Source organism: Lolium rigidum, chromosome 6 (genome assembly GCF_022539505.1).
Source record: "Lolium rigidum isolate FL_2022 chromosome 6, APGP_CSIRO_Lrig_0.1, whole genome shotgun sequence".
Lineage (NCBI taxonomy): Eukaryota > Viridiplantae > Streptophyta > Magnoliopsida > Poales > Poaceae > Lolium > Lolium rigidum.
The window spans coordinates 38,508,914-38,579,878 of NC_061513.1; the positions used below are offsets into that span (position 1 = coordinate 38,508,914).

At 45.7% G+C, this 70,965-nt stretch overlaps 8 protein-coding genes and 1 long non-coding RNA gene across 12 annotated transcripts in view; 6 read left to right on the forward strand and 3 right to left on the reverse strand.

Moving 5' to 3' along the window:
• The first annotated feature begins 1,057 nt into the window (after positions 1–1,057).
• On the forward strand, positions 1,058–2,734 carry LOC124667272 (F-box protein At3g49450-like). The gene is made up of 2 exons (XM_047204575.1): positions 1,058–1,144; positions 1,228–2,734. Exon 2 carries the CDS (start codon positions 1,272–1,274, stop codon positions 2,073–2,075), a length of 804 nt encoding a protein of 267 aa, XP_047060531.1. The 5' UTR covers positions 1,058–1,144; positions 1,228–1,271; the 3' UTR covers positions 2,076–2,734.
• Positions 2,735–13,808: 11,074 nt separating this feature from the next.
• LOC124667274 lies at positions 13,809–37,094 on the forward strand. 2 transcript variants are annotated; one of them, XM_047204579.1, is made up of 2 exons: positions 13,809–13,869; positions 35,614–37,094. In XM_047204579.1, the coding sequence occupies exon 2, from the start codon at positions 35,659–35,661 to the stop codon at positions 36,820–36,822; it is 1,164 nt and encodes a 387-aa protein (XP_047060535.1). In that variant the 5' UTR covers positions 13,809–13,869; positions 35,614–35,658; the 3' UTR covers positions 36,823–37,094. The 2 variants fall into 2 exon arrangements, with proteins under 2 accessions (XP_047060535.1, XP_047060534.1); XM_047204578.1 differs by lacking the exon at positions 13,809–13,869 and adding an exon at positions 35,421–35,531.
• On the forward strand, positions 14,005–15,440 carry LOC124667273. Its single transcript, XM_047204576.1, has one exon. The coding sequence runs from the start codon at positions 14,005–14,007 to the stop codon at positions 15,214–15,216; it is 1,212 nt and encodes a 403-aa protein (XP_047060532.1). The 3' UTR covers positions 15,217–15,440.
• On the reverse strand, positions 16,768–20,066 carry LOC124667275. Of its 3 annotated transcripts, none has more exons than XR_006991210.1 (3): positions 19,440–20,066; positions 17,881–17,960; positions 16,768–17,153 (listed from the first exon to the last, which is right to left on the reverse strand). It is a non-coding gene; the product is annotated as an uncharacterized LOC124667275 (long non-coding RNA). The 3 variants fall into 3 exon arrangements; XR_006991211.1 differs by lacking the exon at positions 19,440–20,066 and adding an exon at positions 18,917–18,987; XR_006991209.1 differs by lacking the exon at positions 19,440–20,066 and having other exon boundaries at positions 17,881–18,127.
• Positions 37,095–39,831: 2,737 nt separating the features above from the next.
• LOC124666191 (F-box protein At5g07610-like) lies at positions 39,832–41,484 on the forward strand. The gene is made up of 2 exons (XM_047203537.1): positions 39,832–39,920; positions 39,999–41,484. Exon 2 carries the CDS (start codon positions 40,029–40,031, stop codon positions 41,190–41,192), a length of 1,164 nt encoding a protein of 387 aa, XP_047059493.1. The 5' UTR covers positions 39,832–39,920; positions 39,999–40,028; the 3' UTR covers positions 41,193–41,484.
• A 2,098-nt stretch (positions 41,485–43,582) lies between these two features.
• LOC124659342 (acidic endochitinase-like) lies at positions 43,583–44,482 on the reverse strand. Its single transcript, XM_047197247.1, has one exon. The coding sequence runs from the start codon at positions 44,480–44,482 to the stop codon at positions 43,583–43,585; it is 900 nt and encodes a 299-aa protein (XP_047053203.1).
• Positions 44,483–62,499: 18,017 nt separating this feature from the next.
• LOC124659283 (acidic endochitinase-like) lies at positions 62,500–63,399 on the reverse strand. Its single transcript, XM_047197205.1, has one exon. It carries the CDS (start codon positions 63,397–63,399, stop codon positions 62,500–62,502), a length of 900 nt encoding a protein of 299 aa, XP_047053161.1.
• A 3,105-nt stretch (positions 63,400–66,504) lies between these two features.
• Positions 66,505–67,994, forward strand: LOC124662491 (F-box protein At5g07610-like). Its single transcript, XM_047200323.1, has one exon. The coding sequence runs from the start codon at positions 66,505–66,507 to the stop codon at positions 67,687–67,689; it is 1,185 nt and encodes a 394-aa protein (XP_047056279.1). The 3' UTR covers positions 67,690–67,994.
• A 2,602-nt stretch (positions 67,995–70,596) lies between these two features.
• LOC124667749 (autophagy-related protein 18a-like) overlaps positions 70,597–70,965 on the forward strand; it is a 5,047-nt gene continuing 4,678 nt past the window's right edge. Inside the window, exon 1 of the mRNA XM_047205003.1 lies at positions 70,597–70,965. This exon is cut by the window's right edge and continues 727 nt beyond it. Coding sequence (XP_047060959.1) covers positions 70,631–70,965 — 335 coding nt within the window. The 5' untranslated portion in view covers positions 70,597–70,630.

The following is a 70,965-nucleotide window of genomic DNA, read 5'->3' on the forward strand; positions in this document are numbered from 1 at the left end:
TGCCGCGAGCCACAGCTGACGCGCGGTTTGATTCCCCGCAAGGATCATGTCCGCGACGTCTTCGTCGATGGCGGCGTGGAGGTGGTTGAGGACGGTGTAGTCGGCGGTGGCCCACGCAGCGTCGGTGGGGGCGGCGGCGACGGTACCGTCGACATGGCCGAGGTAGCCGGAGCGGCCCAGGGAAGCGCGCATGTAGATGCACCACTTGGAGTAGTTCCCGGCGGCGAAGGAGAGCAGCACGGGGCCAGCGTGACGCGGCGCGCCGGCTGGGACGATCGCGGCGGCCGAAGCGGCCGCAGGGGCAGAGGAGGTCCCGTCGGTGAGGGCGGTGAGCTCCATGGCAGCGGAAGGTAGGGTGGGGCTAGGGGTGGCGGCGGCCCGACCTAGGGTGGTGGCGGCCGAAGAGGCGGCGGCGGCTAGGGTTGGGATGGGGCGGCGGCTAGGGTAGGACCGAGATTAGTCTGATACCATGTAGAAGGATTTTGGGGGAAGCCTCACACGTATAATGACGTGGGGTTCCGGTGTTTATATAATAGGCCAGAGACCTAGGGTTAGGTTACAATTACAATACAGTCCTACTGTAAATACAATATGTGCAATCTAACACTCGGCCATGTTCAAGGCTTCCTTTTAACGGATTCCACACAGGCTGAGTTGCAAACATTACTTGAGTACTGTACTTGTATAATCATATAAGTATGACACAGATCCTACCTGGTCTGAAACAGTTTAGCACGAAAGCTCAAGCCAGTACGTCGCTTGTTTTTGTGTTTTTCCGACGCCAGGTTCTTTTATCGAGCAACAGCCTTTTTTTGTTAGAATCACCAACTGACACTCGTTGAGCCGTAGGTTTGGTTCTTCTTTCTACTGTTTGTTTTTTCTTCTTTTTGAGATACGAATGCTCATTTTTTTTTTTAAAAAAAAGCTCATCTTTCAACTGGTACATAACGCATTTTCACCCAGACGGCCCATCCTCCAAAAGACACAGACGGCCCTGCACCGCCTCAATCGCCTTCCACCTCGCACTCCTTCAGCCCAGTTCTCACAGCGGCGCACCAAACCCTCGCTCGCCGGCGCAGATGGCAGCGCTCAGCACCGGCGCACCGGCGATACCTCGCTTCGCAGCTCGCACAGCAAGCACTTGGTACATCCTCTCTCCGAACCCCCCACTCTCCACTCACTGATACCACGGATTTCCAACCTCTGCTCCTTCGCCCCGATCTGCAGATTCGGCACCCCTCGTCTCTACGGACGGCGACGGCGCAGGCCCCATGGAGAGGGCACCGATGAGCGACCCGATGTCCAAGATCACCGACGACATCCTCGTGGATATCATCTCGCGGGTGCCTTACAAGTCCACCTGCTGCTGCAAGTGCGTCTCCACGCGCTGGCGCGACCTCTTCTCCCACCCCGACCACCGCAAGAAGCTGCCCCAACCCCTCGCCGGCTTCTTCTATGAAAGCTACAACAGGGACCGCTTCCCCAAGACAGCTCGCTATTTCACGAATGTTTCAGGAAAAGGTCACCCTCTCGTCGACCCTTCACTATCCTTCTTGCCCAGATACGATAGCCTTCACATCTTGGATTGCTGCAATGGCCTCCTCCTCTGCCGCTGCTGGAAACCCACTGACCCCAAGACATTGGATTATGTGGTGTGCAATCCTGCCACCGAGAAATGGGTTGTTGTGCCAGCCACTGATTGGTCCAGCAAGGTGGTGGTTGCTCGCATTGGGTTCGAACCCGCAGTCTCCTCCCACTTCCATGTCTTTGAGTTCATTGATCAGGAGGTATGGGGTATAGATCAGTCTGAGCTAAGCGCTTATCGTGGACGTATTGAAGCGGTGGCGACCTACTCATCCAAAGCTGGAGTTTGGACGCATCAAATGGTTGAGGACGAGGAATTTGTGATACCTGCTCATTCAAAAGGTGTTTTCTTTAATGGGATCATGCATTTGGCTGCATTTGATTATATGGTAGTCACCTTTGATGTCGAAGGAAATCTTTTGCGGGTCATTGGGACTCCTTCACCATCATACCGCTATGAATTTCCTGTCAACGATGTCTTTCTATCATAGGGACAGTTATATTTTTCATACGGTACTGATTCTGAATCTGATAACGGTTCTGAAACAAGTTCTGAATCTTATAGTTCTGACTTATTAGTCTGGGCTCTTGAGGATTACAGTAGTGAAAAATGGACCTTGAAGCACACTGTTAGCCACTTGCAACTGTTCGGAGACAAATTTTCAGGCTACCCTGATTACAATGTTGTCTCATTCCACCCGGAACGTAATATGATTTTCATAGTTTGTGGGGACGAGAACTCACTTATGTCATATGAGATGGATTTCAGGAAGCCACGTTTTCTGCGTCGACTTGGATGTGAATGCCAACTTGAATATCGTAAGGTTGACGTGAAGACTCCTTTTATTCCATATGTTTCTTTGTTCATGGAGTCATTGGCAGATGGGCCCTGAAGAGTCCTACTTGCGTACGGCAACTTCACAGTTATCTTTATGAAGTCCTAGTTTCTCGGGATGCTTGAGTGCAGTAATGTACCCGACTCAGCTAGCTATTGGCTATTGCACTTTATATAGTAACTGATCTTATGTTTGCGTCTTTGTATATATTAGTATTTCGAGCAGTTTCATATGGGTAGTGTTTAACCATGGATACTATGATTGCTTCGTTGTACAGTTATTGTCTTTGGTATCTAGAGTCTGGTTTCTGCTTATTTCTCTGTCTGTGAATAATTTATTTGTGTTGCAACTCGTTGGTTAATCTGGGCCTTTTTGGCATTTGGATAATTAGTCCTGGTGCGTACTCGTGGATCTCCATTTACTTTGTGATGCTTGAATTCCATTATTTTCATCAATATGGCTTGGAAACTTCTGTTTTCCCCTCTCAATGATGGAGTGATGTCATGTGTATGGAAGGTATTTTCTCATGATAAGATATGTTGTCATGTATATACTGTTTTTGATAGTTCAAGCTGGATTTCTTTCATTGTGTAGACGGGATTCTTTTTGGAATACCAGATGTTGACATTGTTGAACTTGCATGTGAAGTAGGCAGGTGAACTTGGAATATCTACTATATTAAAGCTCAACGACTTCGTTTTTTCACAGAATTTTGGGCCACTTTGAGAATTAACGAGGCTGGGTTGATTTCTTTAGTTATTCTTCTATGTGCACTTTCGATGTTGTATAACACTTTGCCTCTCATCATACTACTTCCGTGGGCTGATTTTGCTGCTTTGACGTGTGGTTGTAGCGTTGTCAATTAGTTATTCTTCTGTGTGCACTTTCGATGCTGTATAACACTTTGCCTCTCATCATACTACTACTTCTTCCGTGGGCTGATTTTGCTGCTTTGACGTGTGGTTGTAGCATTGTCAAAGTAGTCAAAGCGGTGCTCAGTAAATAATCCATAGCTCTGCCACCGACCAAGCAATTTGCTCCCCGCCACCCACCTCTCCAATTTCACATCCTTGCCGTCCCAGGGCCGAAACCTTCCTCTCCCTCCCTAGCCACGCCCAGCGTCGCCGCAGCGGTTCCGACGCGTAATTTTCTTCTCCTCTCTCTTTAAATCGCCATGGGAGAAGGGAGATCAGCGGGAGGAGGCGCATTGCGGGAGGCTTCGCTAGGATGCCTCCGGTGAGTCGTGTCGCGAGACGCTCCACCAGGCCGTCAGCGACGAGCGCGAGGAGGCACATCGCAGAGGCTCAACCAGGACGCCGGCGACGAACGCGAGGAGACGCGTCGCGGGGATGGCTGCGCCAGGCCGCCGTCGAATCCGCCAACGGGCATGAGCTGTGAGGAGGGGCCGCATTGTGGTGTGCGGCAGGTCGCCGCCCTCCTCTTCATCCTAGGCGGCCGGCGGCGCGGAGAGGAGCTTGGCTTCCCGAGGTGACCCAGCCCGCCGTTCCCTGCTTCTTTGCTGATTGTTGCGACGGCCTCCCCGAGATTCTTCCAGATTGGGCTCTTGCTCCAAAAAAATCTGACAGTTTCGAGATGTATCTCTCCTAGATGGGCACTCGCTCGATTCGCCTCGCCAGGCTCATGGTGCCGCGGTCACAGATGAGCTCGACCGCCCTGGGAAGGGAAAAAGGGGGGGGGGGGGGTCGCTGTCGCGCGCAGCGAGGGCTTGGCCGATGGTGCCGACTGCCGAAATTGTCCGTGCCGGTCCCTGGACGGGAAAGCCGAAAGCGGCAGGTCCTGCAAGGGGACTGTGACGCTGTTCCCGCTGTGAGGCTTCCTGCTGGTGTTGTCCGGGCTGTTGCTGGCGGGCACCATGGCGAGGCTCGTGTTCGCCACGCCGGTCTTGATGCTCTTCAGCCCGGTGCTGGTCCCGATCATGCTCACCATCGGGGTGGTCGTGATGGGGGGGTACTCACAGCTCCCTTTGGACACTGCCAACTCCTTTTGGTAATGTCTTACATGCATGTGCTTAAGCTCTTATGCTTCATCAGATCAGTTTCGTCTAAGATCTGGATTGTCATGGCATAGCATCTGAGATTTAGTATGGTTAGAGTCTAAATTAGAGCTAAAGAAATAAGGACGGCTTGCTACTTTCTATTTTTTGTTTGGTTCATTCAAATCCAGTCATGTTAGATAAGTGCTGGAGAACATGCTTTCTAAATCAAATTTATTATCTATCCTTTTTCTATCAATTTTATTTTTAAGTTTTGAATTTTGTTTGCTTGACCCAACTTCCTACAGATACACGATTTCATGATAGTGCGCTTTTTAAATCCTCGCCAGCTGCAGGTACCTGGGTGAGCCACTCCTTTAATTGTTGGTTACTTTTTCCATAGGTTGGAGAATTACTCGCACTACTCGCTTTCATAGGTTTTTTTATTATCCCCCCCCCCCCCCCCAAATATCTCATTTTTTCTGTTTTGATGCTAAAGCCTACAAGATATGTCATCAATGAATATTGTTTTTTGCAGTATAGAGGAAAGTTGAACCACCAGGTCAAGCACTCATAAGGCAATGGCGGAACCAGCACTGTCTTACATGTTACGCTGTATGTGCAACAAGTTAGAAATATAACTTATTCTCAAATACCTTGATTTAGGGCTTATATTCTGTAGGGAACGAATCTTGAGACAAATAGTTAAAGGTGATTCTTACTGTAAATAGGTGGAGCATTTCTTCCGGGTGTATTAATTCCATGTTTCTAAAAAAAATTCCACTGTTGCCTCCAAATGAAGCATGATACTCTGCGTACTATGTATGTTTGAAGAATTTAATCTAAGGTTTATATTTAAACCCAAAGATTCCTGAACAGTGAGTTCTTAACGGAGACACATTTAACATTTCTTTAAGGGCGAAAAGATTGGATGGTTCAGACTCTTTTGTTATAGTATTTTTTTCCCAATTCTGCTACCCTGTATGAATTAACCGAAGTTACTAGCAAGTCTTAGAACGGCTATTGAGTATGTTGGTGGTGGTGAATGAATTCCCAGGTTTTCTTCCTTTGCCATCATGCCACTGTTCTGAATATAGTTTTCATGATAGGTACAGCACACTGTCCAGCAAGGATTATGTATGCCACCATCATACAATTGTATCTCTCAACTGGATCTGCTGACTAAATTGTGCATCTCCCATTTACTAACTTCTATCTGAGAAGTCCTTTTGGTGTTTTGTCTGCATATATGATATAGTGCTTTATTTACTTCTTGCTGGTGATGTAGTTAATTTCAAGAACACCACGATTGAGCAATTGGCAATGTTACATCGTGCAAGAGCTGGGATCATCCACCTGCCACTTTCTTCCAAAGTTAAAGATGAAAAGGATATTTCATTTCTATTCATACATGGCAAGCTAATAAGGTGAAGTAGTAATACACAATCTTCACGGGAAATAATATTTTCTTGCAAAGATGACTTTTTTATTCATTGCTTTGCAATAGATGTCCAATTTTTGTACTTCCTCCCTTAATTTTTGTAGGGCATTGATGTGTTGAAACAGTAGTATATTGAGCTTCACGAGGGACTTATCCAGTGTTTGATCGAATTTTAAATTCCACAGCTTTACCAGAATACTCATATTATTTAGTAGTTATATTTTTATATGCCAGGATCATTATCTAGTATCAGAATTGGTTGTGCCTTTGGAATTAGCCTGTTGAAGCTTTTCCATAGTATATAATCTTTATTTCATTAGCTCAGTAGGCATGAATAAGATTATCATATAGACAAAGGTTCAATATTGTCACAATCAAGCTCTCCTTAGAAGTATGTTATCACATCCTTCTCTTAAAAATAGCTAATGAAGCTTCGTTTTGAGGATATGACATATGAAGGTCCAATATCTCATTTTCTCATTATCTTCCAATTTGTATTATATGTGACCCGAATTATTTATGTAGAATATGGTTTACGGTAGATTTAGAGAGATTCATACATAAATTTGCAGGTCAAACCGTGGAGAACTGAGTAGTAGTTTTTCCTTCAGCAAGCAAGAAGAGGAGAAACACAATTAAGAATATGCAAAGGGAAGCGATGTATTTGCAAAGTACATTCTTTTTCTCATCAACTTTATATTCTACATACATATGATGCTTGCTTTCAGGTTCCTTGCACATTCCACATTAATTAAGTAACCGAGATGCCAAATTATTTTATAGTTCGTTGAAAGTAAAAATTGCCAATTCAGTTGTGCTAGCTCCCATATGATATCATGTTACTGATCTGGCAGGCTGCCATGTGTTGGAAATGTTTAGCTAAACAAATTAGCAATAGTCTTTTTTGTTTGCTACAAAATAAAATTGCTGTAGTCATCTTCCAGTGTCACATGTTTCACCAAGATAGAGTTATTTGAATGTCACAAATTTTTCTGTTATATATATAAATGCTAGCTCCCATATGATATCATGTTGCTATATCAGGCTGCCATGAGTTGGCAATGTTTAGCTAAACAAATTAGCAATAGTACTCTTTGAGTGCTACAAAATAAATTGGCAATAGTCTTCTTCCAGTGTCACATGCTTCACTAAGGAGTGTTCTTTGAGTGTCACACAATTTTCTGTTCTATTATGTACATTACACCCTTCCATGCATAATAAGTGTATTAGTTTAGTTTAAAAAGGACCCAAGAATATCCTCTCATGCATAGTAATCTATTCAGTGAAAGATGACCATGGAAAAGTGGTGTATTTCCTGCAGGTTTAGAACACACGATTTGCTGACATATAGAAATAGCGAACTGAAGGAAAGTGTCCTGTAAATTGTAAAGAACCCATTTTGAGATTTGAGTGCTTAATTTAGATTTTTGGGTGTCATTCCTTCTCAGGTTTGCTGGTTATGCAGACTTGCTCTACTCTTAGCGCATGGCCTGTAGTTCATGGTTATTTGTATGTACTTGCCAACAATGTTAGAAATGGAAAACCTACAATAAAAGGAAAGTTGCAGGATACACCATGTGTGTTCTAAAATATACATGATTTGAGAAAAATAAATACTTCTATTAATCACTTCCTTGCTAATATCTTCGACACTATTGCTTTTGCTTTGTAGAAATATGATGATTTCTTTTTATGAAATATGATGATAGGCCCACAAGCCCACAAACACCACTTTGGATCACTTTGAACGAATCAATGGCAAACTATAGGCATCATTATTTGTTTAAAAAGAATATTTGAACAGAAATTTAATGGAGAGCACTGCTTAGGCAGTTAGACCGCCCACTTCAGTGAATAGTAGAGGGCCAATGACCCAAGAAGAGGAGCCAGAACTCGCCAAGCGCGCCACCGATGAGTCCGTCCGGTCTGAACTTGCAAGGGTAGCCGTACGAGATCTCTACATTACCAATGAGGCAGAGATTGAGATGTTGCCTTCGGTTGCTTCCTTTTAATCTTCTAGATGTATGCTATGTACTGAAACTTACTAAAATCCATAGTTAAGCCCCTCCACATGCATGTTAGTTGTACACATTGTTTGTAAAAACAAAATGATCAGTTTCATGCTTTATATTTTCCCACCATACATAACAATGTATTTTAACGCATTGCTTATCGTCCATTTACTAGTACACCTCCACATCACCGTCGTAGGCTTAGCGTGGCATGCCTCTGTGCCTATCCTTGCTAGTACCAAATATTTGGCTTGGTAAACAGTACAGTAAGAGCAGCATTGCCACTGCTACCTTCGATGCATTGCGTCGGTGGCCTCTGTCTCTCTGACCATAGCCCCTTTCTCCTCCATTGTTCACCTTTGCTGCCGGCCTACCGAAGATTCCACTTGAAGGACTTGTGGACACGTCTTGAGGGCTTCCAGAAAATCATCGGAACGGCATGTAATTCAATCGACAACCCAGACCCGTTCCAGCGCCTCGTGTCACAGATGCAGGCTATCTCCAGAGATCGATGCTGCTTTTCGACAAGGCACAGGAGAGCCGTCAGCTCACTCCCGAGGAAGATTGGCTGCGCAAGGAAATCAAACGGTCATACCTAGGCCTAGCCTCCCTTGAGCGAACAATTGCAAGACAACACACCCAGATTGCAGCGCTAAAATATGGAGACGCAAATACCTCTTTCTTCCACCGAGAGTGCTCATACCGACGACAGAAAAACAGAGTCTACTCCATCGTCGTCGATGAATGGGTCCTCACTGACCACGCTGATATGGCAGAGGAAGCGTTCCACCACTTTGATGGGCAGTGAAGTGGAACGCGACTGCACACTCGAGCTCGACGAGCTAATCAAGCCGGATGGCGTCTCCACGACCTTCAACAAGGACGAAATTTGTATAGTGTAACTTGGTTCTGAATACTCTAAGATAGCTATCATAACTGTGGAGCAAGCTAGGATTGTATTAATATACTTTTATTTTCATCTATATATGTCACACTTGAATTTTCTTCTTCAGGTTTGGGGTAAACAGGTTTCTGATGCCCCTGAAAGCACCTCTACCGTGTATGGTAAATCTGAAGCTGCTTGCCTAAGTTCATACCGGAGTAGTGTTTGCTAACCTAGCCATGCATCTAAAAATGCTTGAGACCATTGCCGTCGTGGTAAACTGACAGATGACATGGGTAGGCTTAAGTTGAGGCTGGATGTACGCTGATGGATCCGAAGGAGGGAAGATGGGAGGAAGAACACACACAAACACAAGGGTTTACCCAGGTTTAGGGCCCTAGTGAGGAGGTAAAACCCCTACTCTTGCTTGTGTGATCTGCATATCTCTCGAGGTGGAAGGTAGAGGTAGAAGATGAAGCTCCTACGGGGAGAATGAGGGAAAGAGTCGATCATCTCGTGCAAGGGAGCCCTGCACCCCCGTATATACAGGTTACAGGAGTGCAAACCCTAACAGTGAGATAAAGCCGCTTTCTGTGCCTCAAAGTCTAAGCCTAGTCATACTAGGGAAGCCTCCATCTTGTTTCAAGTACACTTTGAAGTGACTTGGCCTTCTCTGCCATACCGCTGACCACTGGGCACCCTGTCAGCGGTATGGCGCGACGTTCACATAGTGACGATGGTTTCTGGTTTCCTTGCGTGATTATAGCAATGTGACTTGAGGGTTGACATTGTGGCCAAGCACATGACCGTTGACCTGTGCTGGACTCCTATGTCGGCACCCTCGAGTATGTCAGTATCTCATCCCTTGACCTACACAACAACATTAGATACACTAGAGTCTGGTTTCTGCTTATTTCTTTGTATGTGAAAAATTGATTTGTTTTGCAACTTGCTGTTTAATCTTGCCTATTTTTTGGCATTTGGAGAACTCTAGTACTGGAATGTACGTAAGGATGGAAATTTTACCCATGGGTACGGGTACCCGTGGGTACCGTACGCATGGGTAGGGTATGGGTACACTTTTATACCCATGGGTAGTACCCATACCCTACCCGTTAAGATATGGATAGGGCACGGGTATAGCTTCGTACCCCGGGTATACCCATACTCTGCCCCTGTTTATTGTCAATTTTTTATGTCACACATTTACTTTTTTTTGACTTATGAATTAGGTTATGAGAATGTGATTTTTATATTTTATCAATTGCTATGTACTCAACCACCTGTTACAGAGTTGATATAATTCATGATTTTAATCACATTTGTCACCGATAAAATTTAAATAGTGAGTGACTTATGTACAATTTGATCTACCCACCAAGTGCCCAATGGGTATGGGTACCCGTCGGGTATGGATATGGGTAAAATTTTATACCCATGGGTACGGGTATGGATAGAAGTTTGTACCCATTGACCATACGGGTATGGGTATGGTATTGCTCTACCCTGCCCGTACCCTATCCATTGCCATCCTTACATGTACGAGGCTATCCATTTGTTGATACTTCAATTTCATGCTTGGAAACTTTTGTTTTCCCCTCTCAACAATGAAGTGATGTGTATGCAAAGTATTTTCTCATGATAATACATGCTGTCATGGATATACTGTTTTGATAGTTCAATCTCGATTTATTTCATTTTGTAGACATAATTCTTTTGGAATATCAGATGTTGACATTGTTGGGCTTCCACCTTAACTAGGAGAACTTTTTTGGTGCTATAAGTTAGTCCTAAATACCGTAAGATAGCTACCATAACTTTAGAACAAGCTGAGACTAGAAACTATACAACCAGTATTCTTTTGCTACATCTTGCTCACTGGATTGTCCCTCCGGCCCATTTTACTTGTCTCTAATATGAATGTATCTAGAACTAAAATGTGTCTAGATACATCCATATTAGCAACAAGTAATATGGATCGGAGGGGTATTATAATCTGAAGAGATGCACCAAAAGCATTTTGCTTTAGGTTTTGAGTAAACTGTGGCAGTGAAGTTTCTTATGATAATCTATCTTATAACATGTCTATCTTATAATCTCAAGTTGCTTACCTGATTTAGTATTGGAGTAGTACTGGCTAAACCTAGCCATGGGTGGCGAAATACTAGATCATTTCACCTTTTTAGCTGTTTGCTTTTGTCCACTGTTGATTATTCTTTTCTGCTGCTGCACACGATCAATTCATTGCTGCCAGGAGATGCATTGCTGCCTTGGATGGTTGTTATATAAAATCCTTGAACACACAGGCTGGCAGCTAGTATTTGCGGCTAGCTATGTTGTTTCCAGTTTCCTTTGGTGTGCTCTCTGTTTTGGCTCACAGGCTATTGAGCGTGTTATCTCCCCTCCGTAAGATGTTTTAGCTTTTAGTAGATTCATCTATTTTGGTATCTGTCTAGTCTAATTTTAATATGTACATTCACGCACTATGGTGTGTTTCTAGTTCACTTTAAATTGTCTAAAACATCTCATATTTGTGAATAGAGGGGAGTAGTATGCTTCAAAAACAGGCCCAGGCCTGCAGTTGTGTCTCGTTTAAAGATTAACGAGCCATTTGAGAACTTGGCCGGTGTTCTGAATGCGGCAATGCATCGATGTGATGTTGTAGCAGCATGCCGACGGCTTTCGGCCAGGTTCCCTGTAGTGGCATTAGCACACGCGATGTCAACAAATATGGTAAAAGGAGAGCCAATCGCCTATTAAATCTAGAATGTGCCTTGTCGTCAGGCTTGGCCTATAAGAAAGAGTTGCACGTTCTTACTGATCCTAAAGAAATATAGCAACAACTCCGACTGACATGAGGGATTTTTACGGTGAGCTTGTCGACCAGGAGGCGGCCTCGGTGCCGGCAATCAGTCAGTCGATGACGGAGAAGAAGCGGACGACGGGTTCCTTCCTTTTAACGGATTTCCACACTCGCTGAGTTGCAAATATTGCTGACTACTGTATTTGTATATAATCTGTAACACCCCCCACACCCCCCCCCCCCCCCCCCCCCCCACACACACACACACACACACTCCCACACACACATAATGGATCCAGTGCATGACCTTACGTGGGCGCCGGCTCATATCGGGGGGCACCGGTTCCCACCCACAGACCCAAATGCGGGCCCATAACAAATTCAAACATGCCACAATAGATTGCTGATCATATAGTTTTGGTGCCTACAAACCGATCACATTGTCTCGCCGATCACGTCGTCGCAAATCGCTGCAAATCAACGTCTAGCGAACCGAAAAAAGGCGCACGCAGGTCGACATTACATAGCCGCGGAAATCAAAGGGCGCGATCATCCACCGGGGTAGAAGGTACCTCTTTCGGGTTTGCCGATGGTGGAGTAGGGATCGCCGGTGATGCCACGGTCAACTGGGGTCTCTATCGCCGATGGTGTCAAGGTCGCCGGTGGTGAAGTGGTGGTGGGTTGGGTCGCCGGTGGAATTCTCGTCTAGGACAGGATCATGGTGCGTTGTTCGGTGCACCACGCCCTAACGTTCTCGTCCATACCACTTATGTCGGCCATTAGCATCGCAGGTCCTCCTTCCCTCTTGTTCGCTGCTACGCTGGCTTTGATCAGGTCGAGCTTGATGTCCTTCGACCACCTCCATCTGTGCGGCCTGCTTGGCGGCATGCGTGGCGGCGTGATCCATGCACGCCATGATGGACGAGTGCAGCTTCTCGATAGCCGGCACCGCGTCCCTCAATGCCTTGGCCTTCTTGTTCCCAACGAGTCGACCGTTAGAGGCCGATGATGGCATCGCGGTGGGGTCGTACGTGGTGTTGGCCTTGGCGAGAGCAGTCCGCATCTCCGTCCACTTGTCACATCTCCCAATCCGGGCGAAGATCGACGTGGATAAACTTGAATTCAACGTCGTCGTTCTCCTCGCATCATGGCCACCTCCGTCGTCAAAGCCTTCCACCCCCTCTCCTTCTGCTCCCTCTACCGGCGACTGGCATTCTCCACCTGCCGGCGCTGGAGGTCGAAGGCCACTCGGTATTGGTCATCCCCTTCGGCCTCGGGCTTTCCCTTCTTCTTCGGGGGCGCGTCCGCCGCCGCGTAGGGAGCTACATACTTTCTCAGCGCAATGGCATCGTGGGCTCGTGGCAGGGTCTCAGCTAGGGTCGGGAAACGACGGGAGTGGTCGGCGATGCTGTGATGTGGAGGAGAAATGGAGGGAAATAGAATGATTTTGGAGGGAAAATTGGCAATGTCCCGCCGATAGGGCTGACCCGCCCACTTTTTGAGCGCCCACCGACGCCCCCGCTAACCTCCCTCCGGATTGGGTTTGGACTAGAGACGTTAGATGAATAGTAACGCACGCCGACGCAACAACTAATTTAGAGGCCGCGGGTGGACTCGATTTTTTGCATCGGCGACCCATAGCTCATTTGGGAGGCCTTTAAAGGAGCGAGTGAAGATGCTCTTAGCACGAAATCCACGCGACACGAATCCACTAAAAAAGTAAAGCTTGTGTTGTTCCTCCAACGTCAGGGGGTGCACATGAGCACCAGTGCTTCCAGTTTTTTTAAAATGGAAAATTGTATTTATGTATTTCAAAAAATCATCAAATTTATTCCATAAATACATACGCATGTTCTAAATATTTTCGTGCGAACTTTCCGTAGAAATTGCGTTGTATTTTGAGCCAACGAAAAAAAACAAATTTATGGATGTGTATAGGAGCAGATATTTGTCAAAAATTTATGTTTTTATATTGCAAAGTACAACATATTTTTCTACAAATTTCTACTGTACCTTCAGAATATTTATATGTATGTGGGTATTTAATTTCATTTTTTTTGAAATTCAAGAAATATGATTCAAAAATCAGGAGCACCTGTTCCTCATGTGCCCAGACCCTGAAGTGAATATCCGTTGTTTCCTCTCCTACATAACCCATTTTCACTACCCAGACGGCCTCCATCGCCTTCCACCTCCCACTACTTCAGCCCAGTTCACACAGCTGCGCACCAAACCCTCGCTCGCCGGCGCAGATGGCAGCGCACAGCACCGGCGCTCCGGCGGTACCTCGCTTCGCAGCTCGCACAGCAAGCACTTGGTACATCCTCTCTCCGAAGTCCGAACCCCCCTACGCTCCACTCACTGATAGCACGGATTTCTAACCTCTGCTCCTTCGCCCCGATCTGCAGATTCGGCACCCCTCGTCTGTATGGACGGAGACGGCGCAGGCCCCATGGAGAGGGCACTGATGAGCGACCCGATGTCCAAGCTCACCGACGACATCCTCGTGGACATCATCTCGCGGGTGCCCTACAAGTCCACCTGCTGCTGCAAGTGCGTCTCCACGCGCTGGCGCGATTTCCTCTCCCACCCCGACCACCGCAAGAAGCTGCCCCAGCCCCTCGCCGGCTTCTTCTACCAAGGCTACAACAGAGACCGCTTCCCCAAGATAGCTCGCTATTTCACCAATGCTTCAGGGGAAGGTGACCCTCTCGTCGACCCGTCACTATCATTCCTGCCTAGATACAGTAGCATTGAGATCCTGGACTGCTGCAATGGCCTCCTCCTCTGCCGGTGCTGGAAGCCCACTGACCCCAAGACGTTGGATTATGTGGTGTGCAATCCCGCCACCGAGAAATGGGTTGTTGTGCCAGCCACGGAATGGTCCAACAAGGTGAGCGTTGCTCGCCTTGGGTTCGAACCCGCCGTCTCCTCCCACTTCCATGTGTTCGAGTTCATTGATGAGAAGGCGTGGGTTACAGATGAGTCTGAGCTTAACGAGTGGACTGGATCTCTCGAGGCGGTGGCAACCTACTCATCCAAATCTGGAGTTTGGACGCATCCAGTTGCTGTGAGCACTATTTTGTCGATACCCACGCATTCAAAAGGCGTTTTTTTCAATTCCATCATGCATTTGGCTGCATTTGATGATATGGTAGCAACCTTTGACGTTCAAGGAAATCTTCAGTCGATCATTGATACTCCTGATTTGCCATATGATTCGCCTGTCAATGATGTTTTCGTATCACGGGGACAGTTATATTTTACAGGTATCACTCGTTCTGAATTTGGTCCTTCAATGTCAGTCTGGGTTCTTGAGGACTATGATTTTGGAGACTGGACCTTGAAGCACACTGTCAGCCACTTTGCTCTGTTCGGAACAAACTATTCAGGGTGTAATTACAAGGTCATCTCATTCCACCCAGAACGTGATATGATATTCGTAGTTTACGGGGAGGAGAACACACTTATGTCATATGACATGGATTGCAGCAAGCGACATATTTATGCCAACTTGGACAGGATTGCCAACTTGAAGATATTAGCGATGAAGAGAAGACTCCCTTTATTCCATATGGTCCCTTGTACACGGAGTCATTGGCAGATGGGACCTAAACATGCCTACTTGTGTAGACAACTTCGCAATTGTCTATCATTCCGATGAAACCTGTATGAACTTCTAACAGTTGCACATGGTGCTTGAGTGCACTAATGTACCTGACTCTATGGAGCTTAGCTATTGGCTGTTGCACTGAATTAGTAACTGAACTTATGTTTGTGTCCTTGTATAAGTAGCCCATGCAGTTTCATCAGCACAGTACTTGACCATGGATACTATGGTCACTTTGTTGTACCTTATTGTCATATCTTGAGTCTGGTTTCTGCTTATTTCTCTACCCATGAACAATTTCTTTGTGTTGCAACTTGTTGGTTAATCATGGCCTTTGGGCATTTGGAGAATTATAGTCCTGCCATGTATGTGGGTCTCCATTTGCTTTGTGATGCTTAAATTCCATTCTTTTTTGGAGAACTATAGTTGTGGCTTTGAAACTTTTGTTTTCCCCACTCAATGATGAAGTGATGTATAAGATGGATTCCAGGAAGCGATGTATTCTATGTCAACTTGGACAGGATGGTCATGATTGTGATACAAAGAATCCCTTCATTCCATATGTTCCCTTGTTCACGGATATGAACTTGTAACTGTTGCTCATGGTGCATGAGTGCACTAATGTACCTGACTCTACGGAGCTAGCTATTGGCTATTGCACTTTATTTAGTAACGGGTCTTATGTGTGTGTCCTTGTATATATAAGTATGTCATTCAGTTTCATCAGCCTAGTGATTAACTATGGATACTATGATCGCTTTGTTGTACCATCATTGTCTTTGATATCTAGAGTCTAGTTTGTGCTTATTTCTCTGTATGTGAATAATTGATTTGTTTTGCAACTTGCTGTTTGATCTTGCCTATTTCTTTTTGGCATTTGGAGAACTATAGTACCGGTATTATGTACGTGGATCTCCATTTGGTGGTGCTTCAGTTCCATTCTTCTCAACAATATTGCTTGGAAACTTTTGTTGGTGAAGTGATGTGTATGCAAGGTATTTTCTCATGATAAGACATGTTGTCATGGATATACTGTTTCGATAGTTCAATCTTGATTTATTTCATTTTGTGGACAGAATTCTTTTGGAACAACAGATGTTGACACTGTTTGGCTTCCACCTTAACTAGGAGAACTTTTTTAGTGCTATAAGTTAGTCCTAAATACCGTAAGATAGCTACCATAACTGTAGAGCAAACTGACACTATCAATTATTAAACAATCAGTAGTATTGTTTTTCTATATCTTGCTCACTGGCTTGTCCTATTATAATCTGAAGAGACGCACCAAAAAAAATTCGTTTCAGGTTTTGAATAAACTGTGGCAGTGAAGTTTCTCATGATAATCTATCTTATAACATGTGTAGAAACTCAATTCGGCTCTCGGGTGCGTATGATCCCTCTACCATAAAAACATACTAGATTTAGATGTGCGCCTTGGCGCACGACCCCGTAAAAATCGCACAAATTTACACTTTAAATAACAACGATAAAATAAGGTGTAAAAAGATAATATGTTTCCTAAGTTTTACAAAATAAAGTCAGTAGAATGAAATTAGGATAAAGCACACGAAATCATAAACAATGTAGCAAATGCTTATATAAACATGATGGACCAGAACATCTGTTTAACTAACTTCACAAGGATCAGTGTTTCTTATATTTTTCCTTCACAAACATGTACACATAAGAAACTAATTTTTTAACTAACTTCGAAGGGAGCAGGACTTAGTGCCTTATAGCGTTTTGACTAACTTCAGAAAAAGTGGGGTTTCTATTTTAACTTTCCCATGCTTACGAACATAACATATTTAACTAAAATTTTACAATAAAGGTACTAAACCCCACTTCTTCTGAACTTAGGAACCAACTTATACCGTCCTTATCATCATTAGTTCTTTTTTTAATTTGTCAAAATTCCTCCTTTCTTCAGTTTCTACATGGAACGATCCTTCCCACATTATGTGTATGCTTCCGCGAGAACAGGCATTGAGCTGCATGAAGGAAGATAAATGGCTTTATCAAGCGGTGAGCTACATAAGTGAAAGGAAATGATTAGAATTTTTTGAGCTTTCCATTGCTCACATGGTCCAAGTATCAACTTCGAAGTACCATGATATTCAAATTAGACTGGAATGTTGAAACAAGTTATTTGAACAAAATAAGTATATCTTTATATTCTATCAAAGGTGATGCAAATATTATCGTGGTAAAGTATCATGTTGAATATGCTACTTCTTCATGGCACGCGCTCAACAAAAATCTGACCAAGGTGCAAGGAAGTATCCGTGTGAAATAGATCGCTTGTTATAGTATTTACAAAGTTCAAGCTTAAATTTACTATTGTCAGCGAGTTTACCTTTTCATGGATTTTTTTTATTAAAAACCAAAAGTACCAACCTCATAACCTGATTTTGTTGTTTGATGAAACATCTGTCTATAGCCTAAAAGTTCCAAATTGGACCGTTTCAAAATAACCAGCAGGAAATTACTTACCGGTGCTTCTATTCTACTTAGTTACCGCAAACAAAGAATTAAAAGTTTCGTGGTAACTAATATGAGAAGCAAGGAAAACATGGACGAAACTGGAAGGCTAATATTTAGAAAAAAATGAGAGCTAATCATTTATGATACTACGTACATCCACAGATGACAAATAACCATTTTCTCTCTCTGAGGAAGAAACATTCATGAAAGGGGAACAGGAAGAATCTTATTTACCTGAACGAAAACAAAACCGATAGTTTGTGGTTGTGCAGAAAATACAATATGACGGCCTAGCACCTTCTTTCGAACACAGCCTAATTGCAGAAAATACAAAGTGGACATCAGCATCACAACATCTTATAGGTGCACTGTGCATCCAAAATCGAAATACCATGTCTAGGCATGAAAAGAATCTACAATTATTGTAGTAGCTGAACCATGATATGGTCGAACAGGCTGCAAAACTACAACTCAAGACCACTGAAATGTGGCGCACGAGTGTATTCCAGTGAACTCGTAACATGTAGATTTTCCCATTCTATCTCTCGGGCTTCCATTTCATTACATTTTGGGTTGAAACTTTGCGGTTGCCAAACTCCAGTTTTTTGTGGTGTGATATATTGGTTTGATTTCAGTTGGCAAACAACGAATTTGTAATGACCATTTGTATGGTGAACTGAAGAGACATGCACAATGGAGTAAGAGGGCAAGATGCGGATACACTCTTCGAGAAACATAGCTAGTAGCTCATACGGTTTATCTAATTGGTAATAAACGAATGGAAACAAAGATGTGTCTACATAGTATTGATAACTTAGTGCCCATCTAGAAGCTCATATGAAGCTGTAGGAACATTTGCATATGCCACTTCTGCATGAAAATAAAACAGGGGGACTAAACAGCAGAGCCTAAAAGGGTAACATAAAGCAAGATATGCTTGAACCACATAAAGAGATGTGTCAAATCGATCCATGAATAAAAGCAATGACGACGGACATACGACATGCATAAAAAATTGATAGCCATGGTTATGCACATACTTTACTGAATATATGACATGTTCAGAAAATCCAGATCTACAACTTGAAAAGACAAATCTTAGTTCACTAAATATACATAATATAGTTTCCCTTTACATTTGTCTAGTGTATTGTTATGGTTTCAAATGCCTCCGTCTCAACGCAATATGATAGCACAAATACAAATTAGTGGAAAGGGGAACTTCTCTAGACAACCAAAAAAGGAAAAAAGTGCCAACTCAGAGGTGTACCGGGATAAGAAGACAGTTGAACTGATACTATTCTTATTGATTGAAAAACTGAAAAGGCATGCCGATTTCCATCTCTGGTAACACAAACCAACCAAAGAATTGGTATATGTACTGAAATAATTAAAGGTTTTTCAGTAAAGCAGTAGAAATAGCTAAAAACATTTGTCTAACCCTGGCTTATCAGAGCAAGTAATTTAAGGCATAGATATAACAAAATGATTGGATGCAACAAAATACAAAAGATATTGTTTCAAAAAGATTTGGATAAAAGCAAGAGGTTCCAGCAAAGCAAACCGGTAAATCAATAATGTCACTTCAAACGAACTACAACATTCATATTTTTTCTTTCAATTTCAGTTTAAAATGAGCTTCAAACTATCAGCCAAAGTACAATATGAAAAGCTACATATATAACTACATGATCAGTTTCATAATGTACCACAAAATTTGATATTTGTCGACAAACCCGTCGCTGAACTGCCATATATTTGTAAGTAGTTCACGGAGAGAGAACAACTTATACCTTTTTCATTTACCTCTGACTACCGACACCCATAGGTAAAGAAGAAAGCATATGCTCAGGGACGAACCACATCCGGATACTCTGAGAATTACTTGAATTACTTGCTACTGAAAGTGTAACATAAACTGAGAAGTTTGACAGTTTGAACAACTTGAAGCTGAAAGTGTCACTTAAACTGAGAAGCTTGGCAGCGTGTATAATGTAAGACAGTGCAATGTGTTGATGGTGCAAAGCAGTGTTCAGAGGCCAAAGAAGCTGAAATGCAGGTCACTATGTGTGAGAATTACTTGCTGCTGAAAGTATGGCTTAAATTAATGGCGCCAACGAAAATATCAATAGCCGATTCACTTTGGCCACGAGTGCGGATAGCATCTCGATTGAAATGCAGTGCGCAGTTACCCCACAAGTCAATTTGTATCCCGTGACCACTGGGACGATAAGAAGTAGAATAAACCGAATAGCTACCAAGAAAATATAAACCTAATGAGCGAATAAATGATGCAATACTAAGTCCTAGATAGCATATAGAATTGTGCAACATACCTTGGTGAACAATAACCATGTTGTTGCCCATCTCATTGGCCATTGCTCTAAGTCCAAGCGCTTAAGTACTAATTTAAAACCAGCCTCGAACAATCTTTAAATAGAAATACCATGAGAATGTTACCAATATACTCGGCTCGAGTGCTGGTGACCTGTGCATCCACAAGAAATACATCCCAGCTTCAGAAAATCATAAATTATGGCGGTGAAACAAACAAACTTTACACATAAATTTCTGAAATGAATATTGGGCTGCAAGGGAATCATTGCCTGATGGAGTTGATCTAGAGATGAAGAAGAAGGCATGACAAAACTTTACCTAGAAATTTGGGCCGATGCAAGCCGTGTACTCGCGACGATGCTGCCTGCGGGGTCAACGGCGTGAGGTGGCGCTGATCCCGGCGACAACAACATCAACGACATGAGTCGGCGCTGCTTCAGGCAAAGGCTGCACCGGCGTTGACTGCGTGAGACATCACCGCCTCCCGTCGACGCAGCGAAGGTATGCTTCTCATCTCGCACCGCACTTAAAATGTAAAATAACACTTCATGAAAGGCCAAGAGTGGGAAAATTTCAAGGAAAATGCAAACTAATTCAACGTTTATTCTAAAATAACAGATGAGGAGCATCCAAGTTTAAAGTTTCTAAAATACAAGGCTATGAATAAACCTCAACAACGGAGAACATAATAATTACCTCTGTTTGGTTTCAAGACATGCCATTTGCAGCTGAATTTGTTTTCTTTTTTTGTATACGTAGTTGAGTATGAGTATTTGAGACAAGCATGCATTTACCAGTTTGGTTGACAGTAAAATTGGCAAGAGAACAAGACACTAAGCTGAATAAAATCTTGGTTAGGCCATGAAATGGGGAGGAAAGTAGCCCTTCGCCTCCAGGGAAATATTGCAGAGGACGACTAAAATCCGCAAATAAAAAACTGAAGAATGTAAGAATGCAAATTAAAATCAAAACTATGAAAATACCATAGGGCCATTTACATACAAAAGTAAGCTAAAAACACCCCACAGTATTGTACCCATAATGTACTCAAGAGGCTAAATATTTTATACTGTAGAGCACGGATGTATCAGTATCAAACAATATTTATCAATGGATATAAGCATCTATAAGATGAAAAAAACTCCCATCTCAACCTCTTCATATCAGTATCAAACAATATTTATTGCTGATAGATTAAGTAACATTCAAATCATATATTAGGTTTGGTTATTCCCTGAATCAACCGAAAAATCAAATAGGAAAACAAGAAAAAGCTATAGATGTGAAAGATTTAATGTAAAACAACACATATGCAGGGTGGGATGGGAGGAGGATCTCACTAGAGGTACTATGTGGCGGCAAGTTCAGTGGAGGGGCAGCTTTGGCATCAGAGGCAATAGTATCACCATTCTGCTCGCCGGCCGGCCGGAGTGAGCCTCCATGTTCTAGATCCAGTGCAGCAGCGGTGCAACCTTGAGATGAGGAGAGAGAAAGGGGAAGAGCAGACCATGGAGATGAGGAGAGAGAAAGGGGAAGAGCAGACCATGGGGTGGCAGCCACCCTGCTCGACTTCCTCTTCCCTTTGGCCGGGGAGGACGAACGGGGAGAGATTAGGCTAAGGGAAATCGCCGGAGATGGCGACGGCCGGGAAAACGATGGAGGCGGGGCCTGGCTCCTTCGTGATGCACCGGTCCGCCTACGGCTCCGTCAAGGGAGAAGGCTGTGCCCCTTCCCGGCCGATGGCCCGCGCGGCCGAGATCCTCGCGCTCGCCACCTCTACATCGTCGCCGCCGGCTGCTTTTTAGAGAGGGAGAGGAGATGAGACGGGGGAGGGAGACAGTAAAGACGGGGGAGGGAGAGGGAGGCGTACCCGCGAGCGACCCCTCCAAGACGGGCGAGGCGGCGGGGGCGCGAGGCGGCGGCGAGGACGGAGCGGGTTGGAGGAGGAGAAACCAGAGGGGATTGGGGGAGCGAAGCGTGCGGGGATTGGGCAGCGCATCGGGCCAGGCGGGCTTTTAGTGACCCATGGATAAAAAGTGGGTCCGTGGGAGGGCCTCGCCGCCCGAACGGAACGACGGCCGAGATCGCGCCACGTCAGCTCGATCGGACGGCCGAAAATCCAAAGCGCTGTGAGAGCTCTATGGGGGTGCAGCAATCATACCGTGAGATTTCCAAGTGTTAAAAAATTTAGACAAATTTTTTACATGTACATCTCCATAATATATGTGTGTTCGCCAAGTTTCACGAAAAAATGATATTTTTTGTAGTCTACGTGAAAAAGAGAAAATTTATCTTGTGACAAATTTTTGTTTTAGCACCGAATTTTGTCTTTTTTACGCACGCCACACGACAACTCGTTTTTTCACGAAATGACTTTGTGAGCGCGTAGCACATGAAAATGTACGTGCGAATTTTTTGTTTCAAATTTTTTGACATTTTAAAATGTGATTAACATGCATTTCGAAATAAAGGGAGCATATGCTCCCATGTGCCAAAACATCACGTGGTGTTTTGAAACATGGGAGCATATGCTCCCTCTATTTTAAAATGCATCTTACACATATTTTGAATTTCAAAAAAATTGAAATAAAAAATTCGCATGTAAATCTTCTCGTGTTACACGCTTACAAAGTTGTTTCATAAAAAATCGACTTATCATGTGACGTGTGTAAAAAAGACAAAACTCAGTGCTAAAAATAATATTTTCCACAAGATAAGTTTTCTCTTTTTTATATAGACCATAAAAAATATTGGTTTTTCGTGAAACTTGACGAACGAACATATATTATGAAGATGTACATGTAAAAATATTTGTTAAAAATTTTCGACATTTCGAAATATGATTATTTGGTAGAGGGTGCATACGCACCCGGGAGCCGAATTGAATTTCCGGATGATTTCACCTTTTTATGTGTTTGCTTTTGTCCACTGTTGATTATTCTTTTCTGCTGCTGGGCACCATCAATTCATTGCTGCCAGGAAATGCATTGCTGCCTTGGATGGTTGTTATATACAATCCTTGAACAATCTTGTTTAAGAGTTAACACGCCATTTGAGAACTTGACCGTAAATAGAGCAAGATTCTTAGCATTATTATTAATTATGCTATTGTTCTGAGCGCGGCGATGCATCGATGCGATGTTGTAGCAGCAGTAGGACGCGATGATGTCAACAAATAAGGTAAAAGGAGAGCCAATCGCCTATTGAATCTGGATTGTGCCTCGTCGTCAGGCTTGGCCTGTAAGAAAGAGTTGCACATGCTTATACTGATCCTGATCCTGAAGAAATACAGCCACAGCTGCGACTGACATAAGGGATTTTTGCGGTGAGCTTGTCACCATGAGGCGGCTCTGTCGGTCACATCATCTCCAGTCGCGTCCCCAAACGGCGCCACATTGAGCGTTTGGGGAACGTGTTTTATCCGTGCCGCGTTTGGGGGACGTCGCTCCCCAGCCGCATCCCCCAAATGCCACCCCCAAACCTTAAAATACTATTTTCTTTTCTATGTTTTTTTTATTTTTATTTCAATAAAGAGAAGAAATATTCCACAAACTAATACATAATTGGGAACGTGGTTTACATGAAGATATAGTTTGGAATATGGTTTTCCACAAACTAATACATAGTTTGAACCATGGTTGACATAAATATAAAAGATTGCAAAAAAACTAAACCTAACTAGGCCGGACATAGAAGGTTTCCTGTGGTCGCTGCCAAGAAAGAACACTCGAAGGTACACCCAGTCACCCAAACTGAAAAATTCCGCTGGTGAGGGTGCCCATGTTGGTTCTTCCGAGGAAGAACATCCAGAAACATTGGTCCATTTTTTCGCTGCGAAGAAACAACACTCTTCAGTCGTCGTCCTCCTCGGCGCTGTCGCCGTGGTAGTTCCGGCGGCAACGCGTCTCGTCGAACACCTTGACGCTCACGTCCCTGTCGCCGAAGTAGGAGAACACGAGCATGAAGCCGGGTTCGAGGCGGTGGTAGCGCGCAAACTTCTCCCAGCCGATGTGGAGGTGAAAGGACACGGATGTCGCCTAGAGGGGGGGGGGTGAATAGGCGATTTAAAACTTTTACGAGATGGGCTTAACAAATGCGGAATAAAACTAGCGTTTACTTTGTCAAGCCCAAAGCCTATATACTATGGTTCACCTATGTGCACCAACAACTTATTCTAAGCAAGAGTTCACCTATGTGCACCAATAACTTATGCTAAGCAATACAAGCAAGTATGTGATAACAAGATATATATAACTTCAAGCACGATGGCTATCACAAGGTAAAGTGCATAAGTAAAGAGCTCGGGTATAGAGATAACCGAGGCACGCGGGAGACGATGATTTATCCCGGAGTTCACACTCTTGTGAGTGCTAATCTCCGGTGGAGAGGTGCGGTTTCTTAGTGCTCCCGAACGCCACAAGAGGCTCACCTTGAGGTGTGGTTGCTCGATGCACACCAACGCCACAAAGGCCTCACCCCAAGATGCGGTACTCACACCACACACCGAACGCCACGAAGGCGCCTCACCTAAATCTCCGGTGACCCTCGCCACAAAGGCCTAGGTCACGGTTCCACTAAGGGATTTCCTTCGAGGCGGAAACCGGGCCTTACACAAAGATTGGGGCACACATCCACAACTTAATTGGAGGCTCCCAACAAATCGCCACAAAGGCCTAGAATCCGTCTAGGGTTCCAAGAACCCAAGAGTAACAACCTTCTTGCTTTCACCACCACGAATCACCGTGGAGAACTCAAACCGATGCACCAAATGCAATGGCAAGAACACCACAAAGATGCTCAAGTCCTTCTCTCTCAAATTCCAACAAAGCTACAAAAGCTATTGGGGGAATAAGAGAGGAAGAACAAATAAGAGGAGGAACACCAAATTTCTCCAAGATCTAGATCTAGTGGATTCCCCTCACAAAGAGAGGGATTTGATTGGTAGGAATGTAGATCTAGATCTCCTCTTCCTTTTCCCTCAAAAAGATTCAAGAAGCATAGGAGGAGTAGAGGGAAAGGGAAGCTCTCAAGGTCAACAATGGTGGAGAGCACAAAGGGGAAGAGGTAGCTGCCCAAGGAGGAAGAAGGGGGGCTTAAATACCCACTCCCATCGAAATATGACCGTTTGGGTCAGCTCAGGCCGGATTTTCCGGGCCGGATATTTGCAAAATATTCGGGCCCCGAAAAACGGCTAAGGACCATGAGAAAACATGCCCCTGGATGGGGGCCGGACATTTGGCCGGATATTTGCCCGGATTTGTCCAAAAACCGGATTTTTCCGGGGGCCGGATTATCCGCCCCAAACTTGGGCCGGAATATCCGCCCCCTGAAAACTGGCGAAACATCAAACCGAAACGGGCATAACTTTAGCATCCGGACTCCGATTTTGATGATCTTGGGCTTGTTTTAAAGCTAGGAACAAGCTCTACAAGATCATGCAGGAAACCATCATAGTCCAACAAGGGAGGATAGAAACAAATGATGAAAGGTTTGACCTATCTAAAAAATACATACCGGTAAAACCTCCAATCTTGAAAATGCAACAAGTTGCCCGTGCAAATCTTGATGAACTAGAGCTTGTCATGAGAATAAGCACAAGCTCTAAATCATCACATGGATAAGATCCAAATAATAACCAAGAAAGATGATGAACCAAACTCGAAAACGCAACAAGTGATCTATGCAAAATCCGTTTTCGATGAACTAGAGCTTGTCATGAGAATAAGCACAAGCTCTAAAACATCACATGGATAAGGTCCAAATAACAACCAAGAAAGATGATGCAAGGATGCAAAGGTTTGAGCTCTCTCCGAACGATACGATCGAGTTACTCACTCGAGAGCCCTCTTGATAGTACTGCAACTAAACTATAAACCGGTCTCCAACTACACTATGAGACCGGTGAGAAAGAAACCCTATCAAGAGCAAACCTTATACTTGCGCATTCCACTTGAGCTTGATGACGACGATCTTGACCTCAACAAGATGGAACGCCTTTCTTGCTTGTGCTTGCTTGACGAAGTCTTGTAGATTGCTCCCCCATAAACCACCATGGGAGAGCTTCTTCTTCGGCGCATCTTCGCATAACCATGACCACCATGTGGATTGCTCCCCCATAATCCACCATGGGAGAACTTCTTCTTCGGTGCATCTTCACATATTCATGATCACCATATGGATGGCAAGACTCAAGCAAAGGATCTCTTCGAGATGGCTCATCTTGAACTTGCACATCATTTCTCCATGGCAAGCTTCAAGCTTATGAACTCTTCGAGTTGGCTCATCTTGAACTTGCACTACATTTCTTCATTCTTCATCATGTTAATGTTTTGAAGTAACTTGAGGGCTCACTTCATCTTCATCTTCAAGACATACTTGACACTTGATATCCTTCATCAATTTCTTCTTATTGCAACCTTGAAGTCAACATATGGTTCAAGAATTGCCTATGGACAACTCCTACAAATATAACTCAATGCAAACATTAGTCCATAGGGATTGTCATTAGTTACCAAAACCACACATGGGGGCTCCATGCACTTTCAGGAGGTACATGTTGTCGCGCGCGTCGTAGATCACGTCGACGATCCACCGGCAGTAGTGGCAACCATCCTCGCGCAGATGCAGCGAGCCCGGGCGCTCGTCGTCGGCGACGAAGTCGTCCGGTAGCCTCTGGATGCCGTGTGGGTCGCCCTTGAGGACGACGATGAACTCGAATAGCACGGGCCCTTCCTCGTCCTGCCTGTCCGACGATGAGGGCGACGACGGCGTCGCAGGCGACGGCGAGCGTGCAGCTCTGCCGCGGCCATGACCATGACCACAACCGCGAGCTTGGCCTCCGCCTCTACCAGCCATGGCGTCGACTCTTGAGATGGTGGCGGCTAGGGTTGGGGAGAGAGGCGCTAGGGTTTGTGTGAGAGGGACGATGAGAGGCGGCCCTTTTTTATAGGCCGGAGGGATGCGGGGGAGCGGTCGCGCTCATTAACGCCGGCACGCAGAGCTAGGCGGCGACGAGACGCTTTGCTGCGCCTCTACGGGAACTGCACTGTCGCTGCGCGTCAATAACTTCCGTCGCGAGGTAGGCGACGGTTAGGTTAAAATTCAATTGTGCCGCTGACGGGTCGGCCCCGCCATTCCCCGCCTCGCTTTTCAGTGTGTCCGGCGTCCCTGGTGCGTCCCCTGTGGGGCGGGGACGGGCTCGGGGCGCCGGACACCATATCGGGGCGCCGGACACCGTATCGGGATGCGGCTGGGAACATTTTTTTTATCCGGCACGCCCAAATCGCTTTAGGAACGCTTTAGAGGACGCGACTGAAGATGCTCTCAGATGATGGATGAAGATGAAGGTTGGATGCGATGGTGCGAGGTGGGGGAGCGTGGATGGCGGGTTCTTGGTCGGCTTGTCCTTGGTATAATAATCATATAAGTATAACACATATCCTACCTAGTCTGACTCAGTTTAGCAGGAAAGCCACGCGTACAAGAATCCACTAAAAAAATCGAGCTAGTACGTCACTTGTTTTTGTGTTGTTCCTCCAACGCTAGGTCCTTTTATCGAGCAACTGCCTTTTTTTAGGACAATTCCCAACTGGTACTTTTACAGGAGGAGGCGATAAAAAAGATAGGAAGGCGGCCAAGAAAATCCATCTAGGATTTCGTCCCCTCGCTAGCGTCGCCCCACCGGTTCGTTCCGTCTTCGGTGACCTTTAGGCTTTGAAGTGTGGCGGATCACGGCCTCTCGTCAGCGGATGATTTTCGTTCTCTGTTAGGTTGTTTTCAGTGTCTTCCTTGGGATGTTGAGGCTGTGGCTACATCTTAAAGTCAGAATAAGGTCCTCCCTATCTATACTCGCTCCAGTGGTGCGTCTTGCATCGGCAGAGGACGCGTGGAGTCGTGTGCCCGACAGATCCATGGGATCCGATCGGTTTTTGTGTTGGTTGCTGTGGTTTCAGGTCACTTTCTTCCGATCTACTGCTATCTGATACGTCTCCGACGTATCGATAATTTCTTATGTTCTATGCCATATTATTGATGATACCTACATGTTTTATGCACACTTTATGTCATATTCGTGCATTTTCCGGAACTAACCTATTAACAAGATGTCGAAGTGCCGGTTCCTCGTTTTCTGCTGTTTTTGGTTTCAGAAATCCTAGTAACGAAATATTCTCGGAATTGGACGAAACGAAGACCCGGGGGCCTATTTTTCCACGGAGCTTCCGGAAGACCGAAGAACACACGAAGTGGGGCCACGAGGTGGCGACACCATAGGCCGGTGCGGCCCGGGGGGCCCGCGCCGCCCTATGGTGTGGCCCCTCGTCCGGCCCCCGACTCGCCCTTCCGCCTACTTAAAGCCTCCGTCGCGAAACCCCCGAGGCGAAAAACCACGATACGGAAAACCTTACCGAGACGCCGCCGCCGCCGATCCCATCTCGGGGGATTCCGGAGATCTCCTCCGGCACCCTGCCGGAGAGGGGATTCATCTCCCGGAGGACTCTACACCGCCATGGTCGCTCTCGGAGTGATGAGTGAGTAGTTCACCCCTGGACTATGGGTCCATAGCGGTAGCTAGATGGTTGTCTTCTCCTCATTGTGCTTCATTGTTGGATCTTGTGAGCTGCCTAACATGATCAAGATCATCTATCCGTAATTCTATATGTTGTGTTTGTCGGGATCCGATGGATAGAGAATACCATGTCATGTTAATTATCAAGTTATTACACATGTGTTGTTTATGATCTTGCATGCTCTCCGTTTCTAGTAGAGGCTGCGGCCAAGTTTTTACTCTTAACTCCAAGAGGGAGTACTTATGCTCGATAGTGGGTTCATGCCTGCATTGACACATGGGACGAGTGACGGAAAGTTCTAAGGTTGTGTTGTGCTTGTTGCCACTAGGGATAAAACATTGGCGCTATGTCCGAGGATGTAGTTGTTGATTACATTACGCACCATACTTAATGCAATTGTCCGTTGCTTTGCAACTTAATACCGAAAGGGGTTCGGATGATAACTCGAAGGTGGACTTTTTAGGCATAGATGCGGTTGGATGACGGTCTATGTACTTTGTCGTAATGCCCAATTAAATCTCACTATACTTATCATGTCATGTATGTGCATTGTTATGCCCTCTCTATTTGTCAATTGCCCGACTGTAATTTGTTCACCCAACATGCTTTTATCTTATGGGAGAGACACCTCTAGTGAACTGTGGACCCCGGTCCATTCTTTAATACTGAAATACAAATCTGCTGCAATACTTGTTTTTACTGTTTTCTCTGCAAACAATCATCTTCCACACAATACGGTTAATACTTTGTTACAGCAAGCCGGTGAGATTGACAACCTCACTGTTTCGTTGGGGCAAAGTACTTTGGTTGTGTTGTGCAGGTTCCACGTTGGCGCCGGAATCTGCGGTGTTGCGCCGCACTACATCCCGCCGCCATCAACCTTCAACGTGCTTCTTGACTCCTACCGGTTCGATTAAACCTTGGTTTCTTGCGAGGGAAACTTGCCGTTGTGCGCATCACACCTTCCTCTTGGGGTTCCCAACGGACGTGTCAACTACACGCATCAAGCAAATTTACGGCGCCGTTGTCGGGAGATCAAGACACGCTGCAAGGGGAGTCTCCACTTCTCAATCTCTTTACTTTGTTTTTGTCTTGCTTTATTTTATTTACTACTTTGTTTGCTGCATTATATCAAAACACAAAAAAATTAGTTGCTAGCTTTACTTTATTTACTGTCTTGTTTGCTATATCAAAAACACAAAAAAAAATTAGTTTACTTGCATTTACTTTATCTAGTTTGCTTTATTGTCTTGCACTCTATATTAAAAATACAAAAAAATATATTTAGTTACTTTTGTTACCATGTCTAGCTCTGAACCTGTTACTTCTTCACCTGAAGAATTAGTCTTCACTTTTAAACAAGGGGATGAGGAGAGTTTTAAGGATGCTTGGTCTAGAATTTTTACTTCTTATCGTGAAACCGAACCTCAAATGACTCTAAGTTTGCTCCTTAGTAATTTTTATTTTGGTCTTATGGTTCGCTATAGATATGCTTTGGATACTTTAGTGGGAGGAGATTTCCTCCATTGCAATGGGGATCAAGCTTTTAATGCCATAAAGAAGTTGGTTGCGTCACATGATTCAGCTAATAATTTTGATTCAGCCCTTATCAGCATTCATAATAGATTAAACACTCTTGAGACAAGTGCATCTCGCTTAAATGAAAATTATGGATACATTCGTAACCGTCTTGATCAAGTTTTAGTAAACTCTGAACTTTCATTGTGGGATCCTCGTTGTTAAAATTGTTATCGGTGATCGAACTCTTCATGCCTACTGTGATATTATGTATGAATTTTGCCTTATGCCTGAAAGCATTTATAAATCTTTGAAACTTTGGGGAGTCGATGAAGGAGGAGAAGAAATAACTCTCATTGATAACTCTATTATAATTCCTAAGGGAGTAGCTGCGGTGTGCATACAACCATACTTGGAAGAACAATATCTATTGATTATCTTGTTATTGAAACAGGAAAAATCATACTCGGGAGATCCTCGTTGAAACTATTGGGAGCGATCATTGATGTGGGAGAAGGCACTCTGAAATTCACCTCTATACCAGGGGGAAATCATATATTTCCTAAACCAAAGGGAAAGAAAAACAATAAGAAAGGTAAGGGTAAAGCCCAAGGTAAGGTTGACGCACCACCCTTCGATAACACTTGAGAAACACTTTCGCGCCTAGGCTGAAAGGCGTTAAAGAAAGCGCTTATGGGAGACAACCCATGTTTTTACTCCAGTATTTTTGTTTTATATTTGTGTCTTGGAAGTTGTTTACTACTGTAGCAACCTCTCCTTATCTTAGTTTTATGTTTTGTTGTGCCAAGTAAAGTCTTTGATAGAAAAGTAAGTACTAGATTTGGATTACTGCGCGAGTTACAGATTTCTTTGCTGTCACGAATCTGGGTCTATCTCCCTGTAGGTAGCTCAGAAAATTACGCCAATTTACGAGCATGATCCTCAGATATGTACGCAACTTTCATTCAATTTGAGCATTTTCGTTTGAGCAAGTCTGGTGGCCTAATAAAATCCATCTTTACGGATCTGTTCTGTTTTGACAGATTCTGTCTTTTATTTCGCATTGCCTCTTTTGCTATGTTGGATGAATTTCTTTGATCCACTAATGTCCAAGTAGCTTTATGCAATGTCCGGAAGTGTTAAGAATGATTGTGTCACCTCTGAACATGTGAATTTTTATTATGCACTAACCCTCTAATGAGTTGTTTCGAGTTTGGTGTGGAGGAAGTTTTCAAGGGTCAAGAGAGGAGTATGATGCAATATGATCAAGGAGAGTGAAAGCTCTAAGCTTGGGGATGCCCCGGTGGTTCACCCCTGCATATATTAAGAAGACTCAAGCGTCTAAGCTTGGGGATGCCCAAGGCATCCCCTTCTTCATCGATAACATTATCAGGTTCCTCCCCTGAAACTATATTTTTATTCCATCACATCTTATGCACTTTGCTTGGAGCGTCGGTTTGTTTTTGTTTTTTGTTTTGTTTGAATAAAAATGAATCCTAGCATTCACTTTATGGGAGAGAGACACGCTCCGCTGTTGCATATGGACAAATATGTCCTTAGGCTCTACTCATAGTATTCAAGGCGAAGTTTCATCTTCGTTAAATTGTTATATGGTTGGAATTGGAAAATGATACATGTCGTAATTCTAAAATGTCTTGGATAATTTGATACTTGGCAATTGCTGTGCTCATGTTTAAGCTCTTGCATCATATACTTTGCACCCATTAATGAAGAAATACTTAGAGCTTGCTAATTTGGTTTGCATATTTGGTTTCTCTAGAGTCTAGATAACATCTAGTATTGAGTTTTGAACAACAAGGAAGACGGTATGGAGTCTTATAATGTTTACCATATGTCTTTTATGTGAGTTTTGCTGTACCGTTCATCCTTGTGTTTGTTTCAAATAACCTTGCTAGCCTAAACCTTGTATCGAGAGGGAATACTTCTCATGCATCCAAAATACTTGAGCCAACCACTATGCCATTTGTGTCCACCATACCTACCTACTACATGGTATTTATCCGCCATTCCAAAGCAAATTGCTTGAGTGCTACCTTTAAAATTCCATCATTCACCTTTGCAATATATAGCTCATGGGACAAATAGCTTAAAAACTATTGTAGTATTGAATATGTACTTATGCACTTTATCTCTTATTAAGTTGCTTGTTGAGCGATAACCATGTTTCGGGGACGCCATCAACTATTCTTTGTTGGATATCATGTGAGTTGCTATGCATGTCCGTCTTGTCCGAAGCAAGAGAGATCTACCACCTTCATGGTTGGAGCATGCATATTGTTAGAGAAGAACTTTGGGCCGCTAACTAAAGCCATGATTCATGGTGGAAGTTTCAGTTTTGGACATATATCCTCAATCTCATATGATAATAATAATTGTTGCCACATGCTTATGCATTAAAGAGGAGTCCATTATCTGTTGTCCATGTTGTCCCGGTATGGATGTCTAAGTTGAGAATAATCAAAAGCGAGAAATCCAAAATGCGAGCTTTCTCCTTAGACCTTTGTACAGGCGGCATGGAGGTACCCCATTGTGACACTTGGTCAAAACATGTGCATTGCAAAGATCCGGTAGTCCAAGTTAATTAGGACAAGGTGCGGGCACTATTAGTATACTATGCATGAGACTTGCAACTTGTAAGATATAATGTACATAACTCATATGCTTTATTACTACCGTTGACAAAATTGTTTCATGTTTGCAAAATAAAAGCTCTAGCACAAATATAGCAATCGATGCTTTCCTCTTTGAAGGACCATTCTCTTTACTTTTATGTTGAGTCAGTTCACCTATTTCTCTCCACCTCAAGAAGCAAACACTTGTGTGAACTGTGCATTGATTCCTACATATTTGCATATTGTACTTGTTATATTACTCTATGTTGACTATTATCCATGAGATATACATGTTACAAGTTGGAAGAAACCGCTGAAACTTAATCTTCCTTTGTGTTGCTTCAATACCTTTACTTTGATTTATTGCTTTATGAGTTAACTCTTATGCAAGACTTATTAATACTTGTCTTGAAGTACTATTCATGAAAAGTCTTTGCTTTATGATTCACTTGTTTTCTCATGTCATTACCATTGTTTTGATCGCTGCATCCACTACATATGTTTACAAATAGTATGATCAAGGTTATGATGGCATATCACTTCAGAAATTATCTTTGTTATCGTTTTACTCGCTCGGGACGAGCAGAACTAAGCTTGGGGATGCTTGATACGTCTCCGACGTATCGATAATTTCTTATGTTCTATGCCATATTATTGATGATACCTACATGTTTTATGCACACTTTATGTCATATTCGTGCATTTTCCGGAACTAACCTATTAACAAGATGCCGAAGTGCCGGTTCCTATTTTCTCGCTGTTTTTGGTTTCGGAAATCCTAGTAACGAAATATTCTCGGAATTGGACGAAACGAAGACCCGGGGCCTATTTTTCCACGGAGCTTCCGGAAGACCGAAGAACACACGAAGTGGGGCCACGAGGTGGCGACACCATAGGCCGGCGCGGCCCGGGGGGCCCGCGCCGCCCTATGGTGTGGCCCCCTCGTCCGGCCCCGACTCTGCCCTTCCGCCTACTTAAAGCCTCCGTCGCGAAACCCCTGAGGCGAAAAACCACGATACGGAAAACCTTACTGAGACGCCGCCGCCGCCGATCCCATCTCGGGGGATTCTGGAGATCTCCTCCGGCACCCTGCCGGAGAGGGGATTCATCTCCCGGAGGACTCTACACTGCCATGGTCGCCTCCGGAGTGATGAGTGAGTAGTTCACCCCTGGACTATGGGTCCATAGCAGTAGCTAGATGGTTGTCTTCTCCTCATTGTGCTTCATTGTTGGATCTTGTGAGCTGCCTAACATGATCAAGATCATCTATCCGTAATTCTATATGTTGTGTTTGTCGGGATCCGATGGATAGAGAATACCATGTCATGTTAATTATCAAGTTATTACACATGTGTTGTTTATGATCTTGCATGCTCTCCGTTTCTAGTAGAGGCTCTGGCCAAGTTTTTACTCTTAACTCCAAGAGGGAGTACTTATGCTCGATAGTGGGTTCATGCCTGCATTGACACCGGGACGATGTGACAGAAAGTTCTAAGGTTGTGTTGTGCTGTTGCCACTAGGGATAAAACATTGGCGCTATGTCCGAGGATGTAGTTGTTGATTACATTACGCACCATACTTAATGCAATTGTTTGTTGCTTTGCAACTTAATACTGGAAGGGGTTCGGATGATAACCTGAAGGTGGACTTTTTAGGCATAGATGCAGTTGGATGGCGGTTTATGTACTTTGTCGTAATGCCTAATTAAATCTCACTATACTTATCTCATGTATGTGCATTGTTATGCCCTCTCTATTTGTCAATTGCCCGACTGTAATTTGTTCACCCAACATGCTTTTATCTTATGGGAGAGACACCTCTAGTGAACTGTGGACCCCGGTCCATTCTTTAATACTCGAAATACAAATCTGTCGCAATACTTGTTTTTACTGTTTTCTCCGCAAACAATCATCTTCCACACAATACGGTTAATCCTTTGTTACAGACAAGCCGGTGAGATTGACAACCTCACTGTTTCGTTGGGGCAAAGTACTTTGGTTGTGTTGTGCAGGTTCCACGTTGGCGCCGGAATCTCTGGTGTTGCGCCGCACTACATCACGCCGCCATCAACCTTCAACGTGCTTCTTGACTCCTACTGGTTCGATTAAACCTTGGTTTCTTACTGATGAAAACTTGCCGCTGTGCGCATCACACCTTCCTCTTGGGGTTCCCAACGGACGTGTCAACTACACGCATCACTATCATCTTTAGCGACGGTTGCTGCTCTGGTGCGCTAGTTCTTTGAAAATTTCATGTTTGTCTACTACAACAAGTTCTACTATGACAAGTTTTGCCCGGCTTTGGTGATGGAGGAGCGAGGATGGTGGCGCGCCTTTAATTCGTGCCAGTGTCCATAGGCGTCGCTAGGTGGTTCAAAAACCTACATGTAATTTTTATCACTTTTGGATTTCTTTGTACTACTATTAATGATTATTAATAGATTGACGGAATTTTTGAAAAAAACTGCCTTTGTTTGTTAGAATCACCAAATGACACTCGTTGTCATCGTTGAGCCGTAGGTTTTGTTCTTCTTTCCACTGTTTTTTTGTTTTGTTTTTTTTGTTTAGATTTTTTTTGAGAGTCTTTTTTTTTAGAGTCATTTGTTTAGATACGATGGCTCTTGTTTTCACTGCTCCATAATGTATTTTCACCCAAACGGCCCATCCTCCATCGGCTTCCACCTCCACTCCTTCAGCACCCTAAAACAAGCCCTCCTCTTCCGCAGCTCGCACAGCTGCGCACCAAACCCTCGCTCGCCGGCGCAGATGGCAGCGCACAGCACCGGCGCTCCGGCGATACCTCGCTTCGCAGCTCGCACAGCAAGCACTTGGTACATCCTCTCTCCAAACCCCCACGCTCCACTCACTGATAGCACGTATTTCTAACCTCTGCTCCTTTGCCCCGATCTGCAGATTCGGCACCCCTCGTCTGTACGGCCGGCGACGGCGCAGGGCCCCATGGAGAGGGCACTCATGAGAGACCCGATGTCCAAGCTCACCGACGACATCCTCGTGGACATCATCTCGCGGGTGCCCTACAAGTCCACCTGCTGCTGCAAGTGCGTCTCCACGCGCTGGCGCGATTTCCTCTCCCACCCCGACCACCGCAAGAAGCTGCCCCAGCCCCTCGCCGGCTTCTTCTACCAAGGCTACAACAGAGACCGCTTCCCCAAGATAGCTCGCTATTTCACCAATGCTTCAGGGGAAGGTGACCCTCTCGTTGACCCGTCACTATCCTTCCTGCCTAGATACAGTAGCCTTGAGATCCTGGACTGCTGCAATGGCCTCCTCCTCTGCCGGTGCTGGAAGCCCACTGACCCCAAGACATTGGATTATGTGGTGTGCAATCCGGCCACCGAGAAATGGGTTGTTGTGCCAGCCACGGAATGGTCCAACAAGGTGAGCGTTGCTCGCCTTGGGTTCGAACCCGCCGTCTCCTCCCACTTCCATGTGTTCGAGTTCATTGATGAGAAGGCGTGGGTTACAGATGAGTCTGAGCTTAACGAGTGGACTGGATCTCTCGAGGCAGTGGCAACCTACTCATCCAAATCTGGAGTTTGGACGAATCCAATTGCTGTCAGCACTATAGTTTCGATACCCACCCATTCAAAAGGCGTTTTTTTCAATTCCATCATGCATTTGGCTGCATTTGATGATATGGTAGCAACCTTTGATGTTCAAGGAAATCTTCAGTCGATCATTGATACTCCTGATTTGCCATATGATTCGCCTGTCAATGATGTTTTCGTATCACGGGGACAGTTATATTTTACAGGTATCACTCGTTCTGAATTTGGTCCTTCAATGTCAGTCTGGGTTCTTGAGGACTATGATCTTGGAGAATGGACCTTGAAGCACACTGTCAGCCACTTTGCTCTGTTCGGAACAAACTATTCAGGGTGTAATTACAAGGTCATCTCATTCCACCCAGAGCGTGATATGATATTCGTAGTTTACGGGGAGGAGAACACACTTATGTCATATGACATGGATTGCAGCAAGCGACATATTATATGCCAACTTGGACAGGATTGCCAGCTTGAAGATATTAGCGATGAAGAGAAGACTCCCTTTATTCCATATGGTCCCTTGTACACTGAGTCATTGGCAGATGGGACCTAAACATGCCTACTTGCGTAGACAACTTGCAATTGTCTATCTTTCCGAGGAAATCTGTATGAACTTGTAACTGTTGCACATGGTGCTTGAGTGCACTAATGTACCTGACTCTATGGAGCTTAGCTATTGGCTGTTGCACTTAATTAGTAACTGAACTTATGTTTGTGTCCTTGTATAAGTAGCCCATGCAGTTTCATCAGCCCAGTACTTGACCATGGATATTATGATCACTTTGTTGTACCTTATTGTCATATCTTGAGTCTGGTTTCTACTTATATCTCTATTCGTGAAAATTTTATTTGAGTTGCAACTTGTTGGTTCATCTTGGCTTTTGGGCTTTTGGAGAACTATAGTCATGCCATGTATGTGGATCTCCATTTGCTTTGTGATGCTTGAATTCTATTCTTTTTTTCGGAGAACTATAGTTGTGGCTTTGAAATTTTTGTTTTCCCCTCCCAATGATGAAGTGATGTATATATATCAGGTATTGTTTTATGATTAGATATGCTGTTAAGGATATACAGTTTTGATAATTCAAAGTGGATTTACTTCATTTTGTGAACTTTTTTTCTTTTGGAATATCAGATGTTGACATTCTTTAGCTCCTACCTGAAGTAGGATAGTTTCTATTGTGTGAGTTGGTTCTGAATACCGTAAGATAGGTGTCATAACTGTAGAACAGGCTGATATACTATATTAAGTTGTTAAACAACCAGCATTCTATTGTTACATCTTGGTCACTGGATTGTCCTATTATAATCTGAAGTGACACACGAAAAAACTTTTCGCTTCAGGTTTTGAGTAAACTGAGGCAGTGAAGTTCTTCTCATAATAATCGATTCCGATGTCCCTTAAAACATGTCTACATTGCATTGTAAATCTCTAGTTGCCATCTGATTTTATATTTTAGTAGTGCTGGTTATACCTAGCCATGCATCGAGAAATGCTTGAACACCATTTAACCTTTTTTAGCTGTTTGCTTCCGTCCCTTGTTGATTAATCTTTTCTGCTGCTGCATATTGTCAATGTGCGCAGTTGCAGTTGCTTTGCCTTTATGGCCTGATGGAACAACCAAACCTGCTATAGCATTGCATATAAGAAGCTGCAAGTTATCGACATGCTATCATGTGTAAATTGCTCCCTCTGATTCCGTCTCAGAAGATGCATTGCTGTCTTGGATCATTGTTGTATGCAATCCTTGAAGTCACTGCTAACTGCACTCTGGTGTTCCTGTATATCGATACTGCTACTATGATTGTAGTACTATCCCAAATTCCCAGGCTTTTAGTAGGACGTTGATCTTAGAACAGATGCCAAGCTTCCTGGTGCCATTTGAGAACTGGACTGTCAATAAGAGGAAGATTTTATATTACCATCCGTACTTTTATCGTTATTCTGAGTTTGATGATGGATATCCATGGCTTCCATGCGATGGACTAGAACATGAGAACGTCAACAAATAATTTGAATTTCGAAATGTGCTTCATCGTTAGACTTGTGGCTTGTATAATAATAGTACTGATTTTTGCCCGTCAACTTATATTGAGTAGGACGGCACCAGAACTCGTCCAGATGGTACGCCCGACGTTTGAAACACAGGATATAAGTTTCTAGAGATTCTGGAAATAATCAGGTTAACCAAGGCAACATATACTTGTCACACTACCACAACCACAATTTGAGAGAAAAATCATGCTATGCATGATAGTTATTTCGAATTGGGCTATGAATTCGGCCTGTTCACACTACCACAACCACAATCTGCTATTTTCATTTCTCGAGACACGAGTTGATATTTATTTAAAATTTTGTAACAGGAAGACACTACCTCGCGCAGGGCACATTTAGCCCATATGCCACGAAAAGGCACGCTCTGCCACTACCTTTTGGTCATGTCGATGGAGTTGGAGGACAAAAATTCACCGTGTGGATTCCGCCTAACAGTTTGACCAAAGCACACTCCGCCTGCTTATCGGAGTTGTTAGGAGGACACCATTGAGATGGAGGTATTCGCCACTGGAACCCCATTGTCGCCACCACAGCTACGCCCTCACATAAGCCTAACTATAGCTTATCAACTCGTCGAGAACGATGCACCGGGCCTCTGTTGAGCGGCAGCTGAAGGGGAGGAGAACCCGTGGGGTTGCATACGGTAGATGGAGAGAAGATCTTCTCCTTCCTCTTTGCATGTCTCTAGAAGAAAGGGGAAATGTGACATTTATAGTATCGACAACTACCACGAGGATAACATTTTGGCTCCCGTGTGTACTTGCACGTGGATGAACAGTTGAAACATTAACACATTACTTAAAATACGTTATTAGTTTATGAGCCTGAAAAGTTCGATAAATAATAATAAAGCAGGTCTTCGGACGAAAAGTGACTTTGGCACATGAGCACTAGTACTCTCGGTTTTCTGAAACATACTTCTAGCTTTCCAAAAAATCTAAAATTAAATATACACATACATATAAATGTTTCAAAGGTACACTAGAAATTTTGGAGGAAAGTATGTTTTTTGTCGGGCTATACAACAAAGGCAAATTTCTGAAAAAATCTGAGTTTTTCATCTCTATACATAGCCACAAATTTGTTCTTTTTCTGTAGCTTAAAATACAATCCAATTTCTGCTAAAACTTCACACGAGTATTCAGGACATATGTATGTATTCATAGAATAAATTTTATAATTTTTTAGAACGCAAAAATATAATTTTCAAATATTCTAAAAATCTGGAGCATTGGTGCTCCGGTGCACCAATCTGCTCTTGTCTTTGGAAAGAAATTTTCAAAACAACGGTTTTTTTAATCAGGCAATTGAGTTATTATTTTTCGATAAAAAATTACATAAGTACATGGAACTTGAACATGAGCATTCATTTTTTTGCAATAATAACAAAGTTTTCTTTCAGTTGGCCCATTTTTGCAAAAAGACTCACAGGGCCCAGAAAAAGCCCAAACAAATCCCATCGTCTTCCACCTCCCATCCCATAGACTGTTCGCACAGCTGCTCCCAAACCCTCGCTCGCCGGCGCAGATGGCAGCAAACAGCACCGCCGCTCCCGCCGTTGCTCGATTTGCAGCTCGCGGGGAAAGAACTTGGTAGATCCTCTCTGCGCCCACGCTCCACTTACTGATAGTACGGATTTATAATCTCTGCTCCTCCGCTCCGATCTGCAGACTCGGCACCCCTCGTTTCCACGGACGGGGATGGAGGGTGCACTGATGAGAGGCGAACCTATTTCCAAGATCACCGACGACATCCTCGCCGACATCATCTCCCGCGTGCCCTACAAGTCCACCTGCTGCTGCAAGTGTGTCTCCACGCGCTGGCGTGACCTCATCTCCCACCCCGACCACCGCAAGAAGATGCCCCAGCCCCTCGCCGGCTTCTTCCACGAAAGCTACAACAAGAACCGGTTCCCCAGGTGTGCTCGATATTTCACCAACGTTTCAGGGGAAGGTGAACCTCTCGTCGATCCTTCACTATCCTTTCTGCCCAAATACAATGGCCTTGACATTTTGGACTGCTGCAATGGCCTCCTTCTCTGCCGTTGTTGGAAGGCGACTGATCCTAAGACATTGGACTATGTCGTGTGCAATCCGGCCACTGAAAGATGGGTTGTTGTGCCTGCCACCGATTGGTCCAGCAAGGTGAACGTCGTTCGCCTCGGGTTTGAGCCGACGGTATCCTCTCACTTTCATGTGTTTGAGTTCATTGATGAGGAGACCTGGGGTATAGATGAGTCTGAGCTGAGTGATTGTGATGGCTGCATTGAAACATTGGCGATATACTCGTCTAAAGCAGGAGTTTGGAAGCATCGAAGCCTGGACATTATGTTTGCAATACCAACGAGTTCAAGAGGCGTTTTTTTAAATGGCGCCCTACATTTGGCTACCTCTAATAATTTTATAGTTGTTGTCGGCGTGGAAGGAAATAATTGGCGTCTCATTGATATTCCTATGCCACCATACTATGATGATGCTCCTATTGTTGGTGTTTTGCTATCACAAAGGCAGTTGTATTTCACAAATTGTTATTCTGGTTCTGATGGTGAAGAATTATCAGTATGGGCTCTTGAGGACTGCTATAGTGAAAAATGGACCTTGAAACACAATGTCAGCCACTTGGAGTTGTTTGGAGCATCGTATTCATCATTTGGTAATTTTTACAATGTCATCTCATTCCACCCTGGACGCAATATGATTTTCATAATTTGTGGGTATGAGAACATGTTGATGTCATATGACATGGATCGCAGAAAGCTGTGTTTTATATGTCAACTTGGACGGGATTGTCAAATTGGGTGGGACAAGACTCTTTGTATTCCATATGTTCCATTGTACTCGGAGCCATTGGCAGATGGGCACTAAATGTCTTGTGTAGTGCAGCTTCGCAGGTATCTACATTTCTGATGTTATTAGAGTTTACTTTTGACTTCAGTGACCGGGGTTAACGTTTTTGCTGTTGTGATAGGGTCATGTTGGTGCTTGAATGCACTCATGTCCTCACTTTATGTAGCTCTGTATTGCAGTTAACTTAGTGGCTGAGCTTGCGTTTGTGTACTTTTATGTAGTCATGGCTGCTAGCTGCCCATGCAGTTGTGTAACACCCTACTATTTTAATCGTGGATATGATGATCGTCGTATTGAACCACTATTAATGTTTAACATCTGAATTATGTTCTCTGCTTATTTATCTCTTTGGTCTATGTTGTGTATGCTGCAACTTTTGCATCTGGATCTCCTTTTGCTTTTTCATGCTACTGAATGTCATTTCCTGTTAGATATTTTTTATTTAATTGCGCAATTTATTTTTTTACCATACACATTTGTAGTGAATGATGGGCTTGGTTGCACCTGAAGTATTAAACTTTCGATAGCAAATGCTTTTCTATTGGTTTTAAGTAGACTATTTCTTTGTGTGGTACCTGCTGTATTTTCAAGAATTTAGACGTATACTGGCATGTTGGTATAAGTTGATTTTCAGTTTTCCCTATAGAGGATGTCTAACTTGTACCTGCTCCTTGATTGGAACAGTGCTGACTACTATCCAGGCAAGGAGCAATGTAATGTTTGATCATTTTACCATTGGGCTGTTTGCCTTTTGACTGCTGTTTTACTTTTGTCTATTGTTGTGTTACACCAATCATCAATTCTGTCATTGGATCATCCTATCATATTTTCAACCTGGTGTGAGCAAGCAGCGACAGTGATTTTCTTGGCAGTTTTCTGCTCTGCATATGATGAACTTTGTATGGTGCCTCCCCTATTTCCAAGAATTTATTTTTATGACTGGTCTACTGTGTTCAACGGGTCAGTCACCTGGACCGCTGAAACAACTGAAATTGATTTATAAATTGATTTATGCACTGAATAATACTAGGTACAAGTTAACTCCTGAGTTCCCCTTACAAATATGTCGACACTACATTTGTGCTTTCCTGCCCTTTCTATCTGAACAGTGTTGACCAGCTAGCTAAGCAGGAATATAGAGCATGTTTGGTTTGAGGCCTGGCAAAGATTTGCCTGGCCTGGAAACTCCCTGAGACTAGCCTGGAGATTGTTTGGTTATAATGTTTGATCATTACACCATTCTTCTGTTTGGTTTTTTTGCCTGTTGTTTATTTATTTTTATCTATCGTTGGGTATTATCATTGTATGGACTAAAGCCGACTACAAGGCCATAATGCCATAACTTCCACCTAAGGACAATGGCTCATTTGAAGATACTTTTATCCAATATCATATCTTGCAGGACACTGAAGGGTTACTTTGATCTTCTTAATCTCTAGCCACGATGTCTAAAATCTAGCTCCGCCTGGAAAAGCCATATTGCATTGAAGCTAGCAACCGGTAGAACTCAGTGGCATGAATTTAACTGCGCTTGTTTATTTTTTCCAGTGGAACTGCCGTGTTTTATTCTGTTGTTGTATATTCACAGACACTACCCTCTCCAATGCTGCACATCTTTGGAAGTCTGGCTTTTGGGAGAGGAGTACATGGGAGTGGTTCAGCAAATCAACAATAGAGTTTCATCTGCACAATAACAAAGCGTTAATTCAGGGGAAACACATATGTCGGTCTTCCATTCTTCATGTTGCCATTTGAAACTAGATCATTAAGAAGAGGATTTAGATATTATTTGGCCCAAACCAGTTCAATGGATGACATGAAGTGGTTTTGCACATCACAACACACTCGTTTTTTTCAAAGAAATCCAAATAACGTAAAATAAGGAAAAATTAATTGAAAGAAATTCATGAATGGATAATTAATTAATTGAAAGTTGCTACCAAATTATATTAGGGAAAAGGAAAAACATAAACAAAACAAAAATTACCAACTAAAATTCTATATAAATTACTAGTCTTGTAAATGTAGTAAAATGCGACGAGCTGATCTGCGAGAGGGAGGCAAGTCAATGTAAAATCCTAGTGTGTACGACATGACGTGTGTGTACCTGATCCGTGCGGTAAAATTGGGGCTTATAACAATTAAATATTTTGCAATTTACCAGCATATAAGCTGAACAGATACGTGAAAAGAACACTTGTCAAGAAAATGGAACTTACCTTCAAACTATCAATTGTACTCTTTTCCATTCATATTTACATATGCTTGCATAACTACATAACACACTGTTATGCTAGCTACCAATATGATGCCGACAATGAACACACTATACTATGATACATAAGACGGGGCACAAAACGCCGAATGCAACAAATACTAGGCCAAGGTGTCCAGCACAACATAAATAATCACACGTAGCTCTTGATGGCAGAGCTGTATCCACTACGATCGTCGTAGTACTTAGACCACAACATGACGCCACCGTACTTGGGCGAGCCCTTGATGAGCGGCAACACACGTGACGTGAGCTCATCGGCAGGGATGAATCCCGTGCCCGCCGCGTCTTTGGAGCTAGAAGCTGGCAGTCCCAAAAAGATCTTACCTGCTGGCACCGACACCCACTTATTCCACGCATCCATGAAGGCAGCACGCCCCGCGTCGAACTGACACTCCTGGTTGTTGTAGAACTGCACCCAGACATAATCAAACAATCCAGTGCTGATTGCGCCGCCGTCCCATTCATCAGGGAAGGGGCATTGCGGTGCCGCGCTCAGCAGGACTGTCTTCCCACCGTTCTTACCCAATTTCTTGAGGTCCGTAGCAAGGTTGTTCCAGAATTTAGCACCGCCGATCTCGATGTCAAAGTCGATGCCATCGAGTATGGCATCGCCAAGGGGGCGGGACGAGGATGTGCCGCCCAAGAAGTTGTTCCATAGGTACATGGCAACCTGGCTGGCGTCACCGGGGGAGGAGAGGCCGTAGCTTCCATCCGCGCCGCCGATGGAAAGAAGAACCTTCACGCCACGGTTCTGGCATGAGGTGATGTCCTTGCTCTGGCTTCTGCAGCCACCAGATGATGGGTCACAGTGGCTTGCAAAGTCCAGCTGCGGTGTCTGTCCCTTGCCGAACTTGGGGAGGAAAGCAAGAATGACGAACTCGTAGTTTCCAGATGCACATGTTTTCGCAAGCGACGCCTCACCGTCATTCTGGCCCCAGTAGATGGCGATGCTGCCTGCGTGGCATGTGGCAAGAAGTGCCACGAGGAGGGAGGCAGTGAGCTGAAAGGTAGTGAAACCTCGGCTTGCCATGGCTGGGCTTAATTGGAGAAGGCTTAGCTTTGAGCTGTGGTGCTAAGGACGATGGAGATTGGAGAGCACTAAGGTGTGTGCTTTGTGCTTTGAATTGAGATGTCTATGGCAAACATGGATTTTTATAGTGGTTCGGTGGTGTTACAAGTAGCAATACGAGCGCCGTGGGGGATTTCTAGTAGCTTTCGTGCCGTACTGGTCATCCACATGCACTTGAATATGAACTGAATTTACCAAGAGTGATCGCGGTTAATTAAGTTGAATCAGAACTAAAATTACTCGGACTGACAGGCATATTTAAATGTCGAACGTTCAGAGGTTACCCAACCCAATCATTAAACAATATACGTGCACCCAAAAAAATGCTTATTCAATGCCGGACAAAGCATTCGCACGTTATCAGCGACAAGCACTTTGGGTGTAACGGACGGGAGACGCCGCGCGGTGATTATATTTACGACGCGTGTTTCAGATGTTATACTGTACGTACGTACTTCACCAGTCAAATAAAATCTATTTTGATTACACTTTTTTATATACCTTCGATGTGTTTAGGTCGCTTGGCCCCGCCGTTTACTGGTGAGGAGTACAAAGTCATACGTTTTCAGAAGCATAGACTATATAGGAACCAATCTGCAGTTGGATGGTTAGGAGCATAGTGGCACCCTTAGCTTATTAGAGTTCAAAAACCTTAGGTTCAACACTTTAGTGTCTCATAAAAAAAGACGTAATATTCCTTTAATGGAAGATGATGTTTCTGTAAATCGAGTCGTTTATGGTGATTTCATTAATCTCAAGACCAGCTGAATCCGTTTATTAGAATCAGTCTCTAGACGATGGTCATAGGTGTATGCGTGTGTACGTTCATATGGGTAATAAGCATATATATATATATGTATGCGTGAGCCTCTGAGACCAACATTGAGCGCTAGTTGAATCGAAAGAAGAACTGCTCTTTGAATTCTCTCTCCATTCTTTGTTAGTCTACGTTCTACAAATTTTAAGATCAATAGAAAATTATTTAAAAATACTACTAATTTAATGTATGAATAACTAATCTAAGAAGCTACATCAGAAATTTTTTTTTTGCGGGTAGACCTGGAACTTTATTAAACAGGCGGGATTACAGAGCGATCAAGTTCTAGCAACTGAAGGACATCTTCAGGTCCAGAACCTAACCATATCATAGACTGGCGTTGTAATCTTGCCAAGTTTGCAAGAAAATCACTAACCCTAACCTGTATGCGTTCCACCTTTACAAAATGACATTGACACAAAATACTAGCTAAACTTTTAATCTCATTCACCCAATGAAGAAAGGGTGATCTGTCGTGGGTTGGGGAAGAAACCGCAACAACCAATTGGGAGCAATCCGTCTCTATGATGAGTGGCAGTTGGGAGTGCTGCCTAGTCAGTTCAATACCTTCAAGACACGCGCGTAACTCAGCTTCCATTGGCGATTGGCAATCCTCCAGGAATTGGCAAGCCGAGAATATTGGCAGACCTTCTTCATCACGCAGGACCATGCCCAGACCAGCCATCCGGTCTTCCATACGGAACGATCCATCAATTGACAATTTGATCCAACCAGTAGGTGGTTTAGACCAGGGTTTATTGGGACCCTTCTTGACTGATGGAGGCTTCAGTATGGGACCAGCCTCCACCACAATACTTTTTCCTTTGATAATATCTAGTGTTGGCTTGTCCTTGATCTCCCGAATCAACTTTAAGTAGCTTAGTAAGAAGCCTTTGGAGCTTTCTATAGATGGCAATGGTTTATCATGTGTAGCTTCATTTCGTGCATACCAAGCACGCCATGCCACTAGCATTGTTGTATCCACCATGTGAACAGGGATCTTCAATAATACCTCTTGAAACCAGATGGAGGGGGATATCACCAGATCCTGGTCGGTTGGTAGACTCCATATTTTCCTCATTTCTTCCCATAGTCTACGTGCATGTGGACAGATGAACAAAGCATGTGCTTCGTCCTCGTACTCAGAATCACAAATTCTGCAACGTCCTGTCACACGTATATTCCTTCTCAATTTGTTTCTCTCCGTGGCCAAAGCTCCCGATGCTGCTTTCCATGCAAACATCTTAACCTTTGGTGGGACTGTAGACTGCCAAATTCTGGACCAACATGGGTGTTGACCATCAGGGATTGAGCTCGTCGCAGCCATATCACACTGCACAGGTTGAGCACTCAGCGCCAGTCTATAGGCACTGCGCACCGAAAAAACACCGGAATTCTCGGGTTGCCAAGCAAGGACATCTTCGTAAAGGTGCCTGGATGGCTTGATCGCTAGAATAAGTTCGAGTCAATTGGATAAAAGGAGTTACGAACCAAAATTGTTTTCCAATGACCATTTGCATCGATGAGTTCGACACTCTTTTGATGCGTTTATTGCCTTTCGGAGTAAGGACTTTACAACACGATGTTACGGGGATCCAGTTGTCGCGCCATATTCTGACACTTCGTCCGTTTCCGATCCTCCAAATTAAACCTTGTTTCAGAAGCTCTAAACCATACGAAATTGCTGTCCATGTCGAGGATGGATTACCAGTGAACAATGTATCAAACAGTTAGTCGTTTGGGTAGTATCTAGCTTTCAAAACCCTCGCACACAAGCTGTCCGGAAACGCTAACAGACGCCATGCCTGTCGGGCGAGAAGAGCTTGATTGAACAACCTCATATCCCGAAAGCCAAGACCGCCTTGGGATTTCGATCTGTTTAATTTGGCCCAACTAACCCAATTGGTTTTGCGCTTTCCTTGCTCAACATCCCACCAATAATCCCTGATTAGTTTGGTTAGGTCATCACAAAGCAAAGCTGGCAGTTTAAAAACACTCATAATGTAGGTCGGTATAGCCTGTGCCACTGATTTAATTAAGACTTCTTTAGCACTCTGTGACATCAAGTTGTCGCCAGAATCCATCAATCTCCGACTCAAACGGGCTTGTAAGTTATCAAATTTACCTCTATGCATTCGACCCTCGGGGGTCGGTAAACCAAGATATTTAGCTTCAAAACCTTGCTGCTCCACATGCAGTATAGACCTGATCCTTCCTTGCGCCGCTTGGGGACAAGAAGTGCTGAAAGTTATAGAGCATTTAGCTGGATTGATTAGTTGACCTGTGCATGAGGCATACACCTCCAAGGTATTCTTCACACATATGGCCTGATCCTCTGCAGCTCTGAAAAATAGTAGTGAATCATCTGCAAAAAGCAAATGAGAGATCCCAGGAGCTCTCCGGCAGACCTTGATAGGAGTGATCCTATTTTGATTCACCTCATTACTCAATAAAGTAGATAAGCCGTCAGCCACAAATAAGAAGAGGAAAGGGGACAGAGGGTCCCCCTGCCTTAAGCCACGAGTAGGAGAAAAAGCTTCCAACAAGGTTCCGTTGAATTTAACTGAATACTTCACCGTGGTGACACACGCCATAATCCACTGTACCCACCGGTGAGAAAACCCCATCTTGTGCATTGTACATCAGAATTAATAGCATCCAATAGAGATAGAAAGACTTGTTTGTTTAAACGTAAATTATTTTAGAACAGATGAAGTAGGTGACAAGCCATTCAAAAATTGAATTGTTGAGAGGAGGTATTCTATATTAACATTTGTATAGTAATCATCGTTTACACCGTGATAAACGGATCGATAGCACCATATTTAATGTCCAAAAGAAAAAAGGAAAGTAAATCCAGCTCCTCTTGAATTGAAACGGACTAATTCGTCGTCAGGCAGCATATATGTGTGATCTCTTTCTTCTTGTTTTTGTCCGATGGGGCGCTCAACGGAGGTACATACTCCGTACAACATACTCCATAGGCCGGCCACCATATAGTAGTAGGAAGCAGACAAGCAGTAGAGCGGCCAGTGGTGGATGGGTTCCTCGGATGAATTCAGACTGGTTAACGAACGGATACATGTCTACATGAAGTGTGCTCTGCCCGATCAATAGCCCGGCGGCGGGTGAAGGCTGGGGCAGTCGGGTTGGGAGTGGCCCGGCCAGCCGCAGTTACCGCAGGCGTCGTAGCCGCAGAAGGCGGCGTAGGGGTCGTCGCGGCCGCCGGTGCGGGTGGGGCAGTCAATGGGCTCGTGCCCCATCTGGCCGCAGGTCTCGCACCGGATGTGCGCCGTCTCGGCCGTGGTGCAGTCGTCGTCGGCGTGACCCGCGCCGCCGCACACGCCGCAGCGGGCCTCGGTAGAGGCTACGTCGAAGCCGGCAGGGGTGGTGCAGAGGGCCTCGAAGTGGCCGTCGCCGCCGCAGCGGGAGCACGGCGAGGCGGCGCAGTGGTTCCTGCGGTGGGTGTGGAAGTCGACATCGCTTAATCTGGTGCTTGTCTCGTGCCTTGTGTTTCTTCCTTCTCTCTAGTCTAGCTGTAAAACAATTTGCGGTTCAAAACTGACGCACAAGCTCATGGGTGGGATATCATAGTTTCAAATGGCTGGCTATAGTCTCTCGCATAGCCTCGCTATAGCTGTTTGAGCATGTTGCCTTCTAAATGAAATCATGTACTAGTCTAGCGTGTAGCCTCATTTAACCAATTATAGCCTGATTCAGAAGACTGACGCTATTTTCATAGCCTGCTATTTGAAACTATGATATATATGCACGGAAGCAAAGCTGACCTATGGATTCCTAGCACTGCACCGACACCAAAACTGACTCCGACTACAGCACGGCCCACTCATCCAACACCACGGCAGCCATGCACTTAATACTTAATAAAAGGACCGAATTAATTAGACTCGTGCATGTAGGCAATAGGAATTAGGAAACTAGCCCAAAATTTACCTCTAGCGTTTTGGTAAGTTCCGATTATTTTCAACAGCGTTTTTTGAAGATCTTTCCATCAGCGTTTCTGTATGTAGATTGAGTAGGTCGAAGCAATTTTGGGAAGATGGAATTAATTGCAGCAAGACGTAGTTGCTGGTAATTCTTCCTACTATCTTGCTCTCCGTGAAGTATTTTAGAGCAACTCCAAGCCGCGCTATATCGTGTCCGTGCCGAAAAAAAAAAAGCCGATATAGCGCACCACGCTCGGTTTTCGCGCTCCAGCAGGTGCTGCGAATTAGTGTGCGCTGTAAATAATTTGATGTGCGTGGCAAATGCGCTATCTAAAGCCCCATATTTGGTGTGTCCACTCTAGCACACTTCACCCCTCGGTCTCGCGCGAACAACCAACCGCCACCTAGAAATTTTCCCTGTGGCCGCGCCTTCAGCTTCCCCATTTGACCACACCCATTCCGCCGCCTCTGCACCTCCACATGGCTTTCCCTGCGGCACCGCCGTGGTAAATCGATCTAGCCGTCGTCGTCGCGCCCTATTTTGTCCGCCGCTCGATTTGTCGTTTGGGCGCCGCTGGTCGATCAATTTGGTAGAGCCACGTTGAGCTCGACGGCGACAATGTCCTCCTCCAGCCAGAACGCAACTTGGTGCACCCTAGGCGCTCGTCGAAATCACATCAAGGTATGTTTCGCCGCAGGAAGCGACCTTTTTCTGATTTTAGTTGGTACTTGGTACTAAGTTCAATTATTTTACATGTCTACGATTCATCCGATGATGAACTTGATATTGAGAAAGAAGAGAACATCTAGATGCTATTGGCTTGGCGAGCCAATAAAAAGCTGAAGCGCGGCGACTCGGTTTTTGGCAGACGGAAGTTATGGAGGGAACGGATCGAAGGCCACAATAGGTTGATGTGGATGTATTTCAACGAAAATTTGACATTCCTCGGGAACTATTTTCGCCGGTGTTTTCAGATGAGTACCAAATTGTTCGAGCACATTGTGAAGGAGGTGACCAAGTATCACTACAAGAAAACTAGCCCGTAGAGGCACTATTTTGGTCACGTAGAGACACTTATATTGCCTTTACATTCCTGTATTGGCATTTTGCCCATTGTCTCAAAAGTGTCACTACGTGCAGTGTGTCTTATACCATAGAGACATTTTGAAAAATGTTTATAAATGATATATGGTCACTTCGTAAAGACACCAGGTTTTGTATGTACACACATAGAGGCATTTCAAAGATACACTTCGAAAGTGTATGTATAGGTATAGAGGCACTTTCTTGCGGCATTTAAGCTTGTCTCTAACATTAATACAAACATTTTGGTGTGGCAACGTATCCATCTCTAGAAATGTAGAGACATTGAATAAAGGCATATTGTTTTGTCTATAGAAATATATCTCACACTGTGTAGAGACATAGATTTTGTCCTTTTTGAATATCTGGTAATGGCATTTTTAGGCGCATATATAGTCCCTATAGAGGTATCTTAACAAGTCTCCAGAGCGACATCATAGAGACATTCTTTTATGCCTTTACTTAGATCAAAACATTTGCTCTCTAAAAATTACACTACCGAGATTCAATAACATAATACACATACAAATTAAATGACATAGGAACAAAATATACTTACTCTTATTCACTGGGATTTCACTAAATGTAGATAAAGACATTAGTATTACAAATAAAATATTGACACCAGAGTGTGCCAGCTAGATGCCCATTAAAAAAAAGAACTGAAGAAAAAAAATCACAACTAACTTCTCTCTGCTATACAACATCACAAAAATCAAACGACATAGTCTTAATACTACACACCATTATACCATGTGACCAAACACTATAGAGTTCCCTTCCGAGCTATTGTTGCCAACCAACATATAAAATTCAGAGACCTTGGAGCCACCGAACCAATGCCACTTTCGTCAAAGAGCCAACCGCTGATATAGAAATATGTATTCCCCTATCACAAATTCAAAGAAATTATCATTACTATCATCAACCCGGGCACTCCATGGGCTAGCAAATCTTAGAATCGCTTAAAACAATAGTAGTAAGGATATACTCATTTCATTTGTAATGGTGCGACTTCTTAAGAAACCTGCTGTGAAGCTTCTAAACATTGATGATACCAAATATATGTTTATATTGGTAACTTATTAGCATGAAACTGAATCCAAACTGATCAAATCCTATTTACATGGATTGTCACACCATAAATAGTGCATGACTACAATATGTATAATGCTATGGTACTTTTAATCTCCAGAAATTGGTTGTGGGCCACAAACACCAAGCAACAACTAAATAATAAGTTGTTACTATGGTCTATACAAAATATTACCTTTTGTAAGCCGAAGTTGGTTGCATAGAGAAGTAAGAAACAAAGACTACGCAATAACTGGAGAAACCATGGGTGTCGAGATTGTATATATCTTACTGAACTTTCCCACTATTGATTTCAGTCTGGATGTAAATTCTTCTCTTGTAGTCTCCACGGACATTAGATGTACTAACCTGGCTATATGCTTCGTAAATTAATTCCGCAGGATAACATAGCAAAAGCTTAACTCCGCCACCCAACATAATTTTAACTCTGTTAGGAAAGAGGCAAGCATTGAGCAACCTGCTTGAGCTCCACACTTACTTGTTGGCAGCAGAGCTGAGCATAGAGTCCTGGCCAATGCTGCAACAGATGTCTAGGCAAGCTTTTCTTAATCGATGCAGTTTGGTCAAACAATTCATCAAACTGATGGTGTGCACTGATAATGGATCATTAGTTGGATCTGTGTATCTATTCATCAAAGTTCCGATCTGCACGTCATATAACTTGATGTATAATAGAGTATTTTTTTACTATTTGGTAGAACAAAAACGGAAGTGTTAATTGGAAGGCCTTCATACTGGAGATCCAAAATAATTGGTAGGCATTGGATTACCAGAAGCTGTATGTTGGCTTCCCTAGTGAAATTGGGGATGAGCAAAGATGGACCTCACCTGCGTACATATATTGCATTACACGAATACATGATACCTTGCGCCTAACATATGAAGCTTGATCTCTAGCAGGAAATATGCACAGAGTTAGATCAGTACGGGACCATATATATACTATTGAAAATTTGGTGAGGTATAGTGCTAATCCAATTTTGCCAAGTAGAGATAGAGATGCAACCGAGCAGCCAAATCAAGTTTTGGAAATGTTAGCTTAAATACTAAGCTTAGGCATGAGGGCTTGACTACCAGATGTACTTACACGATAACAACAGATAAAAGTGGACTTAAAGCCATATGTCTCTAGAGTTTTATTATATGAATATTAGTAGCAATCAACAGAGTGAGAGCGAGAGCACTAAACTGCAGTCGAATCTGGAGCAGCTCCTCTGCGGTCGCGTGGCCGGCGACCTGAACCTGGAGCGGAGGTAGAAGAGTCCCAGCAGAACCACAACCTGAAATCCAAAAGCAAGAGAAAATTAGAGAATTTGGGGCTATAACTGAACGGGAAATTAGAGGAATAGGTTCAGGAGAGGGTAGGGATTCTAAGAGCCAGTATCCGCCCCAATAGCCCGTGGTCGTTGGCGGATGAGAGACCTGGTCAAGAAGAAACAAAGAGTTGATAGGTCAGGGGAATGTACGTGTGTGTGGAGAATAGAGTGCAATATGGTGTTCCCTCCGTAGGATAAGCCCCCGCTGCCGCCCGCGCCGGACGAGGAGGAGGTGCGGCCTCGTCGGAGAGCTCGTCCAGGAGGAGACCGACCAGCGGGGCCCGGCAGGATAGGAAGGAGGCCGACACGGCGCTGAACCGCCCCACGGAGTCACGGCGGTAGCCTCGACGGTGGAGTCGAGGAAGGCAGCCGGCTTTGGCTATGGCGCTGCCCCTTGCTGCTCTCACGGTGGCGGCGGGATACGGGTACTGCAGGATATGGGGAGGGGCGGCGGGCTGGTGGCGGATAGATCGGCAGTTCCTTCTGAGTTGAGGTTGAGGAGAAGGTGGGGCTGTGTGTGACGGGTACTGCGGACGCCCGGCCATGTGCGGGCTATGTGTTGCGGTTGCGGCTGCGGCTATTGGGCCATTGTGTTTGGTGCGGTGCTCCATCTTTCGATGTAGTAAGAGAACTTTCCAGAATTTTTTTTTTGCATATTCAAAAAATGATGTTGCTATAGATGTTTTACATTTTACATAGTCACCTATGTTCCACGATTTACGTACATAGTAAGTTTATATTTTCTACTTCATATTTGGAAACTTGTACTGTGATATATTTTGAAGCTTCTCCAACTTTGTATTAAATGATTGTCCTATAGTGGTTGTGTTATACATCTCACTTTTAAAGAATTCTACAATGTGTATCTCGAGTGTGCCAAGAGACATTATGAGGATTGTCTACAATAAAATGTTTCTACGGTTGAGTCAATCTAAAAAATGTCTCTTAGAGTGTCTTTATAAGCATGTTAAGAGACACTTTGGAGAATGTCTCTAGGTAGATGTCTCTTCCGCTAAGGCATTCTCTAAAGTGTCTCTCTTAATACCTCTATAACAAATTGCATTAGAATTTAGGAGACATAGTGGAAAGTGCCTCTAGCAAAATGTCTCTACTGCATGTTTTTGTTGTAGTGTATCATCGGTTTTTTAGAAAAGGAGGAATGCCACCGGAGAACTTGGGCATAACACCTATCGAAGGTGACCTCCACCTTGCGTATGTTGGCATACGATATTCCGACGGATCTAGTTGATGACAACTTTGCTATGGGTGAGATTCAAGCTATCATGTGTGTAGAGCTTTGTTGTATCCATTGTGCAAGTGTTTGGCTCCGCATATTTGATAGCCCCCAATGCTGAAAACACGGCTAGGCTTTTGGAGGTGAACAAGTCTCGCGGGTTTTCAGGTATGCTTGTCTCAATTGATTCTATGCACTGGAGTTGGAAGAATTGTCATGTGACATGGCATGGACAATTCAAAGCGTAGAAAAGGATTCCGTTATAATCCTTGGAGCTGTGGCCGATCACGAGACTTGGATTTGGCATGCATTCTTCGGAATGCCCGAGTGGTGCAATGGCCTCAATGTTCTTCAACGGTCACCACTTATGACAAGGATTACATTGTGTGAAGGTCAAGGTCCACATGTGGAGTTTTAAGCAAATGGCCGGAAATACCAATATGTATACTAACTTGCCGATGACATCTACCTAAGGTGGTAAGCATTGGTGAAGCCGGTTCACAAACCCTCATGTAAGAAACAACTCAAATTTCACAATACGCAAGTGGTGGCTAGGAAAGATGTGAAGAGAGTATTTGGGATTTTGCAAGCCCAATTTAGTATTGTGAGTGGATCGGCTTGATTTTGGGATCAATAGTGCCTTTAGTACATCATGAGCGCTTGTTTCATCATGCATAACATGATCATAGAGGACGATCGTGGCAAAGATGTAGACTACTCCTACTATGACTTGATGGGGGTTTTCGTGCAAGTGTGGAGGAGAGAAGAGAGGATGTCGTGTTTCATTGCATCGTATCATTCGACCATGTGCAATGAGGTGCATGATGCATAGGCTTCAACATGATCTCATCGATGAGTGGTGGAAATGGAATGGACAACAAAATTAGTGTCTACTTATTTGTATGTTTGTTGTATTGTTGAAACACAATTTGTTGTATTGTTGAAACCCAATTTATTCTATTGTTGACCAACAAGTTTGTTGTATTTGCTTGGGATGTAATAATAACTAGAATTTTTTATTGTATCGGGGCGTCACACGCTTAATTTGCAGCGTGTGGTAAAGGGCTATCCGCTCCTTTCCGTGCGCTGCAAAATGCCGCCTTCGATGAAGGTCACGCTGGAGTTGTGCATTGTGTCGGGTTACAGCGTTCTGCAAACGCAATATAGCGCATCAGATTTATGCGTGGATGTTGGAGTTGCCCTTATGTTGGAAAATGTATCATGAGAGGGATGAGACACACCTGGCGCACGACCGTCCGTCTGGATCGTGTGACAACTTTAGTGGCTCCACTACCTACGGCCCTCTGTGCGAAAAAAATCACATCTCTACCTCTATCTTCATCTTAACCGCTCCTCTCTCCTTCTCCACTCTTCCTACTATCTCTCTGACGCAGCGCCATGGACCGCCATGGTCTCGCGCAGGTAGTGCTAACGGCATCCCAGACTCTAATCTCCGATCTATCCTTAATGGAGAAAGAATCATATAGAAAAAAAGAACCATATGTTGATATTAAATGTGATTACGAATATGATGTATCTTTTTTTTTTTTGAAATAACCAGCACGCTGGATTTCATTGATTAGCAGGGGAAAAACTTTACAAGTGACCCATCGATGTGCAACTACACGATCGAATAGGGCAGGGAAGGCCAGAGAAAAAGGAAAAAGGAGAAAGGAGCCGCCCGGTGATCAAGGGGGCTCGAAAAGCAGCTTTCTAAGAGCCTTAGCGTTGGCGAAGCTCCATTGGCGCGCCTCATCACGGATCCAGGCAATGATCAGCTGAAAGTTTGCTGATTTGAGACGAAAAATTCTCGCATTCCGTTCCTTCCAAACATTCCAGCATACCAGCGTGAAGAGCGAACTCAGCCCTTTCTTGTGCGTAGCGGTGGAGTGCTGCATCATGAGTTGCCAGATGTCTTGAGGCGTTGTCGCTGCTTCCCAGTATGGAGGAGCGAGGGAGGAGCAGTTCGTCCAGTTAGCCACCGCCGCCCAAATCCTCCTGGTGAAAGGGCATTCGAAAAAGAGGTGCTGTGAAGTCTCCAAGCTTCTGAGGCAAAGAGGACAGAAGTAAGCATTGGGCAAACGTCGGCGTTGGAGGCGGTCAGCACACCAAAGGCGATTGTGGAGCAACAGCCAAAGGAAAAATTTGCACTTGGCCGGGGCCCAAGGAGACCAGATCATCTCCGGCGCTGGGGAGAACGTTCTTCCCTCGAAGAGCAGACGATAGGCCGAGGCAGAGGAGTAGACGCCGTCCGCTGTGAGAATCCACCGTATGGAGTCCGGCGTGCCTGGACTCAAAACGAGAGATTGCGTGATACACCAGAGATCAACAAACTGGGTAAGCAGAGTGGCCGGGAAATTCTGGCCCAGGTCAGCAACCCAACTGTCGTTGAGGATCGCGGCTGCGACGGTTTTGTTCTTCCTCCTTGATCTGGCATAAATATTCTGAAATTGGATACGGAGGGGAGTGTCGCCATGCCACGAGGAATGCCAGAACAGCGCTCGATTCCCATCCCCTATGGTCACTCTAGTGGCACGGTGGAAAAAATCTTGGTCCTTGGCGTCGCAAGGCGTCGGTGTGCCGACCCAAGGGCGAGTCGGCTCGCTCCACACATGCCACAACCAGCGTAGGCGTAGGGCACGGCAGAAGAGCTTCAAGTTCGGCAGCCCTAGGCCGCCCACCTCCTTGGGCGAACAGACGGTGAGCCAACGCACTTTGCACTTGCCACCAGGGTTGGTTTCTTCATCGATGTCCCGGAGGAAATTGCGCACTGATCTCGTCAAACTCGTGGATGAATTTGGGCGGAAGCTTGAGAGCCGTCATAGCGAAGATTGGAATGGCACCGAGCACGGAGGAGGCCGAGGCTTGGCGGCCGCCTGCGTTGATCCAACGTCCCTTCCATGATGCGAGATGCGAACGGGCACGATCAAGCACGTGCTCGGAGGTGCACCATCCCGAGCCTACCCAAGCTCGGCGGTAAGCCCGAGTACCGAATCGGGAAGGATGTGCGCTCGCCGAGAAAGACGACAACACATCGTCAAGGTCAATGCCATCACATCTGATAGGTGCAACGGAGCTCTTGTCGACGTTGATCCGCAGGCCCGTAGCTTGCCCAAAGGCATGCAGAATCCATAGAACCGAGTCCACCTCGGCGCGGATGGGGTTGAGGAAGAGAACGGCGTCATCAGCGTAGAGGCTGGTGCGTAGCTTGGCTTCGCGGATCGGCAACCGCGAAAGGATCCCTGCGTCGGTGGCCGCCTGAAGTATCTTTTGCAGAGGGTCGAGGGCGAGGATGAACAGCAGTGGCGAGAGTGGGTCACCCTGGCGCAAGCCGCGGCGGTGTCGGACGGGTTTGCCTTCGGTGCCGTTGAGGAGAACGGCCGAGGTGGCGAGCACGACGAGAAGCAAGGATATCCGGTCCCGCCACCTAGCAGAGAAGCCCAGGCGCTGCAAGAGCTCGAGCAGAAACTCCCAAGAGACTGAATCGAACGCTGCTTTCTTCTTCCGATGGAGGGCTCGAGCTGTGTTACGGACGTAGACGAAGTTATCGTGCAGAGTCCTTCCCTTGAGGAAAGCGCTTTGCGCCGGTGAGATCATCCTCCCGATCACCGGCGAGAGGCGCCTCGTGAGCACCTTAGCGAAAAGCTTCGCCATCGAGTGGATTAGACTAATGGGGCGGAAATCAGAGACGCGCGCCGCATTTGCGGTTTTGGGCAGCAGACAGACAAAGGCGCGGTTGAGCGATGCGAAGTCGCCTCCGGCGATGTTGTAGACGTGTTGGAAGAAGGCCATGATCTCAGGTCTGATGATGCCCCAACAGCGTCTGGAGAAAACGCCGTTGAAGCCGTCGGGGCCGGGCGCCTTCTCCGCGGGTGAATCCATGATTGCATCCCAGATCTCTTTGGCCGTGAAGGGATGATCAAGGCCGTTCACCGGCAGCGTCGGAAGGTTGAGGGCCTCCCAGTCGAGGGAGCGCGTGCGAGGGACAGAAGTGCCCAAGATGGTCGAAAAGTGGTCGAAGAGGACCCGCTCCTTGTCGGGATGGGAGGTGGCGATGGTGGTGTCCGTGGCGAGGGTGTGGATGAAGTTCTTTCTTCGGCGGGAATTCATCTTGACGTGGAAGTAGCGCGTATTGGCGTCTCCCTCCCGCAGCCAAGACACGCGAGAAGCTTGGTGCCGGCGGGAGCGCTCGATCGCAGCGAGGCCCAAGACCCGAGCCTTGAGGGACTTGCGCAGGTGGAACTCGTGATCGGACAGGCCACGGCTCTCCTGGGCAAGATCCAGACGCAGGATGATTTCATTTGCGAGGTGGAGTTGGAATCGTGCGTCGCCGAAGAGCTCCTTGCTCCAGGCGCGCAGCGCCCGCGCCGTGCGGGCAAGCTTTACCTGCAGGCGAGTGAGCGGGTTCGTGGAATGAAGCTCCAGCATCCAAGCGCCCTTGACGATGTCGATGAAGCCGGGCTGCCGGGACCAGAAATTCTCGAAGCGGAACCGGGCTTTCCGCGGCTGCGCACACGTGCTGAAGAGCAGCAGAGGGCAGTGATCGGAGTGCGACGATGAAAGAGCTTGTACCGAGCAGGACGGAAAGAATGCGTCCCAGGCCACGTTGAAGAAGAAACGATCCAAATAGACCAAGGTGGGGTCAACACGCTCGTTTGACCAGGAGAAGCGCCGATTGGAACATCTAAGCTCCAAGAGCTCAGACTCATCGAGGGCGGCGCGGAACTGTCCCATGAGACGCCGACAGAGGTTGGTATTGCTTTTGTCTCTAGCTTCATAGATCATATTGAAATCGCCTACAATGAGCCAAGGTGTGCCGTTCTGTGGTTTGATGTTGATGAGCTCTTGGAGGAACGCCGGCTTGTCGGCGTCCACGGATGGACCGTAGACCACAGTGAGCGAGAAAGAGGTGCAAGTGTGTAAGATGGTCGTCGTCGCTGTGATGGAGTGGTTTCGGATGACCGCGTTCGAAATAGAGACGATCGCCGAGTTCCAGAAGATGGCGATGCCGCCGCGCGTTTCGTCGGCCGGCAGGAAGACGAAGTCCTTACGAGTGGCACCGGCAATCTCAACAGCAAGGGAGCCATCGATGTGAGCCAACTTTGTCTCCTGAAGGCAAAGGACAGCAACCTTGGCTGCAGCAGCGAGTTCTGCAACGGCGGTGCGCGCGGGCATGTTAAGGCCACGGGGGTTCCATGACAGGATGGGGCAAATGGCTTCACTCATTGGGGAACGAGGAGAGCAGCACAGCTGATGACAGGCAGAGCGGGCGACGTGGCGAAGAGCAGCAGCAAACTGAATGATAAAGGAAGAACACCACCAGAGCATACATGGGGCGGGACAACACCCAATTACACAGCCTCAAACAAGCCGTCCCGATGAAGAACGTGCCTCTAACCCAACACAAGGAACTAAAGCATCGGTTTAAGACCGATATCTGCTGCAAGAGAGCTAAGGAACCTAACATTGGAAACTAAATGGCCACCGTGGTGGCTCTCCCAGCGGCTGCCTGCTTGGCAGCACGGTGAACGGCGTCGCGGTCGATGCGGGTGAGCTTCGCGAGTCCGTCAATGTCGACCTCGGTGAGAGGCTCCTTGAAGCGTTCGACGAGGCCGGCCGCAGCAACCTCCGTGCGGCGCTCCTGCCGCTGATGACGTGCATCTCCTTGGCCAGGCGCAGGGTGGCGCGCTGCGCCACCGGGATGGAGCACGCCGACGAGGCCTGGCGCTGGCTGCGCTTGGGCGCCGGAGATGTGGACCTAGGTGAGCCAGGCTGCACCGTCGTTGGCGATGTGGGGTTGAGCGGTGAGACCCCCAGGACCGACGCCGGCGGTGCCTTGAACGAAGCATTCGCAGGAAGTCGTTGACGGGCTCCTCTTGCGCCAAGGGCACGTGGCGCAGGAGCGTCGACAATGTGCAGGTCGTCGACCTGCGAGGCGACGCAGGCGACCTGCTCAGGTCTATCCGTGGGGGACAGGCCAAAGTCCGCCGTCGCCCAGGGATGGGGCACCATCGGCAGGCCAGCAGAAGGGCAATCCTTGAAGGAGAGCGGCTGGCTGACGGTCGCCGCACACGCGGCCTCCATCTCAAAGCACATCGGGTCCACTCTAGAGGGCCCCCAGGTGGGGACGTCGGGGCTGACCGTGGACACCATGTCCACCAGGGGGTCCGGAGCACCTGGGCTAGCAAGATGCTCCTGTGCAGCATGGATGACGAGGGGAAGCGGGGCGTCGAGCGTTGACATGATCGGGGCCGCGGCGGAGGGGCCCGACGTGGGCGGCGGCGGCGGTGGAGGCAGCAGCTCGTCCACAATCTTGGTGGACGGAGAAGGGACATCGGTGGCGCGCTGTCGATGGCCTGCCGGAGATCGGCTGCGGTGACGAGATCCCCCGCGCCCAGCAGCGTCGGCGGCAGGCGCCCCGATGCGGGCGGGAGCAGCAGCCACGTCGCGCCAGATCTTGCGCTGGCCAGAAGAGTCGCCCTCATCGTCGCGGCGTCGGTAGGCAGGGATGTTGTGGCAGCCATCCTGGCGGCGGCCACCGTAGCTCCTCTCCTCCCCATCAGGAATTCCGAACCGCCAGGTGAATGGCTGCACCATGGGGTACGGCGGCTCCTCGGAAGAGGTGGAGGAAGGGATCCCGCTCTGCCCCGTGGAGGGGGTGCGAGATTCGCGCACCGTCCAGTCCTCCACGAGGTCGACGTGGATGAGGGAGTCGTAGCGAAGGCACTCCGGCGGCGGCGCCACCTCCCTGCGCGGAGGAGAGTAGCCGTTCATCTCTACGACGTGGCCTGCCTCCTCGCGGGAAAACGAGAGAAACCATGGTGCCCCGGTATGTGGTCGATGCTACGACACCACACCCGGCAGCTGAAGAGCTCGGTGTTGTCCTCGCGTGTACGTGCGACCGTCGAGGCGGTCGACGAGGACATGACTGCCCGACACCTCCTGCGCTCCCTCCCTGGACCACATGTGCATTGGCATGCGCTCGATGCGCGATGCGGGCATGCAGGTTATAGACGATGTGCACGGCATGATCTGATTCGCGCCATGCTTGCAGGAGGAAGGTGGAGCCCTCGACGTGAAGACGACCATGCGCAATGGCGCGGTCGCGATGCGGCGGAGTGTCGAAGAGGACGAAGAACGCTTCTGGATGATGTCGAGTGACGCGGAGCTGGTGCGGTGGCAGCCGGAGCTCCTTCTCTAGCGCCTGACCCACCAAGTGCGGGTTGGCACAGTGCCGCGCTTCGGTGGCGGTGACGAGGACACCGCGGCTTCGCAGGTTGAAGATTTGCTGCTCGATGCTGCGGGAGGCGACGACGATGGAGTGGCTTGAGGTTGGACCGGAGCGACGGGCGCGGGCTTGGAGGCGACGAAGCGGTCCATGGTCGGAGGTGGGGCGGGGAAGCACAGCCGGTCGCGCACCGTCTCGGGGCGAGGAGCTGCCGTCCGCTTACGCGAACAGCGAGGGCCGGCGGTGTGTCCCCAACCCCAGCAGTCGATGCACCGGACTGGATCGCGGCAGTCGGCGCGGCGGTGGTTCTTGCTGAGGCAGCGGAGGCAGCGTCCCCGGAAGCGCCTAAAAAGGCCGGGCGAGCAGGGGTCGGGGGCCGTGCCTTGGCGTCGGGCGGCGGAGGGATGGGCCGCGGCTCGGCCGGAAGAGGAGTGGAGCGCCCATGCCGGCCGCGCCCGGAAGTCACAACCTCCCGGGAGGGAAAGACTCATCTTCCGAGGCCTTGACCGGGAGGAGCGTCGCAAACCACAATGGAACGGAGACGCGGGCGTTCCTATCCAGCGTGGAAGCGAGGGCAGGCGACGAGCGGAGCGGCAGGCGGACGAGCTAGATCTACCGGATCCGGAGGGTGCCCCGAGGGAGCAGAGTCCGGACCGCGGGTCCCCACCGCGTTGCAGGGTTGCGGGGAAGGACCGACGGATGCAGCGCGGGGGAAGGCGACCACCTCGGAGTCAAGGCCGGGGGCGGCCATGCCGCAGGGGACAGCGGCGCCGGGCGGCCGGAGGGCCCGCGGGAGAGAGCTAGAGCTTACCTTCGGGAGAGGACTATCCGAGCTGTCCTCCACGAATATGATGTATCAAGTTTATTTTGTACTTGTTTTCAAATATGGTGTGACAAGCTGACCTGCGAGAGGGATGCAAGTCAATGTAAAACCTTAGTGTGTATGATATGAAGAGTGTGTACTTGTAAAATAGAGCCTTATAACAATTAATATTTTGCAGTGTACCAGCATATAAGCTGAACAGATACGGGAAAAAGAACACTTGTCAATAAAATGGAACTTAGCTTCAAACTATCAACTGCGTACTCTTTTTTATTCATATTTACATATGCTTGCATAACTACATAACACTGTTTATGCTAGCTACCAATATGATGCCGACAATGAACACACTATAGTATGATACAGAAGACGCAATCAACACTGAAATGTTGAATGCAACAGATACCAGGCCAAGGCGCCAAGCACAGAAATAATCACACGTAGCTTTTGATGGCAGAGCTGTATCCACTGCGATCGTCGTAGTACTTAGACCACAACATAACGCCACCGTATTTGGGCGAGCCCTTGATGAGCGGCAACACACGTGACGTGAGCTCATCGGCAGGGATGAATCCCGTGCCCGCCGCGTCTTTGGAGCTAGAAGCCGGCAATCCCAAAAAGATCTTACCTGCTGGTACCGACACCCACTTATTCCACGCATCCATGAAGGCAGCACGTCCCGCGTCGAACTGGCACTGCTGGTTGTTGTAGAACTGCACCCACACATAATCGAACAATCCAGTGCTAATTGCGCCACCGTCCCATTCATCAGGGAAGGGGCATTGCGGTGCTGCGCTCAGCAGGACTGTCTTCCCACCGTTCTTGCCCAATTTCTTGAGGTCCGTAGCAAGGTTGTTCCAGAATTTAGCACCGCCAATCTCGATGTCAAAGTCGATGCCATCGAGTATGGCATCGCCAAGGGGGCGGGACGAGGACGTGCCGCCCAAGAAGTTGTTCCATAGGTACATGGCAACCTGGCTGGCGTCACCAGGGGACGAGAGGCCGTAGCTTCCATCCGCGCCGCCGATGGAAAGGAGAACTTTCACCCCACGGTTCTGGCAGGAGTTGATGTCCTTGCTCTGGCTTCTGCAGCCACCAGATGATGGGTCACAGTGGCTTGCAAGGTCCAGCTGTGGTGTCTGTCCGTTGCCAAACTTGGGGAGGAAAGCGAGGATGACGAACTCATAGTTTCCGGATGCGCATGTTTCGGCAAGCGACGCCTCGCCATCATTCTGGCCCCAGTAGATGGCGATGCTGCCTGCATGGCATGTGGCGAGAAGTGCCAAGAGGAGGGAGACAACGAGGCTGAAGGCAGTGAAAGCTCGGCTTGCCATGGCTGGCCTTAACTGGAGAAGGCTTAACTTTGAGCTATGGTGCTACGGAGGATTGAGATAGGAGAGCACCAAGGTGTGTGCTCTGTGCTTTGAATTGAGATGACTATGGCAAACATGCATTTTTATAGTGGTTCGGTGGTGTTGCAATTGGCAATACGAGCGCCGTGGAGGATTTCCAGTAGCTTTCGTGCCGTACTGGCTCATCCGCACTTGAACCTGAACTGAATTTACCAAGAGTTACTCAGCCGAAACATTAAACAATATACGGGCGCCAAAAAAGAATGCTTATTCTCTGCAGTGCAGTACCGGACAAATCATTCGCACTCTATTAGCGACAGGCACTTTGGGGTAACGGACGGGAGACGCCGCGCGGTGATTGTATATTCGCGACGCGCAGTTCAGAATTCAGATGTTATAGTTTTTACTGATTGATGAAGGAAGCTGAGAACTAGGCAGTTCCGGTGGATTCCAGACCAAAAACGACGGATCAAATTTGTAACTATCTGAATGTGGCAGTATATTCAATCTTGAGCTTTTGCTCCTCTTATTAACAAGCTCCGAACCGCCTTCAACACTTAAACACCGATATACACAGCATACAAGAACGACGAAACCTGCTCACCTTGTATACTTTCATGGTTTCTCAGTTTTGCACACCAAGCAAGGATTGTATACCATTAAAGAGAAAATTGAAGAAAGGAATAAGCATTCTTTTGGTATATGTAGTGACAAAGAACTATGTAAAGAAAACCAAACAGTGTTTTACTTTCGGTTATTGTTTCCTACAAACTAATACAACTTCAAAAATGAGGCCAACCAAAACTTGTTTGACCAAGGCTAGGAGAAGTTGCGCTCAGCTCAGACCACTAGCTGACTTGGTAGATTTCCTGGATGTGCATCATGAGATGTGTTACAAGTTAACTCACATCCGCCTCCAAAAATATTTGGTCCAACATATATGTGGAGTTATCTTGAAAACAACTAGTCCACTAGTATTTACTTGATTTTTATTCCAATGAGTGTCATTTGTGTAAAACTGTGTCCTATGATACTTTGTATTTGTTTTATGAACTTCGAAGCTATGATTGTGTAATACACTATGTCCTTTTAGCTTTCCGTGTTCAAGTAATCCTAAATGTGCAAAACTAGGTTAAAAATGGCTAAACTGTGTGAGCCCGCAAATATTTGGAAGCCATCATTGGGACCGCTGCCACCCGCAAAACCATTTCCTGTTCGTTGATGGTGTTGTGCGGAGAGTTGGAGAATCTACATAAGCATAGTAGAAGCCGATCCCAGATAAACTGGTCTTGGAAAAATATTTTTGCGTATACTGGAAAACATTTTGAGGTATGAAATTATGGTCGGGCAGAACATATACCTCAAATTGGTAAACTTTTTTTTCCCTTTTCTAGTATGTTGGAAAACTGCAAGTATCCAAGTTTGACCTTTTTTCGGTACATGTGCTAGAGTTGTTCTCAGCTATGCAACCTCCAATATTCATATAGCTTCTCAGCTTTATCTTTTTTACTCCCTCCATCCCGGTTTATAGGGCTTGCGCGTATACCTAGGTTTTAAATTTGGTCATGATAATACAAGATGCATATGAAAAAACATATATCATTAAAAAGCTTAGACGTTCTAATTTTTAGTGGTATAATTGGTGTGTTGTACAATTGATATTATGTTGATCAAATTGATAACCTAGGACGAAGGTAGTGGATTATATGTATAAACTCATCGGGTTAAATTGAAGTCTTTGAAAGGAAGTGAACAATCGGTTAAATTACTTCTGCTGCATCTCGATGAATTACACAACGGTTGGTCAAACCAGTTTTTGTTATTTTATTTCAAATATTATCTGTAATTCCTAATTTTGGTACAATAACTATATTTCCACAGGATTACACGAAAAGTTCAGCAGTTCACCCATTGCAAATTAAACCTTAATTTGGCGCTTGTCTCCAAAACACCTATGCTCTTATTTCTTTGAAAATCAGACTGCTACTTGTGGCTTGCAACTTCCTCTTCTGACGCGCAAGAAATATCGTGTGACCCCACGTCTATGCTAAAAAATATGGACAAAATAATATGGTAAGATGAAGAGTAAAAGTTATTTTTTAGTTCAAGGCTAACTCAGTATTTAAACAATACAACATCAATAAGTTTGGGCGAGGTGTTTCAGAAAAGGAGTTTGTATGTGCAAGAAAAGTAGTCAACTAGCTTTTTTTTAACCGATTGTCAAACATGTCTAGTCTTTTATTTTGTGGATTCATAATTATATCATGCATTAGATTATTCCACTCATATTTATATTAGTTAAATATTAGATACATCCATTTTTGGATAATTATTTTGAACCGGAGAGAGCACATCATTTACATGAGGACTCTATGAAAAACATATAATATGCTTAGGATTCAATTTAAAATTAAAATTAAAATTATTTGAAGTATATTATTAATATATACATATATTTTATTTAAATAAAAATCTCATAGTATATAGTGTTACTCCGATACAATTCTACGATAATATATTGCTCACAAGAAAACGATACTATCTAGTATCTCAATATTGATAACCTTGATCACCACCACTCTGCAGTGAGAGGTTACCACAAATCTTGAGAGACCAGGATCTTCAGCCAGTGCTAAAGCCTCTACTACATGCTAACGATTTCAGGGTAGATGGATCAGTGATTCCACAACAACAACGGCACATGCACCTAGATATGTCCCATTGCAATCTCTGCAAGTAGCTCCTGCAGCTTTTTTTTTACCACCTGTTTCTAAAAGTTGTGCGTTTAAGTTTTGACTCACACGGCCCATTCCAGCAAAGAGAAACGGAATTCAGCTTGCACGAACGGCAGCCCATTCCCCGTCCATCCTCTTCACTTCCGCCGGCAGCTGCCTCCGCACACCCCAAACCCTCGCTCGCTCGCTGGCAGCCAAATCTCTCGCCGCCGCTCCCCCCTTGGCAGTTCAGGCACCACGCACCTGGTAGATCCTCTCTTCCATCGCGCTCCCCTCACTACCGGTATGTATCTCTAACCTCTTCGTCCCCTGCTGTTCGCAGATTGGCCGCTCCTCGTCTCCGCGGACGGCGATGGCGCCGGGTTCCAAGAAGAAGAAGAAGAAGGGCGTGAAGCGGTGTCCAATGGACAAGCTAACCGACGACATCCTCACCGACATAATCTCGCGCGTGCCCTACAAGTCCACCTGCTGCTGCAAGTGCGTTGCCACGCGCTGGCGCGACCTCTTCTGGCACCCCGACCACCGCAAGAAGCTGCCCCAGCCCCTCTACGGCTTCTTCCACGAAGGCTTCAACATGAACCGGTCACCTATGAGAGCTCGATATTTCACCAACGTTTCAGGGAAAGGGTTTCCTCTCGTCGACCCTTCACTAGCCTTCCTGCCCAAATACGAGAAAGTTGACCTTTTGGACTGCTGCAATGGCCTCCTCCTCTGCCGTTGTTGGAAGGCAACTGATCCCAAGACATTGGATTATGTGGTGTGCAATCCCGCCACTGAAAAATGGGTTCTTGTGCCTGCAACCAATTGGTCCAGCAAGGCAGCGATCGCTTGCCTCGGGTTCGAGCCGACGGTCTCCTCTCACTTCCATGTGTTCGAGTTCATTGATGAAGAGGCCTGGGGTTTTGATGAGTCTGAGCAATGCGAATGTGATGGACGCATTGAAACACTGGCGATATACTCGTCTAAAGCTGGAGTTTGGAAGCATCATAGCCTGGACAACTTTATGTTTGCAGTACCCGATAATGCAAAAAGTGTTTTCCTTAATGGGATCCTTCGTTTCGCCACCACTTATGGTTTTATACTAGCTGTTGACGTGGAAGGAAACGATTGGTGGCAGATTGATATTCCTATGCCACCATGCATTGAGTATACTCGTGACGATGCAATTTTTGTATCGCAGAGGCAGTTGTATATCACAAGCAAACTTGCTGGTTCTGATTGTTCTGACCTATCAGTATGGGCCCTTGAGGACTACAATAGTAAAACCTGGACCTTGAAGCACAATGTCAGCAAATTGGAGCTGTTTGGAGCACGGTATTCATCATTTGCAAATAATTTCGATGTCATCTCATTCCACCCGGAACACAATATGATTTTCATAGTTGGTGGGCACGAGAACACACTAATGTCATATGACATGGATCGCAGAAAGCTGTGTGTTCTATGCCATCTTGGACGGGATTGTCAAATTGCGTATGGCAGGACTCCTTATCTTCCATATGTTCCATTGTTCTCGGAGGCATTGGCAGATGGGTAAGAAATATCTTAATTGTGTAGTGCAGCTTCGCAATTGTCCATCTTTCTAATGATATTGGACTATTGGAGTTATGTCTTGGGTACGAGCAGCAGTGAATTGGGTACATCTCTATGAAGTTGTGATGGTCTGGTGTGTGAGTGCACTCATGGACCTGACTTTATGTGGTTAGCTATTCAGTCAACTCTTGTGTTTCTGTACTTGTGTATTCATGGCTGTTAGCACCCCATGCGTTTGTAACACCCTAGTACTTTAGTGATGGATATTGTAATCGTTTTGTTAACACATGATTAATGTCTTCCATATATTAATTCTGGTATCTGCTTATTTCTCTCTTCGTGAGTAAGTTATATGGCTTTTGGAATTTGGTCTCTGTTTGCTATGTCATGTTACTAAATGTTTGGCTCCATTTTCTTAAGAATATAACCTGCCAAGCTTTTCTTTGTCTCCAGCTATGATGAAATGATCTGCGTGTAATGTATTTCTATTGGAATTAGATAATTGTGTTAAGGATATATTATGACATGATTACTTTACTGTAATATCAGACCTTCACATTTGGAGTAAATGATGGGTTCCGCCTGATAGATTAGGCCTTCTCGGTATGTTGGTTTTAAATACATATATCACTACTCTAGACCATGGGGGGACTTATACTGGAACGTTGAACAACTAGTATTCGTGTATGAAACTAGATGAGCAATTCTGCCATTGGGTTATACTATAATACTTTATCAATGCCTCAGTTAGCTCTGTAGTAATAAGTGTCACTTGAGGAGTTGAAGGTGTTACACTTCAGGTTTGAGCAAGCAGCAACAGCAGTGATTTTCTTAGCTAGTTTTCTCTTCTGCATTCGAACTCTGTATGGTGCCTGCCCTATTTCCAATAATTTCGTTTAATGACTGTCCTGCTGTGTTTGAATGCTCGGTCACCCGGACAGCCGAAACAACTGAAATTGTCATTTATGCACTGGCATAATACTTGTTTCAAGCTAACTCTCTGGATGTCCCTAATAAAGATGTCTACACTATCATAAATCTCAAGTTGCTTACCTGCTCTTTTTATCTGACTAGCTAGCCATGGAGGAATGTAAATGTTTGATCGTGTCACCATTCGGCTGTTCACTTTTTGTCTGGTGTTGTGTAGTAGTATCAATTTGCGCAGTGATGCAGACTCCAAGGCCATAGCTTAATCTGAGGAAATTATCAGACAATGATGTTAACGTTGTTAGATCAGGGAGGAATGTAACGTTTGATCATTTCACAGTTTGGCTGTTTGCTTTTTTGACCGCTGTTGATTTATTTTTATCAACTGTTGGGTAGTATCAACGTTTGCAGTGACTGCAAGCCTATGTTTTCATCCTAGGAAGTTATCAGACAGTGGCTCATTCGAAGACATTTTTATCCAATACACTCGTATCATATCTCACGAGACACAGAATAGTGTCCTTGTTCTTAATCACTGGCCATGAAGTCAGGGTTCTCCTGGGAATAATGGCCGAGCCTGTTGTAGCCATACTGCATTGAAGCTCACAGGTAGAAGTTGGTGTCATGCGGTGAACTGGGCTTGTTTGTTCCAGGCAATGTGCATGTTACCAGTTAGTTGTTTATATACTGTACCTGATTATGTATTGGATACTTTGGAGTAGTGCGGACAAACCTAACCATGTGCATCGAGAAATGCTCGAGATCAATTAACCTTTTAGTTTACTTATTTTTTTCCGCTATATTGAATGTTCTTACCTGCTGCCGCCTACGATCAGTGTGTGCAGTTGCATTTCCTTGCCCTTGATGGAATGGCCAGTCCTGGTGTTGGTTTCACAGGAAAACAGAAAAAGATGTCTACAATTACCGGTTCTTACCTTTGCATTCGTTTTAAACTTGATTTGCTATGCATTTAAGGTTTGCACATGTATTTTGTGTTCCCGAGTGCTCGCTTCCATAGAATTTGCATGTTTCCGCAACTTACAATCTTACCTTATTCTTACTCGACATGCCAAGTGCGACGACGTGATAGTATCCAAAAGGAATAGGAAAAATCAACCGCTTCTTGAATTTGGAACGTACCATCGTCAATTTCTTCTTCAAGAAAGTGTCGGTTTAGAAATAAGCGACTTTGACTTTCTAAGGTGTGTTTACAATTCTACATATTGAAATGCCCTAGGTCAGGTCACAATGTTTTTTCATCGTTCACACTTGTTCCTACTTCCAAACTTGCTGAACAGGTGCTCGTGTACGTCGCCGTTCATTCCGTTCCTCCGACGTGTCACAAACATTACCTTTTTTTTTTACGAAAGACAGTACAATCAAAGACGCTCATACATACGCGCACACACTCACCCATATGAACGCGCACACACACCCTACCCCTATGAGCACCTCCAAGAGACTGCGTTGAAAAACTGATCCGGCAGGTCTTGAGATTGACGAAGTCACCATAGGCGCCTCGCTGTAGACGGGAACGTCGCCTCCCACTGAAGAATATTCCACTTTTTTATGAAACACCAAAATATCAAATCTGAGATTTGAACTCTGGTGGGCTAGGAGTGCCACTGCCCTTCTAACCATCCAACCACATGTTGGTTCTACTTGCATACTCGTACTCGTACAGAGCAGCACGACAAGGAATCCTACCTGACATACTACAAGAAGACACTATCGCTCACGTGGCAGGGTGTAGCCCGGACGCCACGAAAGGCACGCGCTGCCTGCCTTCCCATCCACGCCACGCTCACGGCGTTCGATCCGACCGACCGGCCGGGCGCACAACACGAACAAGCTACGCTGCCGGCTCAGTCGCGGACCAGTTAACAAACACCGCCGGGCCCCACCTGTCAGCGACCTGGTACTGCTCGTCCAACCTTGTTCTTTCTAGGAGCCCCGCACCCGCAACCTCCGAGTTATCGTGCAGCCCCAACTCACCTCACCTCACCTCTCCTCTCCCCATGGCGACCACGCCCAACCCACCAAACCCTAGCTCCCTCCTCGACGACGACCTGCCGCCGGAGCCTCAGCCCCGGGAGCCCACCAAGGGCCGGGAGAACAACACCAAGGCCAACAAGGTCTGGAAACCTAAGGTGCGGGACCCACCGGAGATGCCCCCGGACACGCAGGATCCCGACACGCCGGAGCAGGACCCTTCGGAGCCGGACCAGGACCCGGAGCCGCCCTTCCCCACCGACGCAATCGAGCCCACCCCGTCCGGCGGGGAGGAGGACGAGAGCGACGACTCCGCCTCCATCTCCTCCGTCTCCTCCATCTCATCCGCCCTCGCGGCGGC

Coding starts and splice junctions, on each gene's coding strand:
- LOC124667272 (XM_047204575.1), top strand. CDS start 1,272: ATGGAGAGGGCACCGATGAGCGACCCGATGTCCAAGATCACCGACGAC.
- LOC124667273 (XM_047204576.1), top strand. CDS start 14,005: ATGGAGAGGGCACTGATGAGCGACCCGATGTCCAAGCTCACCGACGAC.
- LOC124667274 (XM_047204579.1), top strand. CDS start 35,659: ATGGAGAGGGCACTCATGAGAGACCCGATGTCCAAGCTCACCGACGAC.
- LOC124666191 (XM_047203537.1), top strand. CDS start 40,029: ATGGAGGGTGCACTGATGAGAGGCGAACCTATTTCCAAGATCACCGAC.
- LOC124659342 (XM_047197247.1), bottom strand. CDS start 44,482: ATGGCAAGCCGAGGTTTCACTACCTTTCAGCTCACTGCCTCCCTCCTC.
- LOC124659283 (XM_047197205.1), bottom strand. CDS start 63,399: ATGGCAAGCCGAGCTTTCACTGCCTTCAGCCTCGTTGTCTCCCTCCTC.
- LOC124662491 (XM_047200323.1), top strand. CDS start 66,505: ATGGCGCCGGGTTCCAAGAAGAAGAAGAAGAAGGGCGTGAAGCGGTGT.